At 40.8% G+C, this 72,089-nt stretch overlaps 2 protein-coding genes across 2 annotated transcripts; both read right to left on the bottom strand.

Annotated features, from left to right (window-relative positions):
* Positions 1-38,942: 38,942 nt before the first annotated feature.
* On the bottom strand, positions 38,943-57,637 carry COPB1 (COPI coat complex subunit beta 1). Its single transcript, XM_082000399.1, has 21 exons — positions 56,899-57,637; positions 55,923-56,152; positions 54,996-55,165; positions 54,224-54,338; positions 53,530-53,622; positions 52,866-53,003; positions 51,729-51,848; positions 51,177-51,284; positions 50,937-51,083; positions 50,361-50,506; positions 49,229-49,325; positions 48,485-48,645; positions 48,136-48,256; positions 47,547-47,774; positions 47,200-47,379; positions 45,967-46,111; positions 43,912-44,031; positions 43,326-43,471; positions 41,412-41,501; positions 40,473-40,628; positions 38,943-39,173 (listed from the first exon to the last, which is right to left on the bottom strand). The coding sequence occupies exons 1-21, from the start codon at positions 56,987-56,989 to the stop codon at positions 39,114-39,116; spliced, it is 2,862 nt and encodes a 953-aa protein (XP_081856525.1). The 5' UTR covers positions 56,990-57,637; the 3' UTR covers positions 38,943-39,113.
* Positions 57,638-61,845: 4,208 nt separating this feature from the next.
* On the bottom strand, positions 61,846-71,098 carry PSMA1 (proteasome 20S subunit alpha 1; the record flags this gene model as incomplete). Its single annotated transcript, XM_082000186.1, has 10 exons — positions 61,846-61,902; positions 62,408-62,512; positions 63,361-63,440; positions 64,116-64,245; positions 65,163-65,233; positions 65,976-66,064; positions 66,892-66,995; positions 67,488-67,589; positions 70,474-70,518; positions 70,904-71,098. The coding sequence occupies 10 exons, from the start codon at positions 71,096-71,098 to the stop codon at positions 61,846-61,848; spliced, it is 978 nt and encodes a 325-aa protein (XP_081856312.1).
* Between the last annotated feature and the right edge of the window lie 991 nt (positions 71,099-72,089).

Below are 72,089 nucleotides of genomic sequence, written 5' to 3'. Positions count from 1 at the left end.
ACGGGCTGTGGGTAAGCCGGTGGTGAGCAATTGCTGCACTGGGCATCGCTTGTTTTTGTCTATTCCTTTACCAGGCTCATTATTGTTATTTCTTCTACCTTTGCTGTCCTGATAAACTGGTTTTATCTCAGCCCAGGAGGTTTTTTTCCAGTTGTCTCCCCCATCCCACCTAGGTGGTGGGGAGGTGAGCGAGCAGCTGCCTGGTGCTTAGTTGCCGGGTGGAGTTAAACCACGACACCAGCTTACCCTGTAATTTGCACCATAAATGCTTGTATTATCATTTTAGTATAACTCCTTAGTATGATGACCTACATTTCTTTTTTTGCATGCTTCCTTCTTATGCTGAGATCAAAGAAGAGCTAATGATTGAGGCACTCTGATCTTACTAAAATTCCCATCCTCGTTTTGCACTAAGGTGGTGCGTGCTTGTGCTTCATAGCATTTCTTTAGCAAACTGCCAACTCTGCTATTTTTTATAAACTCACTTTATGTAAAGCCACTCATTGCAGCCTCATTCCTATTTCCCTTTACCCTTCATGACCCATTCTCATGGATTAATTTTCTGAAGTGATTTTTCTAGAATTCATTGTCCCAGTATTTCTCCACCAGATGCAGAGAGCCGTCTGGTTAATTCTGAGAAATCTATATCCACACAGGAGCAAAATGCACTAGGAATAGTTTACTAAAATGCATGACCTTGAAATAGCATAGTTCCATAGCACAGATGGAGTTTACCAGATGTCTGAGACTATGAAATGATGAGATTTAAGAGATTCAGTACTTCAGAGTGATTTAAACAACTGAGATTGCAGTATAGGGCAGAGATACTGGAGGTATATTTAAACAAGCACATTAATACATGAATCCATGGTGTTGTTGCCCAGACTATTTGCCCACTGTGCCTCTACTTAGCTGTGCAATGTAGGTACATCCTGTGAACAGTGCAAGGTTTGCCCTTTGTTTATACAAAATGTGGGGTTCTTCCTTGAACCATTAGAACTGGTCTGGTGGCAATAGGCCTTCTGTTCTTGGCTGTCCAATGTTTGATCCCTCAAGATGTAATGTTCCGGTCTCTTGGTGACGATTGAAACAACTGAAAATCCAGATAATGTGGGCTCAGCGTCTAGAAAATCTCTTAAATTTCCAGTGCTAAAACTAGGCAGTAAGGGTTCTCTACGTAGGTGGTGTCTTAAAACAGTCCTGTTGTTAGCAATGGGTTTTGTACAGCAAGGTCCTGTCCATACAGAGTTTCACAGATACATAAACATTATTCTTTCTCTGGCTAAAAGCTGCTTGGAGACATGAATTTCTTCAAAGGAGATATTTTTCCTGTCCCCACTCTCTTTTTCATGCACTCTGTGACCAAAGTACCATGTTTCTTCATACTTCCAAGATGCCCAAACAGTTGAAGCTTCCCTTACTGTTTGGTCAACTCTTAGCTACTGACTATGGTTGCCTGTTAAACATAACAGGGCATCTCTACTGCTAGTAAATAAAGGACAGGCTAGTCTGTCTGTGTTTTCAAATGTCACAGCTTGCTGAAATCACTGCTATTGCTAGTGAAACTCTGTTTTCTCAGCCTACAACAATTTGCCTCAGCACTGTCATTTCATCATGTAAGGGTCAGTTGTGGGTGAATGGGAGAGGGTTCAGCAGTTCATTTTCTTTGGACATAAGAATTGAGATGCCAATGTAAAAATCCTGTAAAATGTGTCTTTTTCTCCTGTCTGCCATTCTTCACATTTTTTTCTTCCTATTCTGCAGGCAACTCGTTGTTGGCAAACTCCCTCTCTACTGATTTCCTCTGCTGGTCTTGTCCTCGGATTCCTCCGCCAAGTCCTGCAGCCTAGCGGTCTCATCACCCCCCCGTACATCTCAACACACAACGAACAAAAAAGTCAACTCCCTTTCCACCCTCTTCCCATCATCAACAGTCCAAGGAGCTCCTCCTCAGGATACGGCATATTCTGAGGTACTGCTGAACGCCAGCTTAAAGACTTTTTAAAGAAAGGTTTTTTCCCAACATTCAGCAGACAGACACTACCCAGGTGAAATTGTTGTCTTCTGGCTTGCCCCAGTTTAGGTATGGGGAAATAAGAGTGGAAGAAGAATTGCTGGAGGTGAGAAAACAGGCTGTTTCAGAGTTTCAGCAATTCTTCTTTCTCTCCTTTTCCTCCTGCCCCAATCTACATATCTCAAGAAAACGCTATATGGGTAGCAGAATGCCCTATACTCAAATACCTTCTGTTTGGCTCCAGAGGCATTTGAGCTTTTGGTTCAAAGGCGATGTTAGCAGACTTTGCTAAATCTATCCTATTTCGACCAGTGAGGTCTATTGCCAAGAAGAAGAAAAACACTTGCTCAAATATGTGAAATTAGTTTGTACTGAGATTTCAGCTGAGGAACTAACATTTAATTTTTCATATTAGTACAAGTTGGTTTTTACCACCAATTTAAAGAACCAGTATTAGTGGTTCTAACCCACACTGGTGGATTCTGTACCAACATGTCATAAGACCCATTTTCTGTCACATGGAAATTACCGTCTAAATAGACAGGAGAAATATTATTATCCCGTTCGCAGACAGGGCATTCAAGCACGAACACGCTAGGGAATATGCCTGAGGATACACAGAAAGCCTACATCAGTCGAGTGAGCCGTGTTGGGGAATAAACAACACAAGCCCTTTACTTAGTCTTTCTCCAGACACTCTGTATCTTTAAATCAGCCTATTAATTCACCACCAGCAGCACCATTGAAATAGATTTTCTTTTTGTTGTCATTTTTATGTACATGAGAGCAAGGGACTGAAGTCAGTATGGATCAATGAGATCAATATATCTGCTGTAGGAATTAATTAATTTTAAATATATCTTTTTTAAAAAATGTTATGCTTGTTTATGCTCTTAAATCACTGAAAATCAGAATCTATATGAAAAGTGAAAATGTACCTTCTGATTAAAGAATGCGGAAATTAAGGTAAAAACCAAACAGGCCAGCTTGATAACAAGTGCATGATAAACAGGCATTTTACTGAAAAGGAGACTTTTCAGATATTTCCATGACATGTGGTTGCCACTTGAAGTGTGGTGCCTTCTGGTGCTGTCTCAGAATATCTGGCAGAACATGTTGTATGTAATCAGACGCTATTTTTTCAATGCGTAATTCTTTAAAATTCTGTCTTCTCTGATAAGCGTCATGGAAGACAAATATTCTACTTACTAAATAATTTGCCTCAGAAAAATCAAACGAACACATTGCTAGGATTTTCTGTTACTAGCAACTCTGACTCCCACTTTTAAAAGTCCGTAACACAATAAAGCAAAATTTTTAAGATGCTTTGCCTCTCTATCAAATCTTCTATTAAGGGAAAAAATCTTAAAAAAAGTAGTAATCACAGAAAATAATAATGGAATAAATTATAATGATCGTTAAATCCACCATTAAATCTAAATTTATCTGTCTATTAGTTACACAGAAGAAACGGTCACACTGAGGAGCTTACACTGTGAGCCCACTGAAATATGGACATTCACCACTCACTGAATTCACTCACTCCTGTGCTTAAAATGGCACTTTCCTCTACTGCCATGTAGCAAATGAATGCTAATCAGTAATATTCCAGCAAACTCTTACTCAACTAAATCATTTCTTGGTTCCCCAGGTAGAGCTTGTATTTTCCAAAAGCATTGTCAAGGCTGATTTTAACCAGCGATAAAAGCGAAGGACAAAAAAGAAAGCGGTGAAAACGAAAGTCAGCTGAGACAATGCTAAATAACACATTCGGTGGTGATGAGAGCGTTTGTCAGGTATCTGACCCTGAGGCCAGCACATCTTCCCCAGCCGCGGCAGAGCTCGCGCAGGAAAGCAGCAACTTTTTTCTCACGTTATGACATCGGCGGGGAGCCGTGTAGGGAAGCGCAGAAGTGACCTGCAGTTTTCCTGGGTTCTGGCAACAAGTCTAGTGCATTAGATTTGCACTTGTTCAAAACAGCTTATAGACGCCAGCAAATACTTGTGAGCTTGGCTTCCCGCAAATGAAAACACTTAAGATCTCGCTTGAGTACTGCCTGCTAACAAGGAACGCAGTGAAATAGGAGTGGACCAGGAGATTAAATCCAACCATGCCGAGGTCCCTGCAACTGAGGTATGCACTGCTGTACTGTTTTGGACAAGATGCAGTCTGATTCCCTGGACCGAACATCCGTGCATGAGGTTTGAAGATCTGCCTTCCTGCAAGTTTTCTTTCCATCTGCCACATCCTACCCTTGCCATCCTCTCCGGTACAAGGCCTCCCATGCCCAAGCTTTTTGCCTTTGGTGATGTTCCTGCCTCCCCCATTCCTTGTCCTATTCCAGGTGACACCATGGTGACACCATGGGCCTGCTGTCCAGACCTTCTCCCAGCGCTGAATTTGGTCACTGGTGGAGGGACAATGAGAGGCTTCATACTGCAGTTATGGCAGCTCCTCCAGAATGAACTGGCTATTCCTGGATAACCCTTTGCCTGGGGAAGAAGGTAAAAGCATTGAGTTTCTGAAAGTCCTTGTCTCTGTGATCCCTTTGTCCCTTGTCAGCTGAAGACTCAGGGCCTGGGAGATGAGGTGGGACCAGCAGGTTGACCAGCAGCAAGGTGCAAACCTTCAAAATGAAGCTCGCTGGCACCACCATCTCACCACCACTGCACTGCATGGTGGTTGCCACTGAGAACATTGTGACCTCTGAGTCCCACCAGCCAGCAGCAAAGCAGGCTGTGGTGGACAAATCCAACATGGGCAGAGTCGTGATTAAGGATCCTGAGGCCATCCTCCAAACCTTCTCAGTTAGGACTGCATGAATCAGAGGTATCATTGAATCCACCCAGGACACCTCCTTTCCAAGCAGGATCATTCACAGCATAAAGTGGGAGAGGTTGAAAGCCCTCTGTGCTGTTGAGTGATGAAGCCAGACCCACACAACAATGGAGAACAGGTCTAGTTTAACCACACACTATGAAATGCTATAAGTGGAGTGTGCGTTTTTCTTTGACTGCAATGTGGCGGGTCCTGATTGACAGACTAGCCACAAACATGCAAACGGCACAAGCTGCACACATCAAGTGCAGCCTTGGTGACTGCTGTGTCCTATGCAGCTTCTGCAAGGAATTGGCCGAGCCTTCCCATTTGGACCAGGAGTACTAGAACTAGTTTCTTGAGCAGCTTTATGCCCATCTTCTGCAGTCTGTGAGTAGCTGGAGAAGCCCGACAACCCCCTTCGTCTGATCCTGCCTTGATTAATGGGGTGAAATGAGCAGGTTAGGGTGGAGTCCCATTAACTGTACGTGACTTTTCTATCTCGTTATGTTTCCTAGAAGGAGGGGTTTAGGTTTGCCACTCACTGCCCACAGGACCTCAATCCATACTTCTTCTGGGCAAGCATGGTTACTCTGACTGTGTCTGCCCTGGCCTTCTATGTCTTTTTTGACCTTTCGAGCATTCTGGCATGCGGCTGTGACTGCTGCCTCCACAACCCTCGGGAAGCATCACAGGCTGAGGTTTACTTGTTTTGCTGCAGAGAAATGCAGCTGACAAGTGGCTGTGCCCTGCAGCTCAGGCAAGGGGGGAGCATGAGGAGAGGTTTGCTTGCTGTCTGCTTCTTGGGAGAGGGTGGAGGGAGCAGCAGAGGGATTAAGGCTGCGTAGGCAGTTTGTATGGATGGGGGACTGAGACTTGATAAGGGCTAGAAAGGCAAGGGGTGGAACCAGCTGGTTGGATCCTGCAGGACAAAAAAGGCACCCTTTCACCAAGGAAACCTTCTCTCCCCCTGTCCACAGTGACACAAGACCTTCTGTCTTGTCCTCTTCTCTCCCTTTTTAATCTCTAGAGAAACTGGCCATTTGCCCTGTAACTAGGCTTTTGGCCAAAATGCTCTATTCATGGAATGGCCATGCCTTCTGAACCTCATGAAAGGCCACCTGCACTCCATATGCTGTGTCTCTCCCTTTTACGGAGAGGAGATGCCCTAACAGCCACCATGTGGTCTGGAGCCTGCTGCCATTTTGTGTCCTTTCAGCCTACACCTACAGAGGTCTCTGAAGAAAGTGGAACACAGAAGGCATTACTCTTCCTTGCACTCCATTAACTGGCCTTCCCGGCACTTCTTGGGAGCATAACTCAGTGGTGCCAGAAACTTGTACCCCCCAGCAATCACCCAAAAAAGAAACTCATAGAAAAGCAGCCTACGTACTCAGGCTGGAATGAGAAGCACTGGCACGGGGGATTGCTGATGCAGGCTGGGGCTAGGAGTGGGCTGAAAAGGTTTCCTGGATTTGTCTTCTCTGGGGGACACTGTGGGGTCTAGACACAGGATCCAAAGGACACCTTCTCCTTGTGACTCTTCACGGTCTGTCCAGCGCATAGATGTCCAAATGAGTGGCTGATTTAGTGGTGTACTCTCACACAAAGGTGTCTGTACAACATCGTAACATGGGGAACACCTGCCATGTCACCACCCTGCATGGTTCTTTCTTCGGGTCTTCAAGGACATGGACACCTTGAACTTGTTCTCCTTGAACAGCTGGCAACCACCTGATAGTGCTGCAATGCCGTTTCCTTCATGCTCTAGGTTGCTCTGCACTGGCCTTCCTGGGAGAATAAAAGAATTGAAGTTACCAAACAACAACCAAAAAAAGCTCTGTGTCCCCCCCCCAAAAAAAGAGAGAGAGAGAAAAGAGGCACTTCAGCAAGGGGCAACAGCAACAGAAGGTACAGCAAGCAAAGCAGGGAAAAGATGAAGCAGGGGAAGTCTTAGGGAAGATGGAGAAGTGAGCTGCAAAGGTTAGAGGGGTAGCGGTCAGCAGGAAACATGAGTGGCCTGATAAGTTTTGGGCCTTTGTATATCCTGAGAAGCACTCAAAGTGTCACGGGATCTCCTGAAGAACTTCAGCCTGCGCTGGAGGATTTTGTGGTGGTGTGTCCCACTTGCTGCTTGGAACACTTTAGGAGTGGGCACACAGTGAGTGCACGCTTGGAAGTGGTTTGGTTTCCTCCAGGAAGGACGTAGTCTGCATGCACCAAAACTGCTCTGTGGTCCAAACCAGTGGACAGCATGTGAGGACAACTGCGGACGTTCGCTCCATAGCCAGACCATCACTCCAAGCCAAACTGCATGTATTATCTGCAGCCGATGGCGGGCATTGCACAGAGCACAAACATAGCTGCTGCTGTAAGGAAATTGCAAACCAAGAACAAGGCAGTGATACAGCCCCGAGATTAGGCAGAACAAGCAGACTCCTGATTACAGCTTGGCACCAGCTCAGGTCACAGGCCCAGTTAAACCAAGTATCTCCAGGAGTATTAGCCATCCCCAGAGGGACCGGGAGCAGGACAGCCTGCGGCTGTGGCCGCAGCCTGCAGCAGCGAGCATCGCTGGCCGGCTGTGGGTGAGGAGCCTCCTCCACCGCAGCACTGTGCCTGGCGCAGGAGGAAGCAAGCCCAGCTTGCTCCTTAAGAGGGATATGAGAATCGCATCACCAGAAGCCATTAGATGATGCAGCCAAAAGGTGTGGCTTGTGCATTTTGTTTGGGTTTACCTGATGTTAGTGAAATGATAGAGATTCGTATTGGCATTAAGCTTTTCACACTTAGGCCCAAAGTGATAAAGAGACTTTGGCTTCCAGTTACTTTCATCAAGCCATGCTTTCACATTTGCTGAAAACGCTTCTTGGTTTGCTGAAGCCAAGATTTCACACTATGTGTTTGACCAAACTTCTTTATAATTCCCCCTCTCAGAAAAGTAAAGTCATTTCTCATTTAATCGTAGGAAGTCATAAAAACAAACCTGTCATTCATCCATGCCCTACAGGGTTTTTAGACTCCTTTCTTCTGGCACTTGTCTTACTATTGGAGAACCTTTCTAGATAATTGGGCAATGAAGTGTTAATACTTTCTGGGGTGGGGAGTGAGGGACAGACTTTTTTCCAAAAAGAAACAGAACAATGTCTGGTGTAGACAGAGCTTCAGTTTTGTTCTTTGTTGACCTTTTAATGTGGTGTATATCTGAGCAGGGATTCATCCTCGCTGCTTCTTTCTTTCATGTCAGTCTGGATCTAATAAGGAGAGGCATAGTGCAAAGACCATCTTTTCTTGCCATTTGGGAATGGATTGGAGAAGGTTATAGTCATTATATCCACAAGCAGCATGATTGTATTATTTTTGTGGTTCAATATATAAAAAAGCTGCCCTAGGGATAACAGGCAGGTCTAAGTAACATACACATAACATATGGACTCCTGCTGTGTATTTTTGACACTCCTTAACGGTGAGAATTAAGATCTATGGCTCTCATCATTCAGCTGATAACATCAAGACAGGCTGCAGTGACTAACAGAGCCTTCCCGAAATCAAATTGGTCTCTGAGCAAACACAGCAGTTCATGTGAGAACGACTAAATAAGAACAACTTAGAACTGCAGCTTAAACTGCAGCGTATATAGAAACAAGCACTGTTTGTTGCAGCAGATGAAGCTGTAGCCGATACTTGTCTCTGACTTGGTTCTGCGATAAAGGGTCACGTTTTTATTAGGGATATGGACAGGAACTACCAACAGCAGCTCATAACTATGCAAAGAGGTAATCTCCGGTGGAAAAAACCCAACCGTCACCAAATAATTAATCTTGCATTCCACTTGAGATCTCTCCCACACAAGTGAGGGAAGGTGTGTCATGATTCAGATCACTGCCAAAATAGCACGATGTGGCATTTCTTAGTTTAATTGTTTCAACAGATCATTTATTTTTTCTGTAAAAATGAGTTTGATTTGAGCTCTCATCCTTGAAATACCAGGGTGAACTTCATTAAATGCAGTTTACCTTCACTGAATGACTAACAAGACCCCCAGTGCTGTGGGAAGTACAGCAGACTGCACACTCTCCAGGCAGCTAAGCCAACACTGCACATTGCCAGTCACAGCCATACCCTCCTGTGTCCTTCAGCACGTGTTCAACACAGGACAGCAATGGTCTGTGGCAAGCGGCAAGAAGAGAGGACTGCTAGCAAGACCCCTGAGAAGGCTGGATTTTGAGGGAGAAACCCAGGGGAAACAGGGTGACCCCATTACCAGGAATTTGAATGGACAGACTTCTACCTTCTCCCTTTTCAATCATGAGCCATAAGGATGCTCTTATGCCCCAGGAGTCTCATGAGAATATCCACACACAGCATTGAGAAGTCCTCGCGTGCCTGCCACACACCTTACATGTGTAATATACTCATTTCTTCAGTCAGTGCTATTTTTTCCCTTCAAAATGTCAGAAAGTGGCTTCCTATATTAGTAGTTTCAACTCAGCACTTACACATTAGGGACGTAGTAAGTATTTTAAAACGGGTTCGTAAGTAGTTCATAAAGCCTTTGTAAAATCTCAATGCATTCAGCATGTACTTTTGTACATCAGTCTGGCTTTCTCAACAGTAAAAATGAAGACAATGAATCCTTACTTAGACAATTACCTGCTTAAAACACTGGATACACATCCAAGGCACTGAAATGCTTTTTAGAGAAATACACGAGCGCACATGTGTGACGACTAACAAGCTATTGGGTTTTGTAACCATACAATTACCACATTAAAAGAAAAATACATGGCAATATAAAGTGATTTGTAGAAACAAATCAGAGTAATGGGCTACAGTTTCCCAGATTTTTCCCTACTGAGTAATAAACATGTATTTATACCACTTACTGATACACTACAGTGAGATTGAGATTAAGATGAATTTGATTTGATCTCAATACTGTGTTCCTGAGTTCAAAGTATCCATGGCAAGGAAATGAGGAAGTTGGAAACCACAGCAAGGTAAGCAAAGTACTCAGCAATTCAACCCAAGAGTGCCGTTTTATCTATCCCTTGTTAAGGGATTAATACAACACCGATTGAAATTGGTGAGGATTTTACTGCAGAATTAATATGAATTCTGAGCTATAAATTATGACAGAAAAAAGGGTTCCTGCAGTTACTATGAAGGGCATATGAAGAAATAGGACATAAATTTACTTTTTAAGTGTCCTAGTGCCTATCTGAAAGTAATCTAGTAAATTCACACAAAGTGCATTAGTTTTCCTCCGTAACTGATAAACAGAAGCAATTCCCTTTCACCTTTACACTGAGATAGCCTTCCACTGCACTTCAGCAGGGCAAGCCACAGGTCACATGCAAAAGAAAATTTCAAGGCAACACAGTGTCACTCACCTTATCTTAGAATCATCGACTCATAGAATCATCGAATCATAGAATCTTTGGGTTGGAAAGGACCTTTAAAGGTTATCTAGTCCACCCACCCTGCAGTGAGCAGGGACATCTTCAACTAGAGCAGGTGGCTCAGAGCCCCGTCCAACCTGAACTTCAATGTTTCCAGGGATGGGGCATCTACCACCTCTCTGGGCAACCTGTGCCAGTGTGTCACCACCCTCATGGTGAAAAATTTCTTCCTTATAGCTAGTCTAAATCTGCCCTTTTTTAGTTTAAAACCATTGCCCCTTGTCCTATCACTACAGGCCCTGCTAAAAAGTCTGTCCCCATCTTTCTTATAAGCCCCCTTTAAGTACTGAAAGGCTACTATAAGGTCTCCCCGGAGCCTTCTCTTCTCTGGGCTGAACAACCCCAACTCTCTCAGCTTGTCCTCACAGCAGAGGTGTTCCAGCCCTCTGATCATTTTTGTCACCCTGCTCTGGACCTTCTCCAACAGGTCCATGTCTTTCCTGTGCTGAGGGCTCCAGAGCTGGATGCAGGACTCCAGGTGGGGTCTCACCAGGGCTGAGTAGGGGGGCAGAATCACCTCCCTCGATGATCTTAGTCATCAAAAATGGAACCTGCACTGTCAGAGAGTCCCCAGAACCTTCCTTTGACATTGCCATAGAGGATGGGCTCCAACTTTTGGAAGTGATATTCACACTTCACCATTGCAATGAAACGTTTGGATTTATTTCACTAGTAGTAATAAAATAATACCGATAAATATAGGTACCCAAACCAGGAGATATTCTGTGGTCCAGCAGCCAATATTTATTAAACATTTTTAAAGGCCAAGCCTAGGAGAAGTGAAACTCAAAGACTGAGACTCAATCCATACATCCTTATAGGGCAAAGCCCAGGTCTTTAAATTCCAGACAGCACCTGCCGAGAAGGTAGTTTGCGCTAGTTACTAGTGATATTGGACTTTGCCTTTCCTTACGTAACAAATATAGCAAACATCAACAACGCAAATAACACCCCCCAGGAGCAGCTGCTGAAACAGAAATCAGTAGAATGAGAACAGTAAAGAATAAACCCACAGCACATATGACAACGCTGAACAAATGTGAAAGCAGAGCTGCAGTCTGGTTTGCAGTAGCCCTTCACCTCCACTTGAAATCCTGGAACAGACAGCCATGACTTAGCTAATATACACATTATGGATAAAGAATGGATTCACTTACACAGTATTTGCAGTGACAGTAATTTATTCAATAAAAAGCAGCTCATGCCCACCCTGTCACAAATCTCTAGTAAATAGATTCTATTTATCTCTCCACCTACTTCTTATTCCTGTCTTCCTTGCCACTCATTATTCTCTCCACGTCAAGAACCACAGCATCTGATGTATCACTTCCCTATTTCTTTCTTTAATTTATTTCTTCAGTTAAAATCTCACTGGAGACATTCCTCACTGCAAAAGCTCAATCACCACTCAATAGGATTATTGCTGACCTCCCTCCGTGGACTCCCAAACCCCTCACAGCTCTACCTTACTTTGCCGTAGGGTGGTCACAGTAGAGCTCTAATAGCAAGTCATCTTCCCCTTCACACTGTCTTGGAGTCCACTTCTTTCAAGGAATTCCTTTGCTGGCCTCCTGCCTTTGTGTTCATGTTTCCCAGCTTCAGTGACTGACACAATCTCACTTCCATCATCACTGCCATTTCACCCTTTCTTTCCTTAAAGCTTTCCTAAGTATCTCTTCTTGCTGAAGCCCTGTGTCTTTGCCATCATCTCCTTTCTTCAGCTGCAACATGCCAAAAATGAGATTGTGTTCAAGCACTTTGGAGACAGAATTACAGTTCATGGGAAGTTTTCTAAGATCGTAAACGTCTAAGATCAGAGATCATATATCAGTCTAATGCAGTGTCTATTACAATGTGTCCTCAAGCTATGTTTGATTCACCTGTAAAACTGGAAATAGTAATAACACTAAGGAAAGGGGTAACTGCTAAGAATTTTCAAGAGCTGTAGCACATGCCAGGGATAAAAGAGGAAGTGGAGATGACAGTAATCAAAGCTAGACTTGCCTGCCTGCCCCTCATAGCAAGGTTTTGTACTGAGCTCTCCTGATGGTCATCACCACCAAAAGGACAAAATGGGAACCCGTTAGTTTAGGTGAATTAGTTAAGGTGAATAACCCATTAGTTAAGGTGAATAACCCATAAGTTAAGGTGAAGAGCTAGTAGGTGTGATGGAGACATCCTCTGAGGCTTGTAGTAGCTCGTTTTGCCAAAGCAAAGAGGGAAAAAAGGTATTGTGCATCAAAAAAGTATGAAAGCGTCCTGGGTCTTCTCCTTGTACACTGTTATTCATGCACAGTCTGTACCTCAGGGTCTTTCCTTAGGCATTTTCAAATGTAGAGAGAGAAAACAAAATTTAAAAGTTCAAGATGTCACTAAGAGCATGGTTGAGAGCCAAATGAAGGAGGAGAGCAATGGAGGAGGGGACTGGAAGGTGGGAAATAGTGTCATAGGTTAAAGTAATTTTAAGTAAAAAAAAAAAAAAACCCCAGAGAGTGGGAAGTTAGTGAACATGGATGAAATAGAGTTGAAATGTAAAAGATGAACTCCAAACATCAAAATATTCCAAGACATAATATATGATCATTCCTATGATATACAAATTAGGAACAAAGTGAAGACATAAGAGCAAAAGAAATAGAAGTGTGTAAAGGAGACAAGAAAGTCTGAAGGAAGTGTCCATGTCAATATTGAACCATTTCACAATTTCCCCAGTTTCACTAAAATAGATTATTATAAGCAAATAGCATTTTTCAGAGTGAAGCTGGTTAGTTTTTTTAAAAAAATTAAAGTATTATCAGCTCTTGCTATAAATTATACTTGTCTCTGTGCCCAGATATTTTGCCTTTGGGAGCAAAGCAGATTTTCTTCCCCCATCTGCTGTTCTTGGAGAGATTTCACAGTATTCCCTCATGGTGCCTCTCCACAGTTCCAGGGAAGAACTTGGTGTAGTCTGTGGCTATACACAGATCATGATCAATTTTATAGAGAGGAAAAAAGGATGACAAATCTCGTTCTGGAAAGTTAACTTTCAGGTTATCTTCGACAGGATCCATACGACTACCAGATTATTGTTTTAATTAAGGTAGTACCTAGGAATATCAGTCAGAAATTAGGAGTCTGTTTCTGAACACAACATAGAGATAAATAACACAAATTTCATCACTTCTCATAAGAGATCATAAAAATGTTAGCCAAATCCTGTGCCCAGCTTAGATAGTTTGAATGTGGAAGTTCATGGTCCAGGTGTCAGTTCTGACACTGTGGAGACACCAAACAGAAAAGAGTGGCAGAGGTAGGCAAGAAAACGGGCAACAAAACAGTGAATGAAATGTAACAGGAAACCAAGACTTTGAGAGGACATAGCTCCTTATTTGCTCACCTTCTATCTTCTAAAAGCTGTGATAAGCTGTACAGTTTGTCATAGGGCCTTTTCATTATTCCTGTTTGGTTTTATTCAGGTGAAGTCACTCAAGAGTTAGATAACAGCAAGTAATATTAAAGGATATGAAAAAAGCATGATAGAGTTCAAATTTTAAACTGACTTGCAATTGAGTCTTGCCCTTACCTCTTCACTGGAGGAGAAAGGTGGAAACCTGTGTTGTACACTGCTGATAAATACTGACCTGGTGTAGTAAGACCTGCACCAAATAAACTCTCAAGTCAACCACATTGAAAAAGTTCACTGGAATTTTCTGCTTGTCTGTTGAAGGGTCTGCCAACTAACTTTTGCAGTTCACTCAGTATGAGGTCCTATAAATTTACAGACATTGTATAATCTTCCCTAATTACTATCAACCATCACTTCTTGACTATTCATCATTTTTTCATACTCTGGTAGATTGCTTGTCCTCATTTTAATCAGTCAACTCATCCCACGAGTCAGAATCTGTATAAATGTCAAGTCAATACTTAATCCTGTTAAGGTTGAAATTGAAAACCTTATCTCATAAACCAAACTACATTTTGCAGTCTGGGCTCTGAGTCAGGTGATGTGAGGGAAAGCTCAGAGAATCAGAAGAAATTCCTGGAATATTTTGTAAGCGAGTGACAGTTAAATTGTGTGTCCCACCAAATCCCACCTCAGGTAGATCCCTGACACCCTACACTAGAGCATACTGTCAAAGGCTTACCATTTCCAGTAAAGATTATTGTATTTTAGTAGGGACTTAAGGGATATCCTGCATCCATTAGTAGCCTGCTCAGTGCTGAAAGGCTTAATGAATTGCTTGAGATATCTAGAATAGTATATTAACACTCACTTATTGGAAAAGTACCAGCCAGATTATTAAATGATTTTTTTTTTAAATTAATAACTAAGGAGACACTGCTTTTAACTGCAGGAAATTTCAGTAATCATTAAATACATAGAGATCACAAGCCGTAGAGAAATTAAAAGAAGACGTATAAAGGTACCTCTAGACAACAGTAGGTCCTGAATCTACAAAGATTTTCTAATTTCAAAGCTTCAAGAGGACCATTTTCGTGATTTGACAGGAAGAGTGGAGACTTTGTGCTCCTGCTTAGATGTTTGCTGGGAACTCAGTCTCCCAACATGGTGACTTTTTTCTTGATGGTTTAGATAGATGTAAGATTCAATTTACAGCTAAATTAACTTCATAATATTAGTAAATGAGACTGCACTGCTCTATATTTAGTCTTCTTGGAAATGCAAGATTCATATGCCCTTTCCGAGACAGACATCAATGAACAGACTAAGGACTCCAAGCCAAATTTATTCCAGAAAAAAAAAAAAATCTTTTTTCAGGTTTATATTACTTTACTTATTTTAGATATAATCAAGCAGAGGCACTAAAAACATGGGAGTTGAGTGCCCTGCATTTTCTGGGAAAGATTCACTTAAATAAGTCATGCAAGATGCATCCCTGGATGGAACCTGTTTAGCCTCTGAGAAGTAAGGAACATTTTATGACTTCTCACAACAGTCTCCCTAGGACTGCTTTCAGGCACTAGCAAGGAAAATGCAAATAAAACAAAACAAGCTGAGCTCAGAAACATAGTAAGTTCTCATTTGAATGGATCCTACAGCAGAGCAGTGCAACCTTTACAAGTGTCACCACTAGAACTGGACATTTGCCTCACTGGAAAGTGTCCCCTCTTCTGGTGAGTGTTCAGCTCTGTAACTACTAACTCAGGTCATCAATATCTGGGGAAATATTGCCTTTTTTAAAAAAAATTGCTTGTTTTAAACCAAAACCTAAAATGTTAAGACAAATTCATAGACTTATAAAAAACATAAAAACCATTTATCAGGTACAGGTCTTTAGATTTTAGCATGGACTTCAATAACTGAATTCCCAAGTAGTCTTGAGGCATGATGGGAATGACTTTGGCCAGATCTTCCATCCTGAGCAACTGGGCATGAATTTTTACTCCCTCAAATGTAAAAAACCCCACCCTGCTATTGACTAAAACCAAAACCAACCCCTCCCTCATTTCTTACACACCACTTAGAGAAATAGGGTGCAGTTAAATTGTTTGTGCAGCAAGGGAAGAAGGATGCAGAGCTCCCACAGAAAGGGGACAGAAGTCATTATTTTGTTATCCTCCATGCTGGCAACCACATCCCTGTTGCCCACTATCCTGCCTTCAAACCCCCACCAGGGCACTGCAGAGAGCATCTCCGGCTCAGACCAACTTGTGCTAGGGAGACTACAAGCGCTCCTCTGCATCAGAGCATCATTAGGCTATTTCCAGGTTTGGGAGAGGGCAGAGACTGTTTGAAATCAGTCGCCTCTCCTGAGCAGCAAGATGCAGAAGGGACGTTTTTTCCCCTAAGTAGCACACTTTAGGAGGATTTATAAGACCTGTTTAGGAAAATGTGTAAGGGTCCTCACCAGTCTTCTTTTTGTCTTGATATCCAGCAGATGAAATACAAATCAACCCTAGTCTGTAGCTTCCAATTTACACCTGTTTTTTTGATGTGCTTCTCGCTGAGGAAGAGAAAGGCCAGGCTGCCACCACACTATGGCTGGTGAGACGGTCAGATGTGGACCTCTTGCAAACCTGTGCTGCTCTCCTGCCTGCTGCAAACCAGCTGGCGAACTTGGAGTCACCGAGGATTAAAGCACGCTCCGGGACATAGGCTTGGCTAACTGCTGTTATCCAAACAAGGTGGCAGCTACTCCCTTTTCCACTGAAAAGACAGGCTCCTGTGCTAAGTTTGGTAACTTGACCTTTCATTTAATAAGTCTCCTCAATATGAAATGAACAGAAGTGAGAATCCTGCATTATGGACTTAAAGCCATCAGCTTCTTCACCAATTTCAATGTTTTTTAAATTATACAACAGAGTACCTGGGAAGTACGGGGGTGGAGTACATTAGGCCTTAGGCAGCACCTGAGAAAGACGGGTTTCTAAGTCAGGCTTTCAGCTTGATTGGCTTCCTGCTTTCGAGCCACTACATTCACTGTCTCTGTTTTATTTAGCCTTTGTTGCAGTGCCTCCTCAAATGGTGAATTCCTCCGCACTGGGGTAGTCTCCCACCATGTATGTATGGAGCCCAGGAAGATAAACTTCCATCCAGGTCCTACTGAAATACAAATAATCAGCTGGTTTGATTGTAGCTGGGGATATACCTCACTAGAACAATGGAGTATAAACACCGACCTTCGTTTAAAATGCCTTCAAGAAACCAGTAAACTCCTCTTTGAGAACTGATACTTGAAATAATGATCTCCAAAATACAGCCCACAAACCCAAGCAGAAATGCAAACCTAGCTAGAAACCTTAGTGTGGCAGGAGGTATTTGTCCGACTCCCGCCTTGGGTAGGGTGGCGTGTCCCGGGGCACTTACGCACACATATGTAATGCGGGAGAGGGGCTCAGCGCAAAGAGAGAAGGAGGCTCGCCCTGAACAAGCAAGGCAGCCTGATCATGAGAAACACCCCGGTGAGCGCAGGAGGGTGTTGGCTGTGAGAGCACGGCTTGACAGCTTCGGCTCCAGTGGTTCTCCTGTGCTCAGGGAAGGACGACTGGCTTCTCAGATAAACAAGATCTGTTCCTAGCAGTACCTCTCTCTTTCTCCAGTTTCTTTTAAGTGAGACGATCAGCAAGATCCTGATTCTTTGGCTAGATATGCACATCAAAGAAGTATCAATATTAGCAATGCTTTTTAGCATAGCAGAAAAAGAAGTGTCAGGACAAATAAGCCAGGAAAGATACACATGTGCTGTGTTTGGCCCTGAGGGACGGCAAAAAAGCAGGGGGTACAAATCCCCAAACCCCACATTTTCTTTCTAAAAGTAAGTTTTTCCCCCTTGATTGTCTGCTGCACTGTGACATTTATTCTGCCTTTGCTGCATCAATTCACATGTGATCAGTCAGAAAGAAACAGTACTGATTTTCTGAATCTATAAGCACCAAAAGCTCTCCAGGAGCACAAAGGAATGAAGAGCCACAAGTTCATGCAGCAATTCAGACCTGCAGAGACACCGTGTAATTCTGCTTCCTTTTTTCTCTTAACGGAACAAAAACTAGACTTACATCCTGAAAGGAAGAGTCACCAAAGGGCGTGCTAGGTGACCTAACAGACCTTCTGCATCTCTACTGTCTGATTCAGTGCAAAGAATGCAGACCTGTGAATCATGACACTGAGCTGAACAAGCAGTGACATGGATGGAGCCAAAAGATCTCCAGACATTTCTACTCTACCCAATGCCTTATCATAAGCATAACATGAACAGAAAAAGGTGATGTGTTCAAGACGGAAACACAAACCAGAAGGCGTTGTGCCAGCCTGATCCCTCCAGCGGCATGTTTCCCTACAGAAGTAGCAGTCTTTGGGCTAAAGACTGCGTGGGCAGGGGATGGAAAAGAATCCCAAACTCGGTACCTTGCAGGTAGGCGGAGGATCTGATTCACGTTGTAATCGTTTGTAATAGCCTGCAGCCATAAGGCCAAATACTTTCATCTCTTCAGATCTCATAAGCTAAGCAGTGTTAGCTGGATCAGTATTTGCAGTGGAAGGTCTCCAAGCGGCACCGACGCGGGCAGGAAGCAATGCTGATGAGAGCTGGGCTCGACCCAGCGCTGAGCCAGAACCGCAGGAGGAGGTTTGGAAGGAGTTATTCTGGCAGCACTAGCACTTCTTACACAGGGTTGTAAAGGGCAGCCCTGGTGTTGCGTGGTCAATAAAAGCCCCTTTCCTCTCTGCATAGGTTTTTCTGATACCCTGGACAAAGTCCAGCCTATGCAATTGCATCCTAACCCCTTGCTGCAGCTGAAGACAACACGGATTATTCCTGCTAGCAAACCCCATGCGGGTCCCTGGGCTTTCTTTATGTGCTGATCTAATGCAGTCCAGAACCACGGCGACCCGCATTTCTAATTAACTTTACAAATTTAACAGGCTAAGGCTGCTAAACTTGGTCTGAAATCTCAAACTGATTCAAATAAAACCTAAAGATATGGTTAAGGAATGTGCTGGTTTTCTTGAGCTGTTGTCTCCAGTTAAAAATAATGTGCCAATAGATAATGCTAAGTTTGAAATTAGGATCTTTGCATATACTCCAGCCCATATTGTCTATTTTGGGAACGGCTAAAGAATCCCAGACCAAGAAAATAAGTACAAGCAAAACACAGTTGTCTCCCTGTTACTGAAACAAACACCAAGTCATATATTATCATTGTCATAAAAAAAGACTTCATCGGGACAAAGAGACTCAATGCTACAGCCTGCAGCAAAGATACCATTAATAAAATAAATCACATCATTCACAACTACAAGTGCTTCACTTTAAAGGCAAAAACGGGGAGAATAGGACTGTGTGTACTTGCATGAAACAGTACAATCTGTATCAGTGTACTGCACACGTCAACACTGCTCATACAATGAATAAAGAGGAAATGCAACGCAGTCAAATAACTTTATTAATCTTCTGCACAATGACCTTCTACTAAACTCATATAACCAAAGGTCTACATGCTATATAACCTATCAGATTGCTCCCCCATGAATAAATAAAATTTCACGGAAAAAAAATGAGAATGAAAGCTCAATTATTGGTATCTTTTAAGGCTAGTAGGCAAATATTTCAATAAAATATAAGATGACTTGGGGCGACATAGGAGCACACTGAAATTTTTCAGCGTAAGAAGTGATACCCCTTCTGTTAATAACAATTCCAGCCAAATTTCACATACTACTTGAGATTATTTTTTTCTTCATGCAGATCAGCAGAACTGAGGATAGAAACCCAAGAAAGTAGCCACATAGAGGAAAAATGAATACACTGAAGGAGCAGCCAGCTGACTAACAAGTGTACCAATACTGACCTGCCAGTCAGCCCATCCATAACTCTAAATCAGCCAAAATGATGCTACTTGCTCAGAGAAATACAGAAAGGGAACTAGAAAGTCTTATGAAAGCAGAAGGAAAAGCAGTGTGGATATGAACAGGTGATGGAGATATAGAACACAACTATATGGGAAAGCTACGTTAGCTCTGCTGTGAACAGAAAACTTGCTTTTCTCAAGGATTTTATTGGTTATGCTTCTCAAATGAGAAACCAACAGGCCAAATCCTTCATCCTGCTAAGGAAATTAGGTGGCAATATAGAGTAAAGTGCAGTTTTAAATGAGACAGACGTTCTAGCATAGAGCACCCAGTGTGCAAAGAGACTTTTTGGTGCCAGCCATCTTACAGCCCCTCAGAGGAGGAAGATATGATGTGACAGGAGGAGGGCTGATCTGAAATGCACCACGTCCAGTCTTCCTTTAGCACAAACAACTGTAAGTGTGCCCGAGGTTGATTTTTTTGGACAGGAATGGTTCTGAATTGGAGAGATGCAATAATGTCCCTCCATTAGTTCTGAGGTATGGACTGGGACTTACCCAACGTTGATTTGGTTATTTACATGTGAATGCTGTGAATGTGAAATGTGTAAATAAATACTTTTTAAATACTAACCAAACTCCCAGACAGCTCAGAGACACACTCAGAAGCAGTCAGAAAATATTAAAAAAGTCCAGAAGAGTTGCTGAGAAAGTGGGGTCAGATTGTCAAAAGACGAATTTGCTTGAAAAGAAAGCATGAAGTCTTGAAGGCTGCGGGCACACCATGCTCAGTAAAAGATGCCATTGATTAATTCTCTAAATGAGGAACGCTTGTAAACTTTTCTAGATGAGCCCCATCAGGAGAGAGGACAATGCAAACACCATCAATCTTTACTGCCTTGCAGGGGTATAGGGAAAGAGACAGTCACTCAGATATCTCGGGTCTGGGGCACTACAAGCACCCAGGCACACACACTTTGTGTACCTGGCAGCAGAGGTAAGGGCACCCACGATGGAGCTATGCGCACACACGTGCGACACACCACCAGAACGGCTCTGCGCTTCACCTCACTGCTTGATCCTGGCAGGGACCCTTCGCAGGAGCATTAAAAGCCCCCACCCTAGAGTAAAGGAGCAGCCAGGGGCGTCTTCATGGAGAAAAAACAACCCTCCAAACCTCATACCCTCTCCAAAATAGGATAAATATGTTTTAGGTGCATTGACTCCAGATGAATTAGAAAAATAAGGAATAATTAAAACTGACTTTAAATCAGTAAAGCAAAGAGCTACGATTACATGAATATATATGGACAACAGATCTGCTACAAAAGGGCCTGATTCAAAGTCCATAAGGGAAGCTATTTCAAATAGCATTCTTCACAGCAGCATTCCCTTTCATAGCACCGAAGAGATGCATGGCTGTATTTAGGATATTCAAGCAGAAAGCCCAGAAGCAGAGTAAAAACCAAAGATTGTTGTTTTATGTCAACAGAAAGGTACACTTTCTTCTCCTCTCCTTTCTTCTTCTTTACACAAACACATTATGCAGTGCCCCCCCCCAAAAAAAGAGAAGGAAATGAAAAGAAAATGGATCAGTTGAAGCCTCCAGGAAAGATAACCTTCAAAGGAAATTTAGCGGAAAATTGAAGAAAATAGAAGCTGAGATTTCTCTTGTACCTCATGGCTACAGAAAGAGATAAGTAGGAGAAAAGGCTGTGAGCAGCGTTGCTCCTTTTTGTGACAAAGAGAGAAAGTCCCAGATATATTCAATCAATTCCAAAGGGAGAAAGATAATAAGAAATTAGAAATACCCATAAATAGGTTTGAAGTCTACTGCTTCTGGACACACATCATTGGCAAGAACATGCCATTTCAACACAGATGAGAGAGAGCAGGAATCAAATGATCCATACGTGACACACTTAAAAACTCACAGAAACACCCAAGCAAACTTTTAGAAGTTACCAATGTTATCAAACCACCATTAGGCTTTCAGAAACTTTTTCCTATTATTACAGATAGATCTGTGAATAAGTAGAAAACTATTACCTCCATCTACAACCCAGCACTCCTGAGATTGTGGCATTGGAGTATAGCTACACTAACGACCAAAAATTAACACTTCCTTCCATCAACTTGTTGCTGCCTGCAGGGGGGGAGGGAGAATCTGGAAAAGGAAAAAATCACAGGAAATATCTGAGACAGAAACATTTAAAATTTATATCTCGATTTTAAATTAACAGCAATTCCAAGAGACAGGGATGGTTTTGTTTTGAGTGGGTTTTGAGTTTTTCCTTTGGTTGGTTGGTTGGTTTTTTAAGCAGGATACAGGCTGATCACTGGGCAAGCAGAGCGGTTGGGGCAAGAACTCTGGTGTTCCCTTGGCTGTAGAATCACAGAATCACAGAATCATTAAGGTTGGAAAAGACCTTTAAGATCACCAAGTCCAACCATCAACCCAACAGCACCATGCCCACTAAACCATCTCCCGAAGTGCCATGTCCATACATTTTTTGAACACTTCCAGTGATGGTGACTCCACCACCTCCCTGGGCAGCCTGTTCCAATGCTTGACCACTATCTCAGTGAAGAAATTTTTCCTAATATCCAGTCTAAACTTCCCCTGGCACAACTTGAGGCCATTTCCTCTCGTCCTATCACTAGTTACTTGGGAGAAGGGACCAACACCCACCTCACCACAACCCCCTTTCAGGTAGTTGTAGAGAGTGATAAGGTCTCCCCTCAGCCTCCTCTTCTCCAGACTAAACAACCCCAGTTCCCTCAGCCGCTCCTCGTAAGACTTGTGCTCCAGAGCCCTCACCAGCTTCGTTGCCCTTCTCTGGACACACTCCAGCACCTCAACATCCTTCTTGTAGTGAGGGGCCCAAAACTGAACACAGTATTCAAGGTATACCATCTTGATTTGACAGTAGGGAGAAAGATCAGCATTTTCTTTATGGTTTCTGGGCTTAATTAATTTCCCTGTTAGGGCAGTGTGTTCCTGAAGTGGGGGAAGTCTGGTGGAGGGTGAAGGCAGCAGAGGAAGAAACATGAGATTGCCTTCTTTAAAACGAGGGAGGAGGAGGAGGGATTAGCAGAGCCCAGGGAACAGGCACTGCTGGTTTGTGCAGGGGCTGTGGGCGTGTGCAAATATCCTGCCCCAACCCCTGTCTGAGACCAAACCATCCCACCACTGGGCATCCTCTGGTACTTGCAGAATTAAACTTGATCCCAACAGCAGGAATCTTAACAAAGGGTAGCCATGGAAACAAGGCACTCCTACAAAGAAAAAAAAAGGCTTTTCTGCAATGTCAAGGGACTTACTGGTTACACCTCATTTTCTCTCCACTGTAAACAAGAATAATGAAGCATCTGCAGTTTTAAGATGACATTTGCAAATGACCTGAATTCTTCAAAACAGTCTCATCACAGATAAGGCACCCAGCTGGAGAAATAGTGAACACACTTCCAGTTGTCCAGCTTCCTTCCATGGATGCCAGCCTGTGATCTACATCGGCAGTAGTCTTGCAAAACAAATAAATCTTTAAACAATAAGCTACAGATTAAAAGCCTGAGAGGCTCCCCTGTGACCCATGCAGAAATAAGAGCATTGCAGAGAGGACTGGAGACTGATGGTGCAGAAAGTTAAGTCACTGGAGACATGAGTTCATATTTGATGCATGGGTAGAGGTGAAACGGGCTTATGGCCCTCAGATACTTCAGGGATTTGCTCTTACTGCAGCACTCGTGCGGTAGCCATTCCCTGATGATCAGAGCCTAAGGACTGGAATAATGGATGCTCTAGGCAGAAATAACTGAGGTTCAACAGCAGTGTTGTGTGGAAATCTCTCAGTACCTGCTTTGTCTGTTGGCAAAAGCACCAGAACGTACCTGTCACCTTTGGGTTTAAACACCAACTACACTAGTGAGATTTGTGTAACACAACCTAGAGTGGATCATTTCTACCTCTGACCAGTGAAAGACGTATATTTCCCCTTCTCCTGATCTCTCTCAGAGTCAGATAAAGCATTGGCATCTGCTAGTAACCATCCCTCTTCAAGAGCACAACTATACGTACCCAGGGACATCCAGAGGTATATAAGCAGCACGAGGACGTGCTGCAATGGACGGCGTGTATGTAAAGTAAGGTGTGCTGACCCTGTCTTCGCAAAATTAGAAAGGGAAAACATGGGCAGTCCATGCTTAGCTGTCATTGATGGGAAACCGATTCCACGCCAGTGTGATTAGAAAAGGAGTGGCTGTTCCAAAAAATAGAGTAGTCAGTTGTTGTCGTTGTGAAGCTGCTGTTTCTACTGACAGCAAGCGCAGCAAAAGAGAGAAACACAAGTCATTTTGGCAGCAGCCAGCCCTGTGCCGTGACCTGGCTCAGCTCAAAGCACAGGAGAGGAAAAACCCAAACAGAGCTAAAGGCCTCGAGCAGCAGCGCTCTGTGTTTCTTTCATACCCACAGACAGTACCACCGCGTGCAGCGCGGTCCTCAAGCGAAATGACCGTCACATTCACTGACGCCAGACCTGCCACTGCTCAGGGACCTCAGGTGCATTTGCCTGGTGAAATAAGAACAATTTAATGTAAATGTACTAATATCTGAAATCCAGCCAGCTAGGAAAAAGGAACACTGTCACAGGACTCCTACCTTGTATAAGGCATTGGATCAGTAATACCAGGTCCCTTTCTGTTAAAAACAAGGCAAAAAATAAAGCGAACAATGTGAGTGAATAAATGGATTTTCCCCTACAGCTGACACTGAACCTAAATTAAGCTAAATTGTTTTCATAATTTGCAACCTCTGGCTTCTTTATGATTACGATATTGTGAAATGAGCAGGAACAGCTCGTATATTCCCACAGGGAAGAATTTCATTTAGCGACCCTATAATGATCCAGAATGAAGAAGATGCAATAAAGGAACCCACAGTATTCATTAATGAATAAGATCAGTAAGAAAGGAGGAAGCTGGAGTTAATGAATGTATATAGGACTTAGACGTAGAAGCTGCAGGGAGAAGTAGCCAATGGTTTTATGCCAACAATGGTCTTAGCCATAAAACACTTCATTACAGACAATCATCTTCTGAAAAATCCCCAAACTCTCCCCATCTGCAGAATGCTGGACAAAAGACTATCTTAAAAATACTTTGCCTTTAAAATATGATGTAAGGAGATGTTATTAGCTGTTAAACATGAAACATTCTGCTAAAAACTAATCTTAACCTCCTCTGATTTTAGAGTTCCTGCTTCCATCTGTTTTTCCCTTGCACTGCTAAACTGTCTTTCAGTTGACCATCAAAATTAAAATAATCACAGAATCACAGAATCACAGAATCACAAAGGTTGGAAAGGACCTGTCTGATATTATATATCGAATATATATCTCTCAGTGATACTGCATTCTCCTTTTTTCATCTGCTATTATTCTGGGCCTGTTAAGTGTTTATTTTTAAAAAAGTATAAGGAAACCACTAAGACAGGTGACTATGGAAAATTACAGAATTACAGAAAGTTAGAAGGAATCTTCCTTCCTACACACAATATTCCCTTGTTCCTTTCTCACAATCCTTTGCTCCTTGAAGAATGAGAACATACATAACACTAAGTAAAGAGAAGGCAAAAATCATTTGAAGCTTACATTATGGTATCACTCAGATAACCCAGTCATAGCTGATGGCACAGCATGTCCTGGTCCAAACATGTCTAGCACACGTTACATACGTACCATCCCTGTCTCCATAAAGCTTATCTGACAATCTAGATAAGATTCAAAACACAGTTTTATGGTGGGAAGAGCTGATCTACTTAACACAGTGTTCTGGCTAAAGCACAATATGAGGGGTACCTTTTGGGAAAGGCAAGTTCCCCTTCGCTGACATAGTTTGGACTAATTAAATTGTGGTTGCATATTTGCACCTGTGACTGATCTGTACCAACAAAGATTTTATTTGTGTTCGTGCTTTGACATGCAGATACAAAAGCAGAGAATAAGCTTTAGCCTGCTCCAGCATCATTCAAGAATGCAATATTCCAAATGTGTGAACTCTACCCTGCCTACTTATCACTCCTACCTTACAGGATTAAATATACACTTGCTTCTAGTGGATAAATACATCTGGTATCAAAATTTGATGGTGTACTCCAACTGCATGATAAAACACGATGAGCATCACAGCTGCCATTTTCTTCAAAGTCCATTGCTGAGCAACTACGTGAGAAACTTGTCTCCTTAACCTCAGGGACTAGGCATCCACCAGTGTTCTGAACTTAGTATTCAGAAAATACTATTCTAAAGAATTTTTAAAAAAATCTTATTCTTACAAAATTTGAATTATTTATTAAAAGTAATCTTCTGTCATTACAAACAGTATCATAAGCAGCAAACAACTGGATGATTAGCATTTTCATTGTGCTTTAAAAACTCCTCACTGACAACTAAAGAGGATAAGACTTCCTTTAGAAAACTTTAAAGCACATGATTTTCTTATATTCAAAGCTACCAACAGAAGTTAATAAGTATCTCAGAGACTCATTTCATCTCTCAGCAATCTGCTAGATGAAGAATTGCAAAGCCATTTATTTTGCAAAATCCCATTAGTTTTTGATAAACTCTTTCAGACAAATGGTAATTTTGAATGATTCACCTGAACAAAATAACGCACCCACACTTTCAAAATGCCATTGGGGTGAGGTCAGGCAGAGAATGAGTCTGTCAGTGTAAATGACTGCATTTGTCTCCTGTCAGAGTCCTTCAACTTGGGCACAAAAACTACTTCCATAAGATTACTGGTTTGACAGAGATCGAGAAAATGGATTAATTTTTAATTTTCAGGAAGTTTTCAAGGTATTTAGAATAACAGACCTTGTTAAAAAGCTTCAGGTGCTCTGAGAGTATGTGGGCCGGTGTGTGCATAGAGGAGTGCACCTTGCCGTGGGTTTTACTGATGTAGGAGAATCAAGGACCTCTCAGTTATATATTCTCTCAGTTATATATTGCTACGTTATGTATAGTTGTGAACATTTGTGGAAGTAAACATACAGTACCTGTGTTTCAAAATACATCACAGCCCTTGGCAGAGGCCCTCAGTCCCCTTTGGATGAGGGCTGCAATGCTTTTATGTAAAAACAGGCTTTCCAGACCAAATCAAACACTACCCCCTCCTGAAACACACTCCTAACACAAATCGAACGTGTTCATTTAAAATTCAACCCTGCATTAACCCTCCTTAGCAAATTTGCAAGTGGTACCAATGGTTGGTTCTAAGGATATCAGCTAAGGCCCTGGCACCAATACAGCCAGTAATAACTGCTATTACAACCACGGGTAGTACCTGGTCTGTAGATATTATAATGAATGCACTACAGGGAAAACCATTTACGACCCTCCTGTTGCCCTCAGATCCATTCCTCCTTCTCCTCCTCTTGTGGGGAGCAACAGCTCAGCCCCAGCCAGGCCTGAGCCTCTCATGCTCCAGGTTTTATTTCCTTGGACCCCAACGGCAGGGCAGAGGTGATCATCAGTCAGTTATTCTCAAGCTCAGATCCTGTTTTCATCCCATACCTCAAATTCTGCATGGAAAGAAATTACACAAGACCCATTTCCATAAGTAGCTCCTTAACTTATGAAGGCTGAGGTTCAGTGGAACTTGGAAGAGACAGGTACATTTTGCCCAGTCATAAGCACCATAAAAAATTTCAGCCACAGGAACACAACTTATACACAGCAAAGTGAGAATGCATTGGATTGCCATTGGGCAACCTATGCAATTCAGCTGGATTTTGAAACGGTTACATGGAGCTCATCTATGTGAATGGCACCATTTCAACATACTTTTCAGATGACTGAACTTTATATGATAATCTATAATGTTAGAGCTATATCACATTTAAGACTGCCATCAAAAAACATGAAGAGACAAGTGATTGTAATACTTGCACCACTTACATCACCCAGGAAAACTTTCACCACATGATACATGCCCACTCCACAACATAACTCTGTTATCACTGTCATTCACACTCTCGGTGGAGTAGTGTCTTAGGGCAGAAGCATTTGTGAACGCGCACTACCAGGAGTTCAGTATACAGCACAATTTCTTTAAATGTCATTGCACTTCAAAGCTCCCAATTTATTAACTGCAATTTTAGGTTACTTTAAAATCTATTGTATCCTGCAAAACATGAAGTTAAAAAGCCACACCTGGAATCCAAATAACTGCAGTCATCAGGCACAACACATTCTAGGCTAGCAAAGGACATATTCCCTTGCTTTGGTAGGATTTGGGCACTTCAGTAGCAGAGGACAGCGCCACTAAAGGATTCCTGAATAATTCAGGGACACCAACCTTTTTTATGAAGGTAGTTATGGGATAGTATCGCACAAAGCTGAAGAAATTAACTTCCCCCCAAATCTTATTAAAATTTAATCAAGCAGGATCAGATAAACCTTTCAAGGGGCATTTAAGAGTTCTTTGGAGGAAGACTCAACTCCACTGCTCTTCCCTTTACTTTACAGCCCCCTCCTCATCCTGTGCCTGGGCTCCCCTGGACCAAACGGTGGCAATGGTATTGCAGGAGGGTCAGGGGTCCCTCAACGGGACTGAGAGGAGCACTTGGCACAGCCCTCTAGAAGTGCATTTGGCCCCCTGCATCCATGGGTGTGCCCATGATTTAACATGAACAGTCTTACTAGAAAAGGAGCTTCCAAAACTACTGTCTAGTAGGTGAAAGCAGGACTCTTACATTTGCCCCCCAAAAGCAGCGGTGCCTGTATCTATTAAAGATGAAACATACTGGAAAACAGGGCTAGAAAATATGCTTTCACTATAACAAACAAGGTGCTGCACAATCCTTTTCATGAAAGGCTGCATGGGAGCAGCAGCACAAGCCTGACAACCCCAGCTTTCAATTATTTATCAGTTCTCTTTCCTTGGCTCATGGGAAAGGTCATCTGAAATACACCAGGCTCTCCCTCTTGCAGAGCGGTCCTCCTCCTGCTAAACAGCACTTCAGGTACCCAACTGTTCGTCAGCTTTTGTGCACGCCAGAAACTATTCTTGCCTTGCTGAGAGCTTACTGTCTTCATATTAAACTGTGGCAAAGTGTAAATGATAGGATAGCGCCGGCAAAGTCTCTGTTCTTCGCACAGCTAGCTGCTGACCAGCGCTCCTGTGCAGCATCCGCATGGCAGTCCAGTTCCCTCTTCTGCCTTGCTGCACTCACCTAGAGCCTTGTCTGAAGCCTGACTCAGCTCGGTTACCTGCCCATTTATCGACTGGGAAGAAAGTGGGGACTGTTCACTGGGTTTTCAGAAGCAGAACTGCAACTGAGTTTTCATACAGAATTTTTCACCAACAGATCTCAGAACACTTCACAAAGGTGGCGGCGTATCTCCACTTCACAGCTATGAAACCAAGGCCCTACGGTGATTTCCTGGGCATATGAGAAAAATTGCGGAAATCTCTTTCATTCTCAAGACCATGCACCCATGCACCATCCAATAAATATTGCTGTAATAATCAGTTACAAGCTTTAGAAAACATGATTGCCCCAATTACAAACCCCAATAATTTCCAAGAAAACTTGTAATGCAAATATACATTGGTAACAAAAAAACAAAGGTTAAACAAGCTTTGCAACTTCATTATTTATGTTCTTTAATATATAGAACTTGAGAAGTTAGGAACTACTTCATGCTTCCAGAAATATTAAGTGTATATTTGTTAGGACTTGTATCTTCATGCTCTACAGTAACACATGAGGAATTAGCTGGAACACACACAATTCCTGATTTTTCACTTAATTAACAAATGCATTCCATAGTCTCACATGATCTGTATTTTCCATAAATAATAAGCTTAACTGATGAACTGATAAATGTCTTCATCTGCTTTTAGCATCTGCATGCTGTGAGAACAGGTTTCTTTGGCATTCCATACCTCTCTCAAAGTGACAGTGTTTCTACAGCAACGTTCACATTCATTAAGGCTGGATATAGTATCATTGCTGAACTTCTGCGTCTGAAGTGTAAGTGAGAACAGGCGTAGGAAAAAAACACCTGTTCTTACTTATGGAGTAGGCATACAAACCCTGGAATAATTATATCTCTTGTTAAGATGCATTAACGTAGCGTTACATGCTTTAAAATACAAGCACTAAACACCTTAATGTTTTAATAGCTTATTTTCTTGCACTTTTCTAAAAGAAAGTTTGATATGGCATTTAAAAAAAAATCTCATATAGGAATCCAGGGCAATTCCTGCTAATCTGAGTAAAAGGTGAATCTGTTTTCCATGATAGAAAAATGTATATTATATAGGTAAACTATAAGAAACAAATTTCAGCTTTGTCAATCACCTTGTTGGTCTCTATATGTCAGGAAGTTAGGAGAGATATAGCCACTTGTATCATGGGACAGTACAGTATGGCACTGGGAGCCAGCTACTGTATTTAGGATGAAATGGCTCTTCTGAGATAACCTCTTCCAAGACTATGTCAGATGAACCAGAAAAGCAGAATGCTCCTACAACAGGGTTTTTACTGGCAGGTAGATGCTATCTGAGCAGGTAAACACCTGTCTGAATGCAACCTGGTAAACCGGATTTATAGAAACAGGGGTTTCAGGAGCAGGTGCAGTCAGCGGGACTCTCCCTGGGCTTACGTGTAGGACCTTGCAGACCGTCTGAATCCACCACTGATATTTCCTTTGATGCATGTGCCACCAGTTACAGAGTGGCCTTTTCTTCTTCTCCACCTAGCTCAAGTATGGATGAAGGGTGAGCTACAGGATCCTTGAGGACGGCAACATTTCAAAGAACCATAGCTACTAGAGAATAAGAATTTACTCTTTCTCCTTAGGAAAATAATACATGTCAATATGGATCTAATTGTAAGGAGCCAATGAACGCCATCACTTTCTATATGGTGACAACATCAGCTGTACTAACCAAATAAACTGGGACACTTGCCTTCCAGGCTGTTATCAGATCTGTGCATAACACACAATAAATTCAGTGGACCATTTCATGTTGCAGTTTTCAGATATTAGAATATTGTAAAAAAGAAGAGATGTTGCTTAAGACCTAATAGATGGAAGCCTGGAACATAACTCCCATCTGGTACAAAGAACTGTACCTTTGGTCTTTGTGACAAGATGTCTCCTCATGTAGAGTGGCCTCCTATGGACAGGCACAGGAACAGCCTGAAAAAGCTCAGAGCGTGGGATAATGCCCAGAGCAGGCAGCTACTTCCCAGCCAGCAGCCACTGAACAAGGTAGGAATGACATAGGTAAGTTAACAGTTGAAGCGAAGCTCGGACACCAACAGCTTTGATTTGGTCTGACCTGTTGCCATTCTGGTATGTCACATCTAGTCTTCACCAGGAATGAAGCTGGCACCAAGTCCCAGCCCCAGGCACACATCACGCGCATACAGACCTAGCTGCTGGAGGTCTTCCCAGCCACATTGCAAGCGAGGCACCCCAGTTGTGAACCCTGGTTCACAACCTCAGCCTGGGTCCCACCAGGAGGAAGACTGCTTTCGGTCCCCGTGCATACCACAAGACTACAGCTATAGATGCAAAGTAGATGCACATCTAAAGCCATGCACCACATTATTAAAACGGATGAATGCAGTGGGTTTTCATTGTGCCCACAGGTCCCACATTCTTCTGTTTTACAGGTAAAGGCAACAGTAAGCTGGAACAAGCTGGGACAGCTCTGAAGTGACAACGCTACCCTCCAGAGTTTGAAGGGGCTTATGCATGCCTGCACTGTTCATTCACTATTCCTGGTCTCAGAAAAGAATTTACTGCTAAATTGGTATATGCTTCTGCATATGAACAACCCTTTCATGTGTTTCGGTAGGCATAGCTCAAAAAGGAAATTGGCTCACTAGCACCACTGAATTCAGTGGATATTGGAAAGAATGACAGAATTTCATGTGAAAAACAATTAAAAGCAGGGATGCCAATGCAACGCGTCGTGTCAGTTTTGGACAGTACATGAAATCTACAGTTGTCAGTAACACAAAAATTAAAATCAATGATGGAAAAAAGTAAAGGGCATGGGGAATCTCACCTAGAGTGAAGTCTCTACACATTAATAAACTATTTACGTATTCTCGTATAACGTATAGCCTAATGACAACTCAGTGGAAATAATTCTATATTCTTATGTCTGAATAAGAGTGACAGTGAAGTTATTGGAAAAGATCAGATTAAAACCTCATTGCTGCATTTCGAAATTCAAATGGTCATTTCTGGAAAAGAAAATGGTTTCCTAACCTTTTTAATTATGGAAGTTAGATGGCATTTCCAAACTTTGGAAGTAACTAAAATTAGAAGCATGATAAAATTCTTACAACTCTTTATAGTATTGTAAGACCTTAGAAAAAGAAGAGATCACATTTTTATTGAAAAGATGCTAGTGTGATGACCTGTTGTAAAAGACTAGACATTTGATCAGATATTACAGGGAAAACATGAAACAGCAAACCTGAAAAACACCATGAATAAGATGTAGGAATAGTGGGACCCACTAACTCTGCTCTTGTGTTGAGGCTGGGATAACAACAGGCTTATTTTGTTCTGCTTCCCCTAATTGAAATTCCACTGAAAGAAAGAGCAAAATAGGAACTTGCAAGCCACAGAAACTGCAGATACTATACCTATGTAAAGTAACTGGTTTTGACAACATCCAAATTCATATAACTCAATTATAAAATGTCTACAATCTATAGCTATAAGAATTATGCTGGTCTTTCAAAATGAAAGAAATAAAATTTTTGCTAGCAACTCCTTTCTATTCTTGGCAATTGTGAATCATTCTGATGAAATATACTGCATTGATGCAATCAAAAAATGACACACAGAGTTTGGAAAAGGTTAAAATTACAAGCTACAGAATACACAAAAAAATCAGAAGAACTAGCTAGTGAAAGAAGATGGATATTTATGGCTTTGCTCAAACAAACAATGGCCTAGATTAGTGTTACAAATGTACAGGCAAAGTGACAGAATTTCCTGTATTTCACCTATATGCCTTTCTTAATGAACTCATTATCATGTTTTTCAAACAGGAGATCCTCCTTAGGCCAGCTGTATACAGCCAAATCTATCTCATTATGCTTTAGAAAAGTAAAATCCCTAGAGAAAAGTAGTGTTGAAACAGATGTACTATATTAGTAATCTGAGCTGTCAGCATCACTGTGCAGCGGTTATACATAGCTAGGCAACCTGAAAATATACAAAAAACAAGTGAAAGTGACCCCGAGACTGGGCCAAAATTGCCCTGTACCGCTTTTATGACGAAACTTGCAGCACATCCTTTACTTCCTCTTAACACTTTAAAAAAAAAACCTTACCAAAAATTCTTCTCGGTTGTGAGACAGCACCCCCTGGTGTAGCAATACATGAAAACTTTATAAACGTTATAAACCACCTTAATTTGTGACAGGGCGCAGCTAACTGATAGGTATTACTATGTGGATTACCCAAAATGTGGATTACCCACGATGTGGATTAACTGGCTGGGTCTTTCTTCAACACTCCAGCTGCAGCTCTGTGCCAAAAAGCACATGATACAGAGCAAATGCCCCTCCTGAGGCTTCACATTTCTGAGAGTTGAATAAAGCTGTCTACAGAAACCACTTACAAGTCTTTTTAAAGCTCAAGATACAAACTATGTTCCCCTATGGCCTGATTTATTTTTGTTTTGTATTATCTACCTTCAAGTTGTCTTGGGATGAACCCTTCCTCTCCCAGATAACTAAGAGTTGCCTATATCATGCCTGTCATCAGATAAACTTTCCTGCTTCTCATGTATCATCTAAATAGGACAGAAATATAAATCCTCACTGGGCCCTGAATAAAGAAATCTGGGCCTGACTTGCAGCAGCTCTACATTAGCAGCACCGGCATAGGAGAAAGCAGCTTCCTGCTATGCCAGCACTGCACGTGCAATGACTTTCAAAAACTTCTAATGGAAGAGCAGCAAGTTTTCTTGCTCCTTTTACACCTACTGGGAATTTATTCCCATTCTTACCCAAGTTTATGAAATCAGAGTTGTGGAATAACACTATCTTACCCAAGCATCATGTATGCAATATACACTTACTGCTGCTCAGAAAGTAGGTTAGTAATCTTCTTGCACAAAGTTTTGAACAATTGAGCATAGCCACTGCTGTACACCAGCTTTGACTAAGTTTTGCTGCAATGAAATAGCTGCAAGTGGATCCTAAAGTAGGACAGTCTATGTAAGATATTCCTTTGTATATGCAGAACAGTTCTCTAGGAAACGTTTTGCACCTCATTAATGGTAACACTTCAATAGCAATTACTTAAAAGCTGCCATTCTCCTTAGAACAGAATTCTTAAAGTGATCAAAGGTGCATTTGTGGTTCTCAGGTACCCTATTTGCTCACAGTTGCTAATCCTCAGGGAAACCACGATGATCATACCTTAACTTTCCTCCTATTTCCTTTCCCTGTAAGTGGTTGTGGTAGTTGTCACAAGTACAGGTCTTTTAAGCAGCGACAAGGGAGCTGACCACACAGCCTGCCCAGGAGTGGCTAAAGACAGTGGACTCTCAAATGACACAACTTGAGAATCCTGTCTGTGTACACAGGCAGACGCAGAAAATCCCTCTCAGTCAGTCTCTCTTTAGGGCACAGAAGCTATTTTAGAAAGAGGTGCTCTGAACTGAAATCAGTCTATTATCTGAGCAAAAGCTTAGCCAAAACATAATAGGATATATAAAAGATAGCATTTAATCTCTGAAGCATAGATATGAAACATGCACCTAAGTTTTTTTTCTAGCGTTCAGGCTACTTAAAAAATGCACATGACTAATGAAAACTTCTGTACACCTGTACAGTTCTGCAGGAGAGTTACTGAAAAGCATGACAGATGGAAAATGAATCCTAAAGTCATGGCAGCTTGTGATGAACAAGTGTTTTCAGGTCCTTGCATAAAGTTGTGATAGCAAAAGACATCCTAAACTGAATTAAATTATGTGCCCCTCACAGCTGACTAAGGGTCACATGAAATACGGGGATCTGCACACACCAGGATGCTTTTCTATTCTCCAATAAGGATTGCAAATTGTGACCAAAGCAGGGCTTGGATAACAGATACTGGAAGTCATTCTCCTTCTCCAAAAACATCCTTTCCTTGGCTGTGGTCAGCAAATCCATCTCATTCACACCCGTCAGCATACATGCAGCTATGACTCAATCTCTGTTAGTGTCCTGCTAATCACAATGTTTTTGCAGAGATGAAACCATTCACTGGAGTCCTCAGATTTTCTTCTCTCGGTTTGGCTTAAAGTGATTGGAGAATAACCCCCCCACCCATGCAGCATACCAATAATCCATGGAATTCCACAGGAGAGCACACACAACACACTCCTATGCTTTTCTCCCATCATCCCCCCAAATTATGAAGTACTACACAATTAAGAGCACATTCTGGTTATCTCTACTATATCCTTGTGAATCTGGCATAACTTCACAGAAGGCAATACCTGCTGCGAGATCATGCAGAGACATAACTTCATCATCAAGTCAAACTTGCATATCCAGAGCTTCAGCTCTTGTTGGTATCATGTAAAGCATGTGTTGGAGCTTTCATTAAAAAGCAAAAGAATGGCAGAACCAAAAAGGGATTTCAAAATATGCAAAACAAACAGGTCACTCAGCAAAACCATGCTGCACTATCTTCCTGATTTACTGTCTCTAACATCCACTGCAGTACCAGAGCTGGGTACCCCACACTATAGCAGGTAAAAGTTTTAAAAATCAGATCATCATCATACTTAAGTGTCAACAATATCTACTATTTATACCTGAAATACACATTTTTGTGACTTTTACATTTCATGACCATATTCAGTGCTCACAGAAGTCCACAAGGTAATCACAGCCTTCTGAAGCTACTTTCAAGGTTTTTTTCTCTGCTCAAAGTCATGGCAACAGCCTTTCTTATCTAAGACACTTTCTTTTTTCTTATTGTATGTAATAAGCACGAGGTGTATGCCGATGAGAAGATGGTAAAACAAACACACCATAATTTTGGAAGTCACATATTTCAAATCTAGAATATTTAAGAAAGGATACAGCCTTAGTAGGTGTACAGGCTTGTCTGTAATAGAGGTGTGCACACTGGAGTACAGTAACACAGATTTCAGTACTGTTAGATACAACACAGCTTTGATGGCTAATGGCTTAAAAAATAACTACAGCCAGAAGACACCTATTGAATTTATGATTTTTGTGTACTAACGATTCAGAATTGTACAGCTGCATCAATGCAAAGTTTTAGATATTGACAGTTCTGCCCCGACTTTTACTATGGGCAAACTATTTTCTTCTAGCGCCTAAGCTTAGGAACAGGATTGGAATGAAAAGTGAACCTAATGCTTATAAGAACAGACCAAAGGTAGCTGGCAAAAAAGTGGTATTGGGAGGAACAGGTAATTAAATATTTATATGAATGTCACTTATTATCTCAGTTTTTGCTTTGTTCTTCTAGGCCAGATAAAATACAGCAGCCTAGACTCTTTCATTTCAGAATTTACATGTGTGCTCCTTCCTGTGTTTATTCAGAGTGGAAAATTGGTATTTTCATCACTGAGACCTTAAACATTTTGGGAATCAGCTACTCAGGATACTAATTCAGTTCTCTTCTGTTCTACTGGAACAGGACACACAACATTTCTATAAATACATTAGCAATGAAAGGAGGACTAAGGAGGACTCCATCCTTTATTGGTTATGGAGTGGAAACACAGTGATAAAGGATGAGGAAAAGGCCGAGGTACTTAATGCCACCTTTGACTCAGTCTTTAATAGTAAGACCAGTTGTTCTCTGGGTACCTGGCCCCCTGAGCTGGAAGACAGGGATGGAGAGCAGAATGAAGCCCCCATAATCCAAGGGGAAATGGTTAGCGACCTGCTATGCCACCTAGACACACACAAGATTGTCCACCCAAAGGTACTGAGGGAGCTGGCAGAAGGGCTCACCAAGCCACTTTCCATCATTCATCAACAGTCCTGGCTAACTGGGGAGGTCCCAGTTGACTGGAGATCAGCAAATGTGATGCCCATCTACAAGAAGGGCCAGAAGGAGGATCCAGGGGGAACTACAGGCCTGTCAGTCTGACCTTGGTGCCAAGGAAGATTACGGAGCAGATAACCTTGAATGCCATCACATGGCACATATAGGAGAGCCAGTTGATCAGGCCTGGACAGCATGGGTTTATGAAAGGCAGGTCCTGCTTGACCAACCTGATCTCCTTCTATGAAAAGGTGACCCGCTTAGTGGATGAAGGAAATGCTGTGGATGTTGTCTACCTAGACTTTAGTAAAGCCTTTGACACCGTTTCCCACAGCATTCTCCTGGAGAAACTGGCTGCTCATGGCTTGGATGGGCGTAGTTTTCGCTGGGTAAAAAACTGCCTCGATGGCCAGGCCTAGAGTTGTGTTGAACAGAGTTAAAACCAGTTGGCAGCCAAGTGATGATCCCTAAGGTTCAGTATTGGGGCCAGTTCTGTTTAATACCCTTACCAATGATCTGGATGAGGGGATCGAGTGCTCCCTCAGCAAGTTTGCAGACAACACTAAGTTGAGCAGGAATGTAGGAAGGCTCTGCAGAGGGACCTGGACAGGCTGGATCGATGGGCTGAGGCGCACTGTATGAGGTTCAACAAAGCCAAGGGCCACGTCCTGCACTTGGGTCACAACAACCCCATGCAATGCTACAGGCTTGGGGAGGAGTGGCTGGAGAACTGCCCGGCAGAACATGAGCCAGCAAGTGTGCCCAGGTGGCCAAGGCAGCAAACAGCATCCTGGCCTGTATCAGAAATAGTGTGGCCAACAGGAGTAGCAAGTGATCATGCCCCTGTACTCGGTCCTGGTGAGGCCGCACCTCAAATACTGTGTGCAGTTTGGGTCCCTCACTGCAAGAAGGACAGTGAGGTGTGGGAGCATGTCCAGAGAAAGGCAATGAAGCTGGTGAAGGGTCTGGAGAACAAGTCTTATGAGGAGGGGCTGATGGAACTGGGATCATTTAGTCTGGAGAAGGGGAGGCTGAGGAGAGGCCTTCTCAGTCTCTACAACTACCTGAAAGCGGGTTGTGGTGAGGTGGGTGTTCATCTCTTCTCCCAACTAGCGACAGGACGAGAGGGAATGGCCTCAAGTTGCACCAGGGGAGGTTGAGATTGGGTATTTGGAAAAATTTCTTTACTGAGAGAGTGGTCAAACATTGGAACAGGCTGCCCAGGGAGGTGGTGGAGTTACCATCACTGGAAGTGTTCAAAAAATGTATGGACATGGCACGTCGGGAGATGGTTTAGTGGGCATGGTGGTGTTGGGTTGATGGTTGGACTTTTAGAGGTCTTTTTGAACCTTAATGAGTTTATGATTCTATAAATGATTCTATGACACAGCTGTTCAACTTCAGCAGCAGGACCTTCTACCAACTGGAAGAGTAGTGTTGGCTCTGGGGACTTCTCTGTAGAATGTATTGCTTGCAACAATCTAACAAATGCAGAATTAATGCTTAACAGATTCAGCTAAAAGTATTTTCAATCTAATGGTTATATGTTTTAATCTACTGCTAATTTGCATAACATGGTGTTAACTCACTTCCACATCCTGACCCAATTCCTCCTTTTCTGCAATTCCTTAACTTGGTTCAATTCACTGCAATATCACAGTCAGTCTGAATCCTTCCTTCCTGAGCTTACACATGTGGTTAACGGCTGCATTCACTGAAAATGCTGCTTACACTGCTACAGCTTTAACATTGCACTTGGCTGTCTTTTCTGTGTTAACTAAAAAATAAGAACACCACCAGCAATTTTATGTTACTCATGATAACGCTATTAGGAAAGCATTTCAGAAGCAAAAAGGTTAAGGTTCTACTATTTTCTGGAAAGAGCTGAATTTTGACAATCTCTTTTCTAATTTACAAGCTTCTCTGTACCAAGTGATTACATTACTAAAGCAACCATCTAGAACATACAGCCTTTGATTTAGTTGTCAAATATATATATATATATATTTTCTCCTAGGTATACCAGTATATTTTGAGAGTCATGATCCCACATTCACACAATTCAGGCCTAGTCATTATTGTAAACACTTAAGTTATTACACACTCTCACTTTCTTGGAGTATCAAAATACCCCTACCAGCTCTTCAATAATAATCAAATACAAAGTTTATAATTTACAGACAAAACAGTATTGGCGTAATTTGTTTATTGTACTGTGAGCATCAGTATATATTAGAGACAAAGAAAACATGACTTCCAGGACAAAGAAAAAAACCTGGAGATTTAAAATTTTGCTCAGTATCAATCACGGAGAACCTATAAATTATCTGCTGGAATGCTTTCAGCTCAAAAGCTTGGCTTCTACAATTACAGAACACTGAAGAATATAAGATGTTCTGGATCCCAAAAGCCACATACCTAAGGTTAAATTGCAAAAGACCTGAAAAGACATTAGGTAAAATTTATAAAGTTGTTTTCTTCTGAGACAGATTGATCTTATCTCCAAGACTCAGGGCCATTCCCTGTTAGGAAAAGAAAGACGACATTCATGACACAGATACTTCAAAATAACTTATATAAAACAGAAGTTCCATATACAGAAATCTATGAAGTTACTGGCATGAAAATTAAAGTATTTCTAACTGTTCATTTATTTATATACATTACAGCGCACACCTTCTTAATACCAGGTAAAGGCTAGATCTAGATATATTATTGAAATACTGAAACTTAAATTTGAGCTAGCAACTGCTAAATCTGTTATCAATACAAAAAGCAGAAAACAAGAGTAAGCCTTTTGACCCCCCACCAGTCGAAAGTATGTTGCCACTGAAGAAACTACAACTGTCAGTCCAGTTACTGAAATTCAGCTGTTGAAAGTCTCAGTGCTGATACCAGCACTCAATGTACTAAAGTTATAGAAAATAATTTAATCACAGAGCGATATTAATATATTACATAGAAACTGAAGAAATCTCAAAAGAAACTGCACAAATAAATCCATCTAATCAACAGAATGATCTCAACATGAAACTAAGCTGGCATGTATAATTGAATGCAGTCTTATGAAAAAATGCCACTGTAAACATTTCAGAAACATTAAACCACTCTGAAATCTTTACAATGACATCACATAAATTAAATGGTTTTATGTGATGAATGTCAGAATTCTCAGAGAGTCCTTTACTGTACACTGTTTATAATACTTTTATTGGTAGACTAGCTGTTTTGTTATTAAATAGTTCCAAATTTTGTACTTTTTTTTAGTCAGGAGGTTGAAGTTCTAAAATCCAAAGCAGACTCATAGATGTACCTTTAGGAAATAATTCTGCTGAAAGACACTAAGTTTTGTTTTGTTGTTTTTAAAAAGAACCTGTGAACAGCAACTACATGCATAAAATTTCCTTGTTGCATAAAATGAAATGTGTAATTCAGTAGGAAACAGATCATGGAACCTTAGGGAGCATTTGCTCTGTATTTAAAAGCAAATCAAGTATACTATCCTATTTGCAGCGCTATGGATAAAATAAGAAAATCTTGGCCCAAAGGCCTATTTTATGATAATGTACTGGGAGAGAAGACAAACAATGTGGTTTTAGGGTATGATTACACCAAACTAAAAAGCTATTCTTTCCTCACAAAATGTTTGTAAGACCGGTTTTTAAAAACTAAGGCTGAAGTTTCTATATCCGTCTTCCCTAAAAATTTTCCCATTTACCTAACACTAAAAACTAACGAACATCCAAAAATGTGCAAGTTTAAAAATTTTTTTTTCTTAAAAACGACAAGGAGAAACAGTGCTCAAATAGAAGCCACATTACCTGACTCTTTGCACGGATTCGTATGTGACCAGTGACAGGTGCCTCTGGTCCAAGATGAATTGGCTTTTCAATGCTGACATTTGCAAGTGCATCTTCTCCAAATATGGAACGGGCATAAAGATTGGCTGCCATAAAGCCACAATAACCAGAAAGTGCCTACAAAAAGCACATTGGAATTCTTTAGAAAGGCCCAAATCCTTCAAATATATTTTAATTTATCCTACATATAGCTAGGCACATATCAGTATTTAAAATTTAAACTTCTTTCTTTGCATACCACATTTTTTAAAATATGAGAATCATGCAGTGGGAAACAGCGGTGGTCACCTTCTAAAATTAATATTGAAAGATATGCAAGCTACAATATTCATCATAACACGGTAGGATGGCATTTTATGATCTGATTTAACGAACGGCAAAACGGTAAAGAAGCTAGATAGTAGCAATAGCTACTATACCTATTTTGGCTACTGTACATGTATTAGCTAACAGCTATTACATATATTATATCTTAAAAGCAAACAGCTATTGTGTATTTTTTTTTTCCCCTTTACAACAAAAAGGCTAGACTGGCAAAAGAAAAGTCAATTTTGACAGAGAAGGAAGGAGCTTGGAGCTACCAAAAAAAAACCCAACCCTGTGTAAAAACAGATGGTTTCATCAAATCTATACTACAGCTTAGCTACTACAAATTAAAACAGCCATTCTGATTTTCTAGCTGGGCAAGAAATAGCTCAAGTGATTAAGCAACACGGAATTTTCATAACATTAACTTGCTTTTACTCATTTCAGAGTGCTCATTTATAAACACTGAAGCATATGTACTATTTCATATTGTAAACAAGCATTCTCTAATAATAGTTATAACAAATGCCAAACAAATTAATCAAGCACACAAACTAAAAAGGGTATCTAAAAGTCTTCAAGCAAACAGCTCACCTTCTCTGGAGTCAGGCATTTCATATTGGTTGACTTCAGTATGTGCTGCAAGTATTCATTTAGATCAATGATATTGGTATTCACAGTAACCTTCAAGAAGGGGAAAAAAATGACAATTACTTTAATTAGCATCTCAGGCATTTCTGAAACCACCTCTTCTTCAGGGCTCTATAAAGAAGATTACCACTACATTTCTCCTTGAGGAACACCACATTCAGTGAGCTAGCTCCAAATCACATTATGTGGTGGCATAACACAAAGTCTTCACCTCCTGCCATCCACTTGTTAAAGGGTGGGAATTCCACGCTATGACCATGGTTTCTAAAATGTAATAGGTGAATATGATACTCTGCTGAACGCATAGATTCGCTACAGCAAATAGTATACTTCTTGTCTGAATATAGTTTACACATTGCCAGCACAAGAAAAAATGGTACCTACTCCACATGCTTGCTTTTTAACCAATGATAAAAATTACTTTCATATTTCCCCTCTAGCAACAAAGGTCTCTGGGCTGTGTTGGCTTCCTTATACTGAATATTGTGGATCTTCACAGAATCACAGAATCATGAGGTTGGAAAGGACCTTTAAGATCATCAAGTCCAACCATTAATCCAGAACCACCATGTCCCCTAAACCATGTCCTGAAGCGCCACATCCACACGTTTTTTGAACACTTCCAGGGATGGCGACTCCACCACCTCCCTGGGCAGCCTGTTCCAATGCCTGACCACCCTCTCAGTGAAGAAATTTTTCCTAATATCCAATCTAAACCTCCCCTGGCGCAACTTGAGGCCATTTCCTCTTGTCCTATCACTAGTTACTTGGGAGAAGAGACCAACACCCTCATCGCCACAACCCCCTTTCAGGTAGTTGTAGAGAGCGATAAGGTCTCCCCTCAGCCTCCTCTTCTCCAGACTAAACAACCCCAGTTCCCTCAGCCGCTCCTCATAAGACTTGTGCTCCAGACCCCTCACCAGCTTCGTTGCCCTTCTCTGGACACGCTCCAGCACCTCAACATCCTTCTTGTAGTGAGGGGCCCAAAACTGAACACAGGATTCAAATCTTGTTTAAATTGCTTTTTAACCTTAAAGATTTTTTTAGGACTAGTTTACAAATTGCTAAAGCTTCACATATTATGGGTTAAAATTTATTGTTCACAAGTTCTTTTTGAGGGAACTTAAACCCACTCTCGAGTGAATACACCTGTAGCAAATAAGGCTACAGTTTGTGTAAAAGATCTCCCGTTCTGTTTTAAAGTTTCTACTCTATTCTTAAATTATGTTGCTCTGTTGCACGAAATTATCTGCCTTAAACCCTTTTTTAACAGGCCTGTAACCAACAATTTGGGCACTCTCTAATATTAAGTGTACCTACCATTTTGTTGGTCTTATGTAGCATCCATAACCACTCTGTATGCTACAGCTGTACTGCAAAGTAATAAAATGAAAGATGTCCCTCCCCATGGCAGGAGGGTTGGACTACATGATCTTTACAAGGTCCCTTACAACCTAAACCATTCTATGATTTAAAAAAACAAAAAAAACCCCCAAAAAACCCCAATGTAATTCAGAACTGAACTGGAGAGTTTAAGCAGTATGAGTAATTCTGCAGTCTTCTCAGCATAAACTCATACTTGTTGCTCTCTTACCTTCGAGCTGAAATACACCAAGCAATTTGGACACCTTCTGTACAGGAGGTAAGGCTCAATGCACATACCTCTTTTAAAGAAAAAACTAGTTATTTCATCACTCAGCTTGTGAAATAGATAACGTAACAGTAAGAGAATGAGTTACTTGAGCCCAGTGCAGATGTTGAATGAGGTTTATATCAGACAATGAGCTGTAGAAATAAGGAACAGAATTATACCTCATCAACAAAAACCCCAAATAACATACAAAAAATAAAACTAACTTTGTTTTCCCACTCAAATTCTGCCCACATCTGTCTGAATTCCGCATCTGTACAAGAAGCAGGCTGGATGTAATCCATGATGTCAATGTGAATATCACTGAGAACCACACAGTTTCTGTCGCTGGCTGCTCCAGAGACATCATACACTGCAATATAAAACACAAACCATCTTAACATTTTAAAAAGTGCATTTGCACTAAATAAGAGTGCTCAGTTACCACCTGCCAGTTAACAACAGTCAACAACTTGCTCACTCTCATTGCCCACCTTCAGGTGCTTTACCCAGTTGCCACAGAACTTGAATTAAATGCATTGGTCTTTCAGGCAACGCTGCCTAGCTCATCCCAAATTCAGAGACTTGTGTTCAAGTATCATGCTGACAATCATTCTAAAGGTAGCATGCTCTACTATGACTGTAAGTAAAAGTGATGTACATTTTAAAAAAATCATCACAAGTTATTCATACATTGTAGACCATTTAATTTCCTCTTCCAGAACAAAGTGTTTTAATTATTTTTTAGCTCACTAAGCAGTTAAGAAATGCTACACATTAATGTAAATTTTGTACACCGAATTGTTTACTTACCAATATTACCAAAAATTATTCCGTTTTCTGTTGAAGCAACTTTGACATTAGCTTTAATGTTTGCAAAATCATGTGGAGCAAGTGTCAGAGGAGATGGTTTTTCCACAAGTTTCAAGTCACCTGTGTAAAGAAATTGGGAGATGGGGATCAGGGAACATTAACAGTACACAATGAGTTTAGCTTCTGGGACAATTTGTTTTATTTTCTTGTCATTCAATTCTAATGGGCCACAAAAATGATCAGAGGGCTGGAACACCTCTCCTGTCAGGACAGGCTGAGAGAGTTGGGGTTGTTCAGCCTGCAGAAGAAAAGGCTCCGGGGAGACCTTACTGCAGCCTTTCAGTACTTAAAGGGGGCTTATAAGAAAGATGGGGACAGACTTTCTAGCAGGGCCTGATGTGACAGGACAAGGGGCAATGGTTTTAAACTAAAAGCGGGCAGGTTCAGACTAGATGTAAGGAAGAAATTTTTCACCATGAGGGTGGTGACACACTGGCACAGGTTGCCCAGAGAGGTGGCAGATGCCCCATCCCTGGAAACATTGAAGTTCAGGTTGGACGGGGCTCTGAGCCACCTGCTTGAGTTGAAGATGTCCCTGCTCACTGCAGGGGGGTTGGGCTAGATGACCTTCAAAGGTCCCTTCCAACGCAAAGATTCTATGATTCTATCATTCTAATGTCTACAGAGTTGCACTAAAAATACTATCATAAAGTTATTAGTTGGTTTGGAATTTTTTTGTTTGGTGGTTTGGTTTTTTTTTTAGTTTGCTACCTGCAAGACAAAATAATTTACATTTAAAATTTCAGTTAAAATATGAGTGTATTCACCCAAACCCCAATGAAAACAAATGTAAATAGTGACTTAAATGGGCTCTGGATCGATCCTAGGATTAAATTTTTAACAATCAAGAAATGGTTAATTCTACCCTGTGTTTTAATCACTGACAACATCATAATACCCAATCCTACAGTCAAGTGCCTCAAAACCAAAGTTCAACGTCCAGAACTACACGCACTAAGCTATTTATAAACAGGTCAAAGTATCACATTGATTTTGAATGTAACTGCTCCCAGGAAACAGTAAGAGATGTATTTTTCCTAATCCTTTAGCAAGCAATTATAAAAGATTCCTCAGTTCTATCAAACTGCAATTTGAGAACACAGCTTGAACAGCACCAGCTCTACACAGACGAGTGATGCATCATGTCAGTTTTTGAAATCTGTCTGAAGATACCAACTGGGAAATACAGAATTCCACTTTACTGAGGTGATAAATAGAAAAATACAATCTATTAAGTAACGTATTAGTTTTATTTATCTCCATCATTAATCTCATCAAATGATTTACAAAGGATTAGGAGGAAGGTTATGCCCCTCCAGTCATATTTAGAGCAATTAGAAGTATAAAACATGCGTTCTCCCACTATGTTGTAAACTTATTTCAACTTCTGACTGCCAAAACAGAAGGTAACTAATAGGAAACTGGTTACTGTTCTTTGATTATCTGCTCAGCCCCTAGAAGTTAGTGAGGCCTCAGTATTGTTCAAGCAAGCAAGCCTCTGGGTACAGCTGTCAGTACAGCGAATGGTTTCAGCTGAGTAAATTCAAGTACTCCAGGCTGCGTGAAAGAACCACTTAAGGCAGATGGCTTTCTGTTGCCTGACATATGCTCCATACCAAGTTGGATTTTGTCCTCTTGCACTATGGGAACCGCACAATGGGGAATAAGTATACTGAAAAAACTGTCCATATTTCAGGAAAAAGGAAGAAGGGAAAATGAAATGCTATTTTTCTAGTGAAAAAAAGCATGAAAAAGTTCAAAATCCAACTACAGTTTACATCATCAGATAGTATTGTCAGTGACAGTAGATAGAGGTCTTCCACCTTCAGGAAGAAAAACGTATTTTTTAAGGCATTCAAAAACATAATTTCAAAATGGCAACTAGCTGGCACAAATTTCCAAGAAGTTAGTAGTGTTTCAGAAACTCTTAGAACTCGGTGTCAACGCCCAGCACAGTTGCCCAACAGTTGCTTTGTTTCCCGCAGTTCTCCTTACCTAGTGTAGCTAGTTCTAGTGTGCAGTTCTGCAGAGTATCACTGGTCTGGTTGACCACAAGCACATCCAGCACAATGTCATACTGATTGACGTGGACGTATGCTTCTGCATAGACAGGGTCTGAGAAACCTGTCAGTTGAGTAACCTGTGAAAGAGAAGAGTTTAAGGTATTTTTCTTCTCATAAGCTAATTGAAAACATGGAATCATGTCAAACAATGACAAAAAATATGTATTACGTACAATTAAATCCATTACTCTTTAATATGAGCCTCTAAATCAAGCAAGTGTGCAAAGACCTTTTAATTACACAGAACTAACTTACTGGTAATAAAAAAAAGAAAAAAGAAAATTGGAAAATACACTGCAAACAATCACCATGAAGTTTTGTCTAGAAAATAGGATTTAAAGAAGTTGTGATGTTTAGGAAATCTAAAGTTCACGCATAAGTCTTCCAAAACAAACATTTCATCAATTTATAGCTACACACACAATGACTCTCCATAGTATTCACACAAACTGAACTGCATCCTTCCTTCACATGTCCTTTTGCGTACACACTACAATTATAAAAACGTTTCCAGATTAAACGTATTCTCAACTGAATTCACTAAAGTTCCTATAATATAGACTGTAATGCCATTTATTCTTAAAAAAACAGCAGGACAAAGAAATGCTGACTTAAAATGAAAAGGTAACTTTAAACAGTAAAAAGATTTCATTACGGTCATTTAATTAGGTTTTTTTAACCCTAACTAATAAATGAATCAAGAGATTTCTTCTCTTTGGACCGTCTCTGCAGGTCCTGGTAACCAGCAGCAAAAAAAAAAAAAAAAAAAGAATTATAAGGAGTGAAACAAGGATGGCCTGCGCTTGGCAACAGGATACGGCAGCCAAAGAAAGAAAGAGGTTCTTAATCACTTGTGACATCCCTGCTCTCTTCCCTGTGAACCTTACTGGGCTCTTCAGACCGGCAAACAATCCTAAGTTCTTCTCCACATCCCACCAGCTCAGCAGTTGTCAAGTCTCCTCCTTATCCTTCCCCTCCCATGTGAAGAAGGTAACAACTTTAAGCTAAAGAGCTTTTCTCTTTCTCCTGATCCTAACCAGGAAATACCTGGGTCTTTCCAACGAAGCAGCACAGCCTGGTTCATCAGTTCCAGCCTGCGATTCCCAAAGCTGATCTTGTGCATAAGCAGCACAAAGTGTATATAATTGAAACACTTTAACATTACCTTGTTAAGTTTGGATGCAAGAGGATCAGCAGCCTCTTTCCTCTGTGTGTTTCCCATTGCTGCAAGAAGGCTGAGCTGAAACTGGTCTTCTTTTGAGCTCATTTCATTTTTAGCAGTAAGCTGCATGAAGGAAATGGGATCGTCTGGCTGAACTGTCACATTTCTCTTCTCGGATTCTTTCTGCAGGAAGAGAAATATTCAAGAACTCATGATGAATGCCATTCCTTAGCACAGAAACACAGTCTGGCTGACTTACAATCAAAGGGTGACATTTCTGGGACCTGCTTGGATGTGAACATCTGTAAAGAATTCCAAGTGTTTGTGGTTACACACTTCTAATAGCTCACCTTCTGGGAAAGTTTCTCCTCTTCTAGCTTGGCTGACAGCATATGCGAGAGGGACTGCCTGCATTCTTTGTTGAAAATATCATTCATGAGAGGAGAACATTCTGACAAAACTTTCAGACACAAGGAAATACGATCCACATCGTCATCTGTAATTGGCTTCTTAGGAAGAGAGGACTTTCCCAAATGGAGAATAGTGGCCATCAGCAGCATAGCTTCAGCAATGAAGGACTGAGGAGGATAAACGAAAGAGAATGGAAGGAGGTAACTGCATTTTACATAGCTTTACAGAAATATTTATTTCTGACTTATTTACAAAAAGGTGCGCATGAATCAAACCATAAAAATGTCTGAACAAATTACTTTTTTTAGTACTTGTTATCTAGAAAGCAAGCAGCATGATTTAAAGACTGTCTAGACACAGTGGCTGGAAAGCAGCAGGCCCTGTTTGTTACCCAAATTATCATTATTATCCAATCACATAACTGGCACTTCACTTTGGACTTAAACCCATTTTGCATCTGCTTAAAAGAAAAGAGGCAACAACCAGCTCTTCTTTGCAACTACAGTGAAAACTTAATAGATGACTTACATTTTGTTTCTTCTTTTCCTGAACTAGCGCCACGTAACGTAAAGCAATCTTAGTTAAAGTTGTAGCAAGGGAAGCCGCAACAAAGAAATCACCATCAAGCAGGAATCCTCGTAACGGAGGTCTGCAAAGACAAATGATAATCAGAAAACTAGTTTTGGATGACATTATATGCAGTAAGCTTTGATTACAAATCCTAAGCAATTAGGGAACTTCCTATCAGATACCATCTACTTGGGATAATACCTTAAAACAGGAAATTACCTCAACTACTGAACTCTGCATGAGAGAGAATACCACTTTAAAAAAAATTAACCAAGTCATTCCTGGCCTAGTAAGAAGTCTTGAATACCTGTCTTCTTCCTTTTTGGCAGGTCGGGAACTACTGAGAGCACTCTGTGTTGCATAAGTGCCCATCTCTGTCACCAATTTTTGGGCTGGACCCACAGACACTTCTTCTTCAGGTTTTAGCTCACCAGCTTCTTTCTTGATTTCAGATTCTACTATTGGGATCTAGAAGCAAACGGAAAACACTGGTTACAATTAATATAAAAAAAGATATTTTTCTCCTGAAAAATGTTTTAATAAAAATTTTCTGCGTTGTTAAAGTTTTTATAAGTAGAAGGTCACTTAGAGTGCAACAGTTTTGAGAGAATTTGAGGAGACGGGCAAATGTTGAAATATATACAGAAGCCTCCCACCAATGCATAAAGGTCACATTGCACAGATTGTCTTGGATCCCTCTCAGAACAACCCAGACTTAAACCGCTCTTCCTTTGTTAGTAGATATAATTAAATCATATCTTGAAGCTGCTATAATTTTCTGAAATATGGAATTTCTCATCTCCCCTCTTAACGGGTATCACTTATTCTCAATAAATGCTAGCTTCAGGTATGCTACTTTAAAGAAAATAATTAATGCAAAACCCTAACTGGTTTTTACTTTAGATTTCTTCTGCACATGCCATTGCACACTGCAAGTGCTCAAAATCCTGTTGCATCTTATCTGATTTTTTAAAAATACATTTTTCTTAGGAAACACACTGCATAATAGTAAGTAAAACCACAAAGAACTAGCCTAAGAAAGTAAACACACCTCGCCAAGTGATCTGCGAACTTCTGTCATTACACTTTGTATATCTTCCTTCGTGCTGCAATATTCTCCAAGGATCCATAAAGCTCCTCGATAAATCCTAGGACAAAAACAGTAACTTAAGTCACACTTTCATGATGTATTCAAACTAGGATCAAGGGAAGTGATTTATGGTCACGTGGTAAAGGCCAGTCTTTGTCGACAAATTCAAAAGGACGTGATTGACAGAAAGCAAGTTTGATCAGGAGCAATCACCCTTTCAGCTTCACTAAACTAGTGAACAAGTATATCAAATGAGATATATTCTCTGCTACAAATTTATTCCCATCTGTGTTAATCTTGATATTCACACAATTAAATGTCATTATGATCATAATGAAAAAACTCTACTGTATGTGAATAAAGTCAGCTGTAATTTCTCCAGTTAACTGAGACAAACTAATTTTTCCTTCATACAGGAGAAAATTAAAAACAAGAACATGAATGAAGATTAGGGAAAAAAACAGCAAAGCTTCAGAGGGTTTCCCCTCCCCCCTGCCCCTTAATGAGATGACAACAGAGAGAATTCAGTTTCCTGTGTGTTGGAAGAATGGCAGAGTGGTGTCTTGCTACAGAGTTCTCATATGACTTAGCCTTTTGCAGAGGCATCAGAAAACCAAGTTTTTAGAGCCCTGAAAGGCACTAAAGCAGCTTTGCAGATTGCAAAACCCAGTCTGTGCCAGATTGGGTTTTCTAATAAATATACCATAAGTATTTCCAGTTGCCCACAAGTACAAATTCCTGCTGCAATAATCCCTTAGTAATGTTGTTTTAACAAATATATCCCTTTAGACTTGGCCTTCATTAACAATGCTATCTTCTAGCAAGTGGAAATACAATTACCAATTGCATCATAAAAATGAAATTTGAATTAATTTTCCTCATTCAATGCAACAAGCACCCAATATATCTTTTGTACAAGTAGGAAATAAGGAAGCTGTACCTAGAAATCATTTACATGCAAAATATCTCAGCCTCAGTTATTCTTCTTTGTGTGTGGGTTGCAAGGATTTTGGTACATATTTAATGACAACATACATTCAATGCAAGTGAGCCACAGGGCGCTCCAATGTTTGATACCATATTTTGGACTCACTTGACAGATTTAATAGCATGAAAGACTTCAAGCATCTTCTCAACAATGAGAGGTCTGAGGTTATCAAATCGCTGGATCGCTTCCCGCACAAACTCCAAGACATCAGCAGCTGCTGCTTCATTATTATCACTAAGGAACTCCATCAGCTAGCACAAAAGAGTGAACATGAGCACAAATAGCAGTGTGGTTAAGTTTGTACAATAGTATTTTCCTCCTACATCCAGAAAAATAAAACTGCATATATATCTCCTGTTAAACAAAGCTTAAGTCAACCAACCTTAAGTACATTCCAATGAACTACCAATTACCATAATCCCAAAATTGTTCTTCTAATGGTACAAATTATTGTACTTTTAAGTAAAGTACTCTTCAGCTCATGTTCTTCAAAAATATTTAAAAATAAACTCTCAGAAGACAAATAACTACAACATAAAAAGTTTTGTATTTCTTCAGGGATTAAAAATAATATTGCTTTGTGTGAGGCCACTGTCAGAAACACCTCAGCTTCAGTTATTCTCCAGGTTTTGGGTATAGCTAGAACATATTTAATGACAATATAATTAAACATTTGCATACCACTGGAATAACATTTGCAGCCATATCTGGAAATCGAACACTACAGGAATGCAATGTACGAACAAGCAGCTGTCTGTACTTGTCTGTATCTTCATGCTCTGTCACATTATTAGTTTTAATCACTTCCTTCTTCAGAACAATCACAAGCTGTAGAAAAGATTAAATAAAATTGAAGAAAGTGCCATATTTTTCCAAAGAATAAAAAACAGTGTAATGAAACAAAAGCAATATACATCTTACCTCTTCCACATTTCTTGAAGAGACAAGATCCAGAGCTAGTTGAAGGGTTTTTTTGCGCACTTCTAGATCTGGGGTACTCAACACTCTGAGGATGTCCATAACTAGATCCTGAAACAGTAACAAAATGATAACTTTATTGCTTTAAATTACTCCCTTTTCGTACAATTCCAGTTTTCAGTCCTCCATGATTTTCAAAGGCTTTCTGGATACATAATAAATAATCTACTGACAAACAAGCAAAAGATCCTAGGCATTAGGAACTTCACAGTGTTCATTTAATACATTCTACATTTACTTAAAAGGTCCACCATGCAAGCTACATCATTAAGTCTTACAATCAAGACAGCATTTGCTGTTGTTAATTCTTACACAGATAATAAAAGCAGCAAGTCATAAACATAAAAGTCCATCCAGTGTGTTTTTACTAAAAACATACCAACAGAAGATTTAAACTGCAGAAGTACATTTTTCCACACATCACAACACCCAAAAATTTTGTTTAGAAAAGAAGCGCCTTCAATAAGCTTGCAGGAAAAGAGAGAACTCACATACCTGTAACACTCGTTCATGGGAGGGATGCTCCTTTAATTCAATCAACCGATCCAAAACAATCAGTTTCACATTATTATCACTTTCTTTAATAATTAAATCTATGTAGCATTGGGCAGCTGCCTAAAATTAAAAGAATCAAAAAAATTTTTAAACAATGAAGAGGAGAAAATGGCAAATTTCTGAGAGAAGTTCAGGAAAAGACACCTTCTACATTGCTATTAAAGCAACTACTCAAAGAGTTGGCACAGAAATGAACCTGAGAACAGACTTTAAAATTTTCTGGTCCACTGTTGTCGATTCCACCACCGTGTTACAAAAATTGCACAAGAAGGCTCACGATGGCATCAGCTTACAATACAGACTTGATTTCAAATTCAAAGAAAAGTCTTAAACAGATAAATTTCCTGGCATGCTTTGGGTCAGCTCTTAAGTATGCAACAGGGCATGAAAACCAATTTAAAACAGTTGCCTGCGTTAGCCTAGCTAGATGTGGCTTTAATGACAGCCTCTATGTACAATATTCCTACTCAACAAAATTTACTACACTAAAGCAAGAATGTTAGAATTAATATTCCTCCTGATCTTTTGAAACTATTTACAGTGCTTTTACTCTAAATCTAGACTTGTATAGTCTATCCTTGAAATTTCCATACAAGTTCAAAATTCCTGTGTGATCCCAAATAATCAGCTGTACAAACGTAAATCTAGGAACCCAAGGTCAATCAGTAATCAATGAAAATCTTCATTGCTTTATGTTTCCACCCTGGTCTGAAAAGAGTAATATTTATGAGTAAAGAAAGTCATTCCATCTCTGCAAATCTTCAGCTTCAGTCTGCTTTGCCAAGTATGCCAAGACGACTGCAGGTTGGTACCAACTACAGTACAACAGTCTGCACAGTATTTGAGCTTGTCCCCAACCAAAGTGACATGAAGTCCAACACCTGCAGGTCTGCAAAATACAGTCTCAGTCTTTTTTTGTGACCAATTTTAAGAAATATTTTAAGACGGTGTTTCACATGTGAAGCGTTAAACACTGCATATTACTAAAGCCTTTGCTCTTTTAAAGTATCAATGTACAGCATATTTGTTCCAGTGCACTAAAAACTACTGAAACATCTGAAAACATCACTTTTATACCTTGATTGCTGTTGGTGCACTGGAGAGTGTAACCAGAGTACCTGCAGCTTCATACTTCACGGCAGGACTCGATGACTGCAGTAAGTTGTAGATGCAGCGAATAAACCGAGCTCTCTCTGATGGGTTCGCATGACAGACCTAGATAAGAACAATGCGTAGTTGGCACATGAAGAAAAAAGAAACAGCAATCATATAGCTCAACTGCTCCATTATCTCACAACAAGGACAAAATTAAGCAAAAGGTGACAACCTTTTCTGGGGATAAGAAGTGTCATTCACAGTTGTAAAAATTTAATTGCAAAAGCTATTAAAACATTACTGACTATTCTATGCAATGCCACAAGGTCTTAAAATCTCAGCTCAAAAGGAAAAGCCTAGCTTCTACTAGCTTCTGTAACAGACGCCCCGCTCATGTCCATGAGGAACAGTCTGATAATACACAGTCCACATCACAGCAAATCAGGTGAGACATTGCTCTACACTGTGCACACTTGAGTGGTTTATTATTTCAAGAGACAAACCTTATTCAGCTCTACTAAACAATGACATATTCCTGACATGGACTAAATGCCTTTTCCAGCAACATGCTATCCCTTTTAAAAAGCAGCCTAATATAATCTAACGTGTACATTTATTTAAATGTGCCACAACATTTGTCTTTTACCTTATAAATTAGTTCAACAATAACCAACTGCAGTATGTCACCAAATGTCTGGACTTGGTCAATACAGGTACTCAAATAATCCAAAGCTCGATCCTACACAAATAAAAGATAAATTATTCTAAATTATTCTGAGTTTGCTCACTCAGCTATATTTTAAATCAAAACACATTTTAAAAATCAAAACAGCATATATTCAACCCTTCAGCTCAAAATTTAAAACAATTTACAAAAACACTGTAAACCCGAAGAGCAAATTAATCAATTCTGTCTATAGGTGGCAAAAAGAGAGACAAAACTAATGGTAATCAGGCACAAAAGGCAATGGTCTGTAGAGCAAATAATCCAAAACGCTAAACAGAAATTGCCATTTCTTTCTCATGTGACTACAAAAGCTATAAACCAGTAAGTAGGTAATGGAGCACTTCTCAATCTGGTTAAGCTCACTTGGCAAAACTAATTACAGTTTTTAGCACCAATTTATGCCTTCACCAAGTACAGCAATTCTCCTTTAAAATGAAGACAACACTAAAGACCTACATTAACTTTTCCAGTTGCCAAATATTCCACAAATAGGTTAACACTGCCGTATTTTTTTTAATGAATATACATAGTTTATACTACCAAACTACTAGCTAGTTACCTCGCATATTTTGAAGTATTTAAACCAAACGAGTGTGAGGACAAGCATCCTTACCTGATCTGCATGAATTAGCATCATAAATGCATTTCTTTTGCAGCTTGCATCTTTCTCATTCACCAAGAAATCATGGATCAATTCAGGAGCATCAGGTATAAGATGTTCAAAATTTCTTTAAAAAAAAAAAAATCATAATTAAAACAACTGCTGGTAAGGAGTAGAACCTAAGTCTGAAGTGCATATCCTAAAGACAAGCGGTTACAAAACTTCAAAAAGAGTAAAACAGTGATACATAGCTTTTGTGTAGCTATTTGAAACTGTCAACAGACTCAAGGAGCTTTAAAAAAATTGTTTGTTATCATGTCAACCAAGTCATTACCCCATCAATAATTTCTGTTTAATAGTAACATTCATCCACACGGTTCAGGTAACAACTGCAATAAAGTTTAGTACGTAACTGCAGTACATGAAGAATTCCTTGCTTCAAATAAATTTATATATGCATATTCCTGCAAGGATTCTTCTATATTTATCATTGTGGACAAGGATTACTATTAATAATGTTTAGATCATTAAGAAAGGCATTTTCCCCATACAAATTAACCTGCAATATCAGGACCTCAGTCATACTTGAGAAAGCAGCAGCAGTTATGTTTTGCTTTTCCAATGAAGTCCATTAGATAGAGGAGAAAAAGCAAACAAACAAAAAAAACCCTGAACACCACACCAGTGATTGATAAATGTTTATGAGAGCTCAAAAAACATCCAGATCGCTAAAGCTAGCCTTGGTCTTTTGCATCCACAACTTGAAGTAGTTTCTAGCATTTACCTATAAATCGTGTAAATTGCAAGAACTGCATTTCTGCGGACATAGCTGTGACGATGTTCTAGACATGCACGAATGGCTGGCATCAAAGGCTCTAACAGTTCTGCTTCTTTCAGCTTACAAAGAAAACGGAGAGTGGAGCCTCGGATAAATTCATTTGGGTGTTGAAGATCCTAAAATCAACAAGAAACATATTTGAAATGCCAGATTCTTTAGCCTAATTGTTAAGCTAAGATGAACACAACTTGCTAGTCTTCCACACTAAGCTTTCCCATGGTACAAGTTCCCAACATCCACAATGACACCTCACTGCCTTCTCATGGAATACCTTCTTAAAACACTGCTGTTCCACAATACTTAAAACCTTGTATTTCTGTGTAGTAAAACTTACAAAGCCTGATTATTTTTTTTCTGCATTGTATGTGTTTTCTCTTATTACTAGGGCTGTGAAAGCTCACCCTGCAGGCATTCCTGCACACCGGATACTAACCTCTAGTGTATATTAGTTCATCTGCTTCCGACCCATTCCCAAAGAAGTTGAAGGACCTTATTATCTTTGTGAAGGAGTGTCCCAAATACACCACGACGAAGTTATTCCAAAAATAGTGTCCTTCTATGTACCATGGCTTGTCCCAAGACATTATGAAGACGGTAATTAGGTTGCCCCTCATATTTGAGGTTCACTGACTCAGAAATGAAAAGCACTAAATTTTTGTTAAGTCATAACAGTAAAAGAACAGATACAAATTCCTTGGTAGTAGGTCTGCTGGTTACCTACAATTATCCAGCTCTGAAGCACTAAGGTAAAACAGTTAGGAAGGAAATGCTGAGCATAAAGCCGTTTTTAAATATATTAAATAACACAAAATGATACACTTTCTATAAAGATCCAGTGTAGGAACATAAGCAATGAAATAAATAATGGGCTACCTTTCTGTATGCATCGCATACAAGGATCATTTCTTGCAAAAGCCTGCCATCTGGAGTGGTCTTTGGCACTATCTCCCAAAAGACAAGCAGCAGTTTTTTGATAGTATGATCTTGGAGAGGCAGTACGAAACGTATAATGGTCATCAGAAGCCCAGGTAGTTTTTCACCATTCAGAATCATAATGATTACTTTCTTCAAGGCCTCTGTTTTCAACTTGACATCTCCTTTTTCTACAGAGGATAGAAAAATCAAGAAAACAAATCACAGTAATTATGGAATAAGGAAGGCTAATATATCACAGCTAGTTTAACAGCAATACTGATCTTTAGTGTCAGAAGATACAAAGCCCCTCTGAAGAAGCGTGATATAGCATATCAATAAAATTCACACCCTTACTTCTGCTAAAAGGATAAAGAGGAAGCAAGGGATTTTTAAAGAGTAAGCATGGAGTTCAGACTTAATTCTACGATCAACATCTTGGAATTAACCAAGTTAAACCAATTTCATGACTGTTTCAATGCTTAAATTTGAACACCCTTTTATACCAGAATACTATCATGCACTCTGATGTCATACATATACCAAATACTGCGAGTGCCATCTCTGCCAGCAAGATACAGCAGTGCACTGAACAAATAAGACAACTTGTTGCTTATCATTGCATTACTTAAATCTGCCTGAGTCCAAACAGGTGTTACTTCAAACAGAACGACAGAAATGGATTTCAAATTTTTGCACGGGGCGGGGGGGGGACGGGACACCAACCCAAAACCAAAACACATAAGATAAATACCATGAAGTTTCTCAAAACACAGCAGAGTAATGTACACATTTCAAAAATCAACAGAACAAAATAAACATCAAATTGACTTGAGTTTATAAAATGTAAACAATATTCTAGGAAAGACACAATGAGAGAATGTGAGAATAATTCAGGTAAGAAGGAGTATCCTTCAAATCATCACCCATTACTTGCCTAGGTCATTTTTTAAGCTGATTTCAGAAGGTGGTTCTGAATCCATCGGAACATTGATTAACGTGTAACACACGTTCTCAGCAGCTGTCATGGTTCTTGGTTACACAAGTTTTCTCAAGGGAAGAATTATTTTGACACAAATACCAGACAGCCTAAAAAACAAACAAAGCAAGCCATTCCAAAGTTAACAGATTTTATTAACAAACAACAGAAAAACATCTTCATAACTGACTTAATGATTTGAAGGGATTGCTGGGTTTCCTGAGAAGCCACATTTAAAAGCCTTCTCTATTTTCCGGCATGCTAAAACATTGCTGTTAGTACCAAACAATGAAGAACACAAAAAAAAAAAAAAGTAGATTAAAGAAACCTTTCCAATACTTAGGCAGAGTCAGAGAAAACAGAAGTATACGGGCACCTGACTGCAGCTGAACGGATACAGCAGCTTCTCCCTCATCTTCTCATGTCCTGATCCTGGCTATATATTCCCACTACCTTCCCTGCAGTCCTGTGCCCCTCCAGGTGAACTGACCCAAGCTGCAAAACCAGCTGAGAAACATCACAGCAAAAAGAAGGGAAGAGTTTTTGACTTTTTTAACAAGTTGAATCAGCCTATGAAGGAAGTTTTGAAGATGAGCATGAGATCCAATAGAGCAGAAATGAAGGATGGGAGAAAAGACAACATGGTGGAGAGGGAAGCTGGACTGCTCTTTACCAGCCAAGGATCCTCAGACCAGCTCAACTCTCCTGTCTGCTCCGCTAGACACTAATGAGGAAAGTGTTGAAATTTTTATGGTAAAAAGTAGGAGAAAGTTACAGATCTATCAAAGTTGCTGTGTGGCTGACAGTTCAGGTAACAAAATTAGCAGTTAAGCTCAATCTTCATTTTCATATTTGTTTCTTCCTTAGATAATAGATATCTAGGATCAAATAAAACTTTTATTCAGTTTCTTAAGTAATGAAAAGTGCTCAAGTTTGAGCTTGCTCAGTTAACGCTGATACCATACTGACAAGCACAGTAAAGAAAATTGTTACTTTTTACTACATGAGCGATTTTGTATTTTCTACAGAAAATGTGTCAAAAAGTTACAGAAAAATGACTTTGTGCTTTTATTGCTATTAATTTTCTTGAAGTCTTAGACTGAGTTTAACAAATCAGACAAGGAAGATGCCTTTTTATTTTAAATTATGATACTACACATCACTCAAATACTGTGTACAAGCACACACGTTTATATAATTATTATTGCTAACTAATAATAGAGCCAACAGACCTGAACAAAACGATCCCTATCAAAGGTCGTGATTTACATAAAAGATCAAACCACTAAACTTTCCAACTCAACACTATGCTTTCATTGTAGATCACTTTTCTTCTAAGTTTGATGATCTTGAGCAGGGCCATATCTCCAAGACATAAAGCTTTCAATAACATGCCAATTTAAGAAGTTATTGTCCGAGGACACCAGCTCCTACCCCACATCACCTCTTTTATCTGCGCAGACAACTTTTGATATGCAAATCCTGTAAACTCACCAACCCTACTTTATTCTCAAAGCAGTAAGAAAAATAAACAAAAACCAACAGACCAACAAACACCTATTCCCAGCCCTGTTAAAAGCACTGCCCCCACAAACAATTCCAAGGAGGAAAGACAAGGGAAGGTGGGACATGGAGTCGGCAGCATTTGGATGAATGTCTGAGATGCTACAGAAGCTGGTACTGGGCCCAAAGTCCCCTTCCTCATCAAACAAGCACCTAGAGAACCTCAGGCTGACCAGTGTGCAGATAAGTTGTGCCGACTTGGGCTGCAGCCTCTTTTTACAGAAAATAATACACAATTAAAACACTACCGCAACTACTAGTACAAAAAAAATAGAATTCCAATACATTTGTTTTAAAACACTGCCACTTTCTATTAAGAATTCTGTATTTTTAAGGATTAGATCCTTCAAACTCATTGTTTACAAATATCCACATAAACAACTCCTGCTCATTTTTAGAAATACAACTGTTTGTTGCTTTTTGTATGCTTTTTCCATACTTTTACCCAGAACTACTGCCTCAACGCCCTGCAGCTAGCAACTTCAGCTCCAGTAACTACTCAGACCATAAGGTAGATCTATGCAAAAGCAGACCACGTATCCTTACTCATATAAATATCTCAACTGCAGAAATTCTCTCAAAAATCAGAGCCAAACAGTTCTCTGAAGCATGAAAATGTGCAGTGTATTTTAGGCTCTGAAAAGCAGCAGTGAAAAACCACTCTCCTAAAATGCAGAGCTGGGAGACTTGGCAGGGAAACAACTGCCAAGTCTTCCTCCTTGCAAGGCACCAAGCTTCAAAATCACAGTTGGATGTTACAGACAATCCCAACTGACACAGAGGTGGACGCTGCTCTACTTCTTCAGCAATAAAACTTCTGAGTATCTGTATAAGAAAATTGAAAGTTACAGAGTTTATACAATACAGGAAGACAAAAAGCCATGTCTGCTCTCCAGCTACACCCTCGGGAAGTCTTATGAACTGGGGTACCTTATGAACCAAAATGCTGAAGAAGCATCATTTTACTGATGCATGACCTACAATACATAATGTAAAAATGTTTATTAAAAAATCCCCAGTGAATTTATAGCCAGTTCAGGCAGATTTCTCTCTTAATTTTCCAGGCGATTACTTTTTGCTCAAAACGCCTGGCGTATTTGGCTACGAGTTGAAACTTAAAATACTGAGATGTCACCCTTCGCCTGCCATTCTCCTGCATAAATCCAGCCACCGGGACACCACAGCACCTCTCCGGGAGGCCGCGCCACAAAGGCACACAAGAACGCGAGAGGGTCCCAAGCCCCCGCAGGCCCATGGCCCCCCGCTAGCGCTGCTAGGGGCTCCCCTGAGGGAGCCACCAGGAAGACGCCGGCGGGGCCGTGAGGCCTCGGGCCTGCAGGCCCCGCCGGAGCGACGGCCCCGCCGGAGCGACGACCCCGCTACGGCCCCGCACTGCCCTGCTCCCCCCAACCCCGGCGAGGTCGCTCTTCCCCAGACGCCACGCTCCGTACCCCGTGGCGCGGCGGCCCGGTCCGGTCGAGTCGGGCCCGGTGCGGAGCTCTGCTCGCGGCGCAAACGCTCCGGCGATGGCTGACGTGGAGCCGCTCCTTCCCCGGGCCACATCGATGGTACGGCGGCCCTAGCGGGACACGCCTCTCGCCCGCACGGCAACGCGAAAGGGGCGGGGCCGCCGGCGGCGGCCCCGCCTCTTTCGCGTTGCCGCGCGGGCAGGGAAAGGCTGCGCGCCGGACCGCCACGAGGACGGGAGGAGGAGCAACAGGGGGGCGGGGCTTCTGCATCGTACGTCACAGCGCTGCGGCAGGGCGGGTTTTTCCCGCGCATACAGGAGGGCGGGCTCAGTCATCCTGCCTGCAAATTATTAAGGGGAGGGGGGAATACCCGAAATTGAAAAAAAAAAAAAATAGGAGTGAGGAAAAAGTGTAACTACCGAAAAAAGAAAAAAACCAAAACGTGGGAGAAATAAAATAAAGGGGGGGAGGGGACATGGACGGAAAAATAACAGGGAAAAATAACAATAGAATAGGAAAAAAGTAAAAGCAGCTTTGTCTAGTACTTAAACCCAAATACACAGCCCTGACATTATTATTTTGTTAATATTTTCTATGACCGAACTATTTAAATGGATTCAACACAGTATTTAAAGCCTGTTCAAAACAGCACCATGCTTTATTAATTAATAAATACAAGATGCAAGTTTTTAGTCTTTTTTTTTTTTAAACTACATTGAGCAGGATATCATGCCCCTATGCGAGTCCACTCCAAAAACTTGTTTCTTACCCTGTACAATGTATTCATGAGTGAGAATAATTATAATAGAATGATCCAACATGGAAAAAAGTAACTAGTTTTGCTTCAAATACAGCATCAGACCCACTTTGCACCCAGGACACACCGACTCACTGGGCGTCCCTGGCAGACGTCCCTACAGAAGCTGCTGTTAGTCTCTAATGTTTTGGCATGTGGCTCGAAGCTCAACAGGCACCAAGTATCCCCAGTCAGGTCGCGCAGAGCAAGCTGAAGGGACAAAACCCTGGCGAGCCCGTTTAGTCAGCAGCGACGCAGAGACTCCATAGCTTGGGGGACCTGTAATTGGACTTTTACGCGCTTCCCTCCTTACTTCAATTTATGCCATCAGCAAGCTAAAAGCCCTTCACTATCCCATGGCTGGCTGATGGCTCTAAAGAAATAAAGTGATTCATTTTGGTTCCAAACAAGCTGGAGTTTACTAAAGCAGAGAACTCTAAAAACCAAAACACAAGCTGGTTGGCAGTTTCACATTTACTCAGCCTGCAATGTTTCTGGTGAACACTCGTAACCAGAAATGTCTTTTCAAGTTGAGTTTGAGACAATGACAAGACAACATGGGGAAGCACGCTGCATCCTATTTGTTCCACAACTGTTTCGTAGGCATTTTAAAGTCCTCTCAGTTTAGTAGTTTCCAAGAGCACCACATTTATATACAGTAAGTAAATCCTCATGTTGACAAATGGTCAAATACATGATGGCACCTTGATATGACAGAAGTATTTCAATAGTTGTTTCTTCAGGTTAAAAAAAGAAAACCAAACCCAGAGCAGATTCCAAGAAAGTGATTTATTTCCACTTGTCCTTACAAGTTAAAGACAGTATGCTTTTCATTAAAAAACAGTATCATGTACTATTTAGAAAATGATTACACCTTTCTTGTCAAAGAAAAAACACCCAATTATGACCTCCTGTCTGCCTTTTCAGGGTAGGTGGGTTGGTTTCTTTCTTTTTTAAGAGTAATCCTCAGAATGTATCGGCAGAAAAAGTATATAGGTGAGGATAAAGTTACCAGCAAGTGGATAAATGTTCCTGTATAATTAGACATATGTTAACACAGAGGAACTCATCCACCGACTAGTGCTCCATTGGCTCCTCTGCTTTTTCTGCAGGTTCATCAGCAGGCGGAGCAGGCTTAAAAAGAGCAAAAATAAATATTTTAGGAAGGCAGAAGACAACGCTTGACAAATCAGCTTTATCCTGGTTTGAGCATCACAAGTGGTAAATGCAGCTCATGTCAGCAAACAGCTTACAAAGTAGTGTTACCCAAATTAAGCATGGAGCAGGACAGAGCTAGTAATTAGGAGACTAAGGATGCACCTTGCGACAGGCATGATAAACATATCTAGACACTTCTGTTGCAGAAAAGTGAAAACCAGTACTTGGTCAAAGATGAGGAAAGAAGATGACATTGGAACACCCTGCTGCCAATTCAGCAGAAATTGATTTAATAAGCATCTTAGTCTCCAGCTAAGATTATATGGTTTTCATAAAGTAACTTCAAATTTTAATAATCACATTCCAAAAACTCTACTATAGTAGTGGAAAGTTAAATGTTGTAAACATAAATGTGATGGGTCCTATATGACAAAATGCTGTCTTTCAACAAAGCCTGTTTATTTATATCTAAACCACACACCTTTCTCTGTGGTCTCTCCTCAAGACCTTCTAGGAATGGTGCTACGTCATCATCATCGTAGATAGTAAACTCCATGTCTTTGCCAACAATTCCAATGGAAACATTCTGTTAAGCAAAGTTTTGAAAGAAGTGAGAAGCATTTTTCTGCAAATAACTCTGTGGCTTTACACTTGTGAAACAGATGAAAGTTTCCTCCTGAAACAGAGAGTGTCATTGTGCTGTTTGCATCTACTTCAGGAAAAAAGTTTTGAGACTCCCTCTTCGGTAGATTTACTAGGAAAGGAAAGCGAGAAAGATTTACTCCCTAGAAAAGCTATCGTGTTTCAAAATCTTGTAAGTAAAGCCACTATTCAAGGCTTTTGATTTCTTTCAATTTTTTGTCTTCCTTTTAATAACAAATACCTGATTTTTCAAAATGACTTATTTTAATCTTATGTTGCATTTTCGTTATTTTAAGAGTTCTAAAAAACAAGTTGGGCTAAGAATAAAAAAAAAAATTAAACATCGAAATGGGCAGATCAGCAACAACCACACCACCAACTAATGGATACCCTTAGAATTTTCTTGTTCAATAGTTCCTCAATTCATTGTCAGAAGTTCCTGCAACTTTTTGATGCTGAATACTCAATCAACTGTTTGTGCATTACCTTCCCTCACCTCCCCGGTGAATTACTGACTGTGCTTACAACGCAAAGTTGTGATTCTAATTGTATGTAGCGTATCTTAAACATTGATCAAAGTTTAAAATAGAATGAAGCAGCCAGGGGAACAATGTGTTATTTAGAGAAAGGATCATTTCTGTTAAGAAAATTAAATCCGAGATGGTTAAGGAGACTGTAAGATAAACTGGTGATGTGAAACAAAGATGATATTATCTACCAGTATTCAGCTTCCAAATTTCAATACCAGTCATACTTTACATGAATTTTGTCACAGTAATTTCTAGTATTTACCTTGGTGGTCAGATCCTGTTCAGCAGGAAGAGTCTCTCTCAGGGCACGCAGTCCATGTTTAACTAGCTCGTTTAGATTACCTTAAAAAGAAATTAGAACATTTACAAATTACATGGTATTATCTCTAGACACTCATTTCCCCTTCTTCCCATTCCTAGTTGACAACTAGAAAATCAGTTTGGCTAACTTGACTTCCAGAGCTACTCTCCTTTCTGGTACCGAACACAGAGATGGTTATAGAAGCGTACCTTGAGAAACCAGCCCCTCCCTACATTTGAGGTCGAATGCATCTGGTTTTGGCACCTGCCTTGTCTCCAGTCCAGTGATAATCAAGCTTTCTTTTTTTCCCCCAAGTAGCTATCCAATAGCCTCCTCATCACCATTTCATACAACAATAAATTTGCCATTTTAAATACACCACCTAAACACTTGCCCTGACATACTATCCCTGCTCTGATATAGAAAGAACTGTACTTTCCCTGGGCTAAACAGGGCAGAGGCTTTTTACTTTTTTCTCTGCTTTTCTGAGCACAAGTCCTCTTTTCATAAGACAGAATAAGCATCCAGATGTTAAGACACTAAAATTTGTAACATTTTCTCTACCATTTTGTCTTTGTGCAGATTTACACTTAGGCCAAACCTTGCTCTCCAAATTTATCTTCCTATCTTACTAAATGCGAAAGAACAGAGCACTAGCAGAAAACAAGCTGCATGATTGATGAATACCATTAGAAAGAAAGGGTTTCATTACTCACAGTCAGTAAATTCAGTCATGTGTCTCTCCAAATAAGTTCGCGCTGACTGTGAACGAGCACCAATGGACATTGCTTTGCAGTCAAAATAGTTGGCAGAGGGACAAGTCTGGAAGATGTGAGGACCCATATCCTACAAAGAGAGGAAAAAAACTCCACAGAATGTAAAACAAATGTATAAATTCATACCAAGTCTGCTGCTGGAACACATTATATTTTCTAAAACATTTTTTTTTTGGTGGTATATCGCATAGCTTATTGTATGCACATAAATATATTTTATAATACTTATCATATCACTCTTCTTATATGATTCCTTCAAAGCTACTAAAAAAAAAAAAAGCAATAATCTACAGGGGAAAAAAAAAATCTTCCTTTTCACTTTATTCATTAAAATGCAGTTTCTATGTGGGCAGGATAGCTGGCACCAAAAAAGTTTCCTTCTCTGTTCCATAACCTGTAATGTGCTTACATATGCTTCCTACTTCACAGCTTCCAGTAGATATTTTACACACATTCCGTCTTACTTCACGAAAGTAAAAACCTGCTGCAGACTTAATCATGCCATGCAGAATTTCAGGCAAGACAACAGTTTCCTTCAACCTGTCAAAAATCCTGAGGGCAGAGATTCTGTCTGTGCTGCATTAAGCAAACTGGTGTTGCTAAACAAGTAAGAGAGGCCAGTGATGATTTCCACATAAATTTTTTATAAAATGTATTTAAAATAATAGTTTGTAAAGCTCCATAATCAATAGTAATTACTGTCATTATGGGATCACAAACAAATCTTATTTTTGCAGTATCTCATTTTGCACCTTGAAATAATTATTTTTCATTTTTGCAAATGTACACCTCAAAAGTGTAGGTAGGATTAGCTATTAATTAACATTTTTAAAAGTTATGTTTTAGGGTAAGATACAGAAAATTATTTCCTTATTCAGAGAATTTTGATGAGTCTACCTCTTCCATCTTCCCCTCTTAACATGTATTAGTCGTATAAAATTGCATTAAGCACATTTTCTTTTAGATCAATAGTAACAGCTTACTTACATCATAACCTGCAATGAGCAGTCCTACACCATACGGTCTTCTGCCATAACGCTGTGTTGGTATCTGGGTTTCTTAAGCAAGCTAAGAAAATAATCTCAAAATAACACGTTAATTACCCAAAACATTTTCCTAAGCCAAGCAGAGATGCACCAAAATTGTTTTATAGTCTTTGCACAGCTTTTTGCGGGAATGAAGACTATGTCCAAAAGAAACTGATCTCGTGACTTATTTGGACTATCAACTACTTTTTCACCGAAAGAAGATCTAACAATTAGCTTTCCCGAAATAACTGGGTGGTGCACACAACCAAGTACTAGAAACAGTTCACCTAATGCTGCACAGCCTCATTTAATTTCTTATCCCTTTGGACTTTTTCTGATAACAGAACACAAGGCCTCTGCTGTGTTCCATGCAGGGACAGAAGTTGCCACAGGAAAAACAAAACAAAACAAAACAAACGAGTGAGCAGCTGCAATCCAGTAAACGATCGTATTTTGAACAGTTCAGTCATCTTTCCACCCCCACCTCCAAGGGCATGGGGCTGTGTAACAGACAGTGCTATGTTACATGTTGCACAGTGCTTTATTGCTTCTCTGCCAGTTCAGTGCATACCATAGGATATTCTCTGACAGAATACACAAGCAGTGTCAATAAAGACTAATTGTATGAAGAAAAATTAACTTTGAATTAACTTTTTCAATTTGATATGACTATATATCAAATATTGTGATATATGAAAATCATTTTATGAACAAGTATGAAACAGTAAAAAGCTATGAAAGTGTTACAAGTGTAAAAAAAAAAAAAGGATACTGCTTCCAATTAGTGACACTAGGCGAGAAACTGGAAGAGGTCTATCAAACACAAATCTAGAATCCAGACACTCCTGACGCATGAAATTACTAGGAAGAAAGGGGGGAAAAAAAAAAAAATATCAAACCAATGCACAGATGAAAGTCACAATGAGGTTTTGTCTCAATACTTGTCTGTTAAGTTAAGCATTTTTTTGTTTCAGCTCTGCTTGTTGAGAAAAACAGTCAAAGGCATTATGTAATTTCATTTCACCATGACCTATAATTGTTATTTAGAAAGTTGACCACAGGTTTGAAAGAGTATTGTAGTATTTCAGCCATGTAAATGCAAAGAAGGTGGAAGTTCACGCAGGCAACAGACAGATCATCTGTCTCAGTTAAACGGTAACATCTCTTTGTAACATTACAGCAATTAAAATTTGTTTTAGAAATTCTTCCTATGCCCTCTTTGTCCTTTCCCATCAAACTGAGGAACACTCCTTCTGTGTACATTTACCTCATCTGATGAAACTATGTGGCCAGTAGGTAAAGAGCAACCCCCTCTGAAGCTGACACATACAGCAATGTATGTTTTTAATAACTTTCTTAAACGTGTGTACACAGAAACAGCTGCTAGAAGGAAAGAAGTGAAGCACTTTCTCAGACTGCTTGGAAACCCCATCACACTGAAGAAACCAGACAGGACTGTCTTACGAGTAACAAAACCAAAGAGCAAAATTCTGGGCCAAGCAAGTGAGATTTCTGCCAGCTAGTTAAAAATCTGCCAGAATTTCATCCTGAGGTCTTTGGCACAGTACAACAAAGCAGTAACTTAAGACTAACCCTTAGCTAACCATAAAATTTCATTCGCAATAGTCTACAAATGAACTTTCACTCATTATTGCAGAACTGTGTAAGTCAACAACTAAAATACTCACCACAAGAGTCTTGCATCAGCAGTAAGTCCAGCAATTGAGATACCAATATGGTTGTCAACGTACAGGATTTTTTTCTGATGAGCTGCCAGCTCAGACTGTGCTCTCTATGCATAAAAGGAAAAAGCTATGTGGCAGACTGAACAGTTTGCCAAGCATTGTGGAGAAATCTGCTAACATTTATAGCAAGAACTGAATATGATCATGAAACAACAAAAAAAAAAATTATAAACTTGTAATAGAAGACAAGAAAAACCTAACTCCACTTCGGTAGGAGACTGCTAGAAATAAAGAATGAACAGACACTCACTCAAGCTTTGGAAAAAGAAATTAATAGTTTTACGATTTAATAACTACTGAAAAAAGAAAAAAAGAGGAATACTTATCTTTTAAAAGGAAAAAAATCTTTCATTCATTTCCTTCACTATTTTGTGAAAATCTGCTTTGCATAGGTACTGAAAATATTTCCTCCACTCAAGCAACAGGAGACTGGGATTGCATTTACATTACACATGAAAGTTGAGACCACGCAAAACTGATTTGACAAACCAAAACTTTTCTACTAACATTATTTTCTCAAGAACACAGTTTGAAGTTACCTTTAAAGCAACAAGAACAGCATGCATTTTCGATTTCAGCCCCACAGTAGCTGAGCCTTGTTTCACAGCTTCCATGGCATATTCTATTTGATGAATTCGGCCCTACAGAATAAAATCAAAGGTAGTAATTCTCAAATGAATCCTCTGTATCAATTTTCAATGGTTCTTGATTTTCAGACCTTTGATTCCCCCATCCCAGCAGGTACACTGACTGCATAACACAGTTTAAACCTACAGCCATCGATACCATATTGATACCAATAGACTTCCTCAATTCTGCAAATGCCCCACCATTAACCCACGTAAACCAGTCCATCTCTGAGCCACTCACTACTGTATACAGAGAAAGAGGAAAACTAAAAAGAAAGGGTGAATAATCTTGACATTATTAGAATCGCAGGCCTTTTGTCACTGTCTTCAGAGGAATCAGTATTTCACCCAATGTGATTCAAAGACAGAACTTCCAGCTGAAGTTGGATGCTTAACTTTTAATCGAGTTTCCTGAAGAAATGAGTCTTAGGCAATTGTTGTGTCTCACCATCCATTCCCTAATAACTTCTGAACAAGTTATTAGTCAACTGCAGTAAAGTCTGAAAGAGGAGTAGAGGTCTCAAAGACAATTAAGTCCCCACAAGTTCTGCAAAGGCAGCCAGGAACTTTGCAGGGAAATAAGACAATATCCTTTTAATGCAACCACAGAGGGCAAAGTAGCTAATTTTCTGCACTGTAGTTGGCCAGCCTATGTCAAATAGTCAGCACGTTCACTGCTACTGTGCAAGTCCTGGAATTACTAACTGCGGCACACAGCAGCATCCTACCAGTTGTGATGGAGTGGCATGTAGCAGCTGTTATAGTGAAACATACTGGGGATAATCTACAGGAAATCACCTTCTGTTAGGTTGTGCAGGGTTTTTTTTTGGTAAAAGGTTTTTTATTTGATTTATCTAGAGAAATATAAAGCCCACTAGATGCTTAAAATACCCTAATGTTCCATTTCAGTCACTACGTTGCAAATGGAATTTCAATAACATAAGATATTTCCTGCCCAAGTGCAGTGTGCAATCACTGCGACCTGTCCAACATGTATTTATCAACTTTCATGAACGACTTGAAAGGCTGTAAAGTGTGAAACCCCTTCTAGCCTTTAATCTCGTACCTCCTTTTCTTTACAACAATATTTGGAAACACCCTGCATTAAAATATGATTATTCTTTGCTCCTGTATTAACAATTCCAGTATCATATCACTGCTTCACCTACAGGAACGTATGCAGCAGTAATTGCAGCAGAGTAGCAATTTTAAAAGTCTTTTCTAAAAAAGACATCAACACTATTCATACTTTCAAGGCAATTTATGAAAAAAAAAAGAAATTAGTGTTGTTAATGACTTCATGATATCTAGTAAAAGTCTCAAGAGAATGTTATAGTTTTAAAAGTAATTTTTAAAGTAACAAACAGATTAAAAAATTTAAAATTAAAGTTCCTGATACAGAATCTGCCAGAGAAACACAGTCACTAAGGAGGATGAAAACGGTTCAAAGCCATCTACAGCTATCATGGTATTGACTAAAGAACATTCAAATATTCAAGGCTGTCTTCATATAGGATGAAAAGTATGAACGTGCTTTGTTACAATATATGTTGGAAATGTATCTTTCAAACAATACTACTACATGATGAAGATTTTCAGTAGCAATATAAACCCACAAACTAACGATATATTAACTTTATACTAATACAATTTGCTACTTGCACTTAAAATAAATATTTAGTTTTGCTAAATCGAGAAACAAGTCACTTTAAGACTCAAATGTAAGTATCCTATCTTAAAATGTACACACCAAGAGAAGAGGCAATATTAAACACTGGAACTGCCACTTGCTTTTAAAATTCTAGAATTTTAATTTTGAAGTCAACAAAACCTGTATAATTTTTAGAAGAATATGCAATGTGAAACTGATCCAGAGGTAATAAAATTTCAAATTCAAGTGCAAATCTCAGTATATCCTTAAGTACAGACATAGCATGAAGCCTCCCTAACATTCCGCAACATGGGAAACTGGGGACACGCAGCTGCACAGACTTCATCATTGAAGCACAATGTAAACTGCATTAGAAAATTATATGGCATCTAATCACTTACATGTTCTAGCTCTCAGTGTTATAATTATAAGCTTTATACATGGAATTTATTCAACAGGGATGTATGTGACCATTTCAATTTAGAAAATTAAGATCTGTGCATTCATACTACAAAAATCAGTATCTCAGATTCCATGCTTCATATTACCATAGGGGTACAGTCATTCAAACAGGGACCCACAAGGCAGTAAAAATTGTCTGCACAAAGAGAAACAGGTGCTGTTATGCAATACTTGAAGTTAACATATTCTCACGTAAGTAATAAATACTAAGTTTTAATAATTTTATTTTGTTCTGAATAATTCGAATACAGCAAAGCTCTTAATTAAAAAAAAAAGTTCTTCCCCATTGTAAACTAAATAGTTCCTTTCCAACATTAGCTAGTGAATGAAAGAATGACCTAGCAGTGGCTTGATCTTTGGGAAATTTAAGCTCAGTTTCATGCTTTTATACCTTACTTACCAACTTTTTATTACAGGTCTGTGAGTTGATCGTAGAGTTGCAGAATGGTTTGGGTCAGAAGGGACCTTTAAGATCATCTAGCCCAACCCCCAGCAATAATAGCACCTATTTGGTATCTCACAGGTACATTCAGAGAATGACTGCCTTACCCACTTTGAGGTAACAGGCCCCACCTAAGCATCTTCAGGGTTATAAACCAAAAGCTGAGAGATGTGTTAGTGGTTTTCTAGAAACCTACCGCCTACAAAACAAGCAGGGAGTGGACTGCAGTAAGCGTTAGGCACCCGAATACAACCTACGCTATTGCGATACCACTGCTTCAAAAGTGAAGAAAAAATAAAACACAAGTAAAAAGCCAGTTAGCAAGCTGAGGAACGTTTTACCTGAGGGCTCCAAACTGTGACATCATTGTCGTACTGGTTGCGAAACTAGAAGGAACAACACACAATATATACACACATCAGTACAGGTAAGCAGTGGGCAGAGAGAGCATTCCCGAGTGAAGTTCTGCTCGTTTCCTTCACAGAGCTTTTCACGCCAAGTACTTGCTCCCAGGCCTGCTCCTCCCGCAGGGCCCCGTTCTCCGGTCCAGCTGCTGTTCGGGCCGGCGCAGGGGCAGACGCTCACCGGGGAAGCACAACCTCGGCGCCGCAGAGCAGCGGGCCCGCCGCCTCAGCCCCCGGTGCTCGGGGGGAAGGGGTAGGAGCAGGAGGGCGAGAGGCCGGTGCGCGGGCCCGGGGGGCGGCTCAGCCCGCGGGAAGGGCTCCCGAGCCCCGCCGGGCGCGCGGACACCACTCCGCCCGCTCTGCGCACCAGCCGTGGGCCACTTCTCTGCAGCGTCACGCCGGGCTCGGCCGAAGGGGTCGCGCCCCACTGCCGCCACTGCGCCCCGCTCCCTCCCCGGAACGCCCCTGCCCCGCCGGCGAGGGAGCGCGGCCGTCCCCCTCCCCGGCCAGCCCCGGGGCCTGGCAGGGAGGCCCAGGCCCGACCCCGGCCCCGGCCCCGCATGGCCCAGGAACTGCTTACTCACGGCTCCGCTCCCTTCCTCTCGCCCACTCCTTCCTCCCTTCTCCCCGCCCCGCCCCCGCCGCGTTCGCTCCGCAAGCCGAGCAGGGGACGCTGGGGTACATGGCCCCTGCCCCGGCCGCGGTCCAGCCCGACCGCCTCTCACCATCCTCCTTCCCCCGACAGCGGCGCGGGCTCCGAAGCACCAAGATGGGACCGCTCCGGCAGCGATCGCTCTGGACTGGAAGAGGCCAGGCAGCGCTAGTCGCACCTCCAGTCATCGATCCAGCGCACGGCGGCTCGCCCCGCCCCTGAAACGGAGCGAGGCAGTGCGGGGCCCACCCCGCTAGCGCATGCGCGGTCCCTCAGGCAGGGTTGGGCAGCCGTTGGTGTTAACGGTCGGTCGCCACCACAGCGCGCCGCCCGCAGCGGGAAGCCTGCCTGCCGCCAGCGGCCGCTGCCGGGCCTCGCAGCCGCCGGGGGGGAGCCGGCGTGCCGGGTTTCCCCTGGCACCCTGAGGCGCTGCGGACGGGAACCTGTTCCTGGCCCGTTATCTGGCGCCGTCACCCCTCAATTCACAAAACCTTGGCAGCTTCTCTGTGCCAAAGGTCCCGAACGGCCGCCTCCTGCCTGCTTTGCCTGTGGTTTTCTTCCTGTTCGGTATTTCTTTTACTCAAAACGACGCAGCACGTCTCTTCACATACCTGTGCGCGATACAAAAATTGCATTACTTGAGGAAAACTTGGACTCTGGAGTTGGAAATTCATTTATTTTTCTTACTAAACCTCAACGTTAGCCGTTCTACTCGTTTTGAAAAAGCGGTAGCAATTTTAAAACTGCTGAAGATAAAAGGCACTGATGTAAAATAGGATGCATGTGCTACTAAGTGCCTTTTCTTCGTACTTTGAGAAAACTCCATTCTTAATATTTTCACAGGCTATGAAGAGAGCATGGGAACACACAATTGCTGCAGCCATTGTTATGAATATGTTTT

This window comes from Phaethon aethereus (genome assembly GCF_964289735.1).
Source record: "Phaethon aethereus genome assembly, chromosome: 5".
Lineage (NCBI taxonomy): Eukaryota > Metazoa > Chordata > Aves > Phaethontiformes > Phaethontidae > Phaethon > Phaethon aethereus.
This window is presented reverse-complemented; position numbering and strand designations above follow the sequence as displayed.

What these genes read in the sequence shown, in the direction of transcription:
- COPB1 (XM_082000399.1), bottom strand. Translation starts at nt 56,989, where the DNA reads ATGACAGCTGCTGAGAACGTGTGTTACACGTTAATCAATGTTCCGATG. An exon ending in TATGCGATGCATACAGAAAG is followed by an intron (nt 55,166 to 55,922) that starts GTAGCCCATTAT and finishes TGTTGATTTTAG; the next exon opens with GATCTTCAACACCCAAATGA. An exon ending in TTGCATCCAAACTTAACAAG is followed by an intron (nt 46,112 to 47,199) that starts GTAATGTTAAAG and finishes TCTCTTTCACAG; the next exon opens with GTTACTCAACTGACAGGTTT.